Source organism: Oreochromis aureus, linkage group 3 (genome assembly GCF_013358895.1).
Source record: "Oreochromis aureus strain Israel breed Guangdong linkage group 3, ZZ_aureus, whole genome shotgun sequence".
Classification (NCBI taxonomy): domain Eukaryota; kingdom Metazoa; phylum Chordata; class Actinopteri; order Cichliformes; family Cichlidae; genus Oreochromis; species Oreochromis aureus.
In genome coordinates, this window is record NC_052944.1 from 23,936,454 (window position 1) to 24,008,542 (window position 72,089).

General features: G+C 38.6%; 2 protein-coding genes across 4 annotated transcripts in view; one reads left to right on the forward strand and one right to left on the reverse strand.

Annotated features, from left to right (window-relative positions):
- Positions 1-3,484: 3,484 nt before the first annotated feature.
- On the reverse strand, positions 3,485-47,755 carry LOC116327703 (NACHT, LRR and PYD domains-containing protein 4C-like). Of its 2 annotated transcripts, XM_039609680.1 has the most exons (13): positions 47,626-47,748; positions 47,361-47,445; positions 44,493-44,582; positions 44,286-44,408; positions 41,328-41,417; positions 41,121-41,243; positions 34,586-34,670; positions 17,459-17,687; positions 15,483-17,289; positions 14,095-14,268; positions 11,334-11,507; positions 5,234-5,283; positions 3,485-5,090 (listed from the first exon to the last, which is right to left on the reverse strand). In XM_039609680.1, exons 3-13 carry the CDS (start codon positions 44,579-44,581, stop codon positions 4,537-4,539), a joined length of 3,498 nt encoding a protein of 1,165 aa, XP_039465614.1. In that variant the 5' UTR covers position 44,582; positions 47,361-47,445; positions 47,626-47,748; the 3' UTR covers positions 3,485-4,536. The 2 variants fall into 2 exon arrangements, with proteins under 2 accessions (XP_039465614.1, XP_031605210.1); XM_031749350.2 differs by lacking the exon at positions 47,361-47,445 and having other exon boundaries at positions 47,626-47,755.
- A 13,016-nt stretch (positions 47,756-60,771) lies between these two features.
- LOC116327720 (thialysine N-epsilon-acetyltransferase-like) overlaps positions 60,772-72,089 on the forward strand; it is a 19,218-nt gene continuing 7,900 nt past the window's right edge. The window contains exons 1-3 of one of the 2 annotated variants that reach the window (XM_031749370.2): positions 60,772-61,230; positions 61,650-61,701; positions 64,216-64,299. In XM_031749370.2, coding sequence (XP_031605230.1) covers positions 61,168-61,230; positions 61,650-61,701; positions 64,216-64,299 — 199 coding nt within the window. In that variant the 5' untranslated portion in view covers positions 60,772-61,167. The remainder of the gene's footprint in view (positions 61,231-61,649; positions 61,702-64,215; positions 64,300-72,089) is intronic. The other variant, XM_031749372.2, reaches the window with a different exon arrangement.

The window sequence follows — 72,089 nt, forward strand, 5'->3', positions numbered from 1 at the left end:
TGACTGTCTATCAACTGTCTTAGGGCCTCCTGGGGACTATGCAGTTAACCTCATGGTAGTGAAACCAAAAGGAGGAATGAAAGAAAAGAAAAGAAAAATGTTCCACTCTTCCCTCCTCTGCTCTTCTTCCCTTTTCTGGGAGGCAGTGGGGAGGCAGAGCGTATAGCCTGATCCGGCTCGGAGGTGTGGGAAGCCAGATTGGGCACCCCCCTTCCGGCTCTATTCTCTGCTCTCTCCTATATTGACCCTTTTGTCTTACTCCTCTCTATCACCTTTTCTATCCCTTTGAAGAAGTGAGGCTCCATAAATGCTAAAGAGGTAAGTATTATTTCTCAGTTGCAGTGAATAGATAGAAAATAAGCTGTAGAAAACTAAACAGCAGAAAGAAGAAGAGAAATAACAATTTAGCATAAACCAGTGACACACCCCAGGGCCTCCTCGGATTAGGGTGTCTAGTGATAATGGCCGAAACACCCGAAGAATCCAAGGGCCACTACGGACGATGCGTCCCAAATTTTAATATGATAATCTAGATCAGATCTCTAATCCCTAAACCTAACCAAGGAAAAAAAAATGCAGATTAGCTTGGGTAAAAGACCGAAAGTTGAGACACACAACGATGTGTGCTCCTGGTAAAGTTTCTGGGCTGCATTTCCTCATAACAGCCACCGCTCAAGATTTTCTCCATTTAATGAAGCTGCATGCCATGCGCATATGGCTTCATTAAACAGCACATTTCAGCAAGTCCATTTAAATGAACATTTCCCTTTATTCCAACTGTATGTGATTTCTTATTCTAACTCCCTAGTTTACAGTTAGACATGTTCCGGGGTGCAGTGACTTTGACGATTGGAATACCTGTATCTAACTCAGAGGCAGTGAACTGGACCCATCAGCCATATTTGTGCTGTTGGTGCCTTTTGGAACATTTATCAAATAACATGACTTGCTTCATAGGTAACTGTGATTTTCTTTTCTTTCTTTTTTTTGGTGATTTGGCCTGTAAAATTCTAGTATGGTTATTTTATATGATTTCCTGAGATGATTCAGCTCAGGATATCAAATAAGCACTAGTGATTTATAAGGAAGGGGAAAACGTAATGACTTAAGTCTCTATTGATTTCACTTAAATAAGTTGCAAATGATCCCCAAAGCATTTTGACATGTTAAATGAGAATATTATGGGGTCTGCTGATGACAATTTAATAGATTTTATTTCTTTCTGAGACCACCGAGCAGCTTAACAGAAAGTTGAGAGAGCAAATAGTGGTTTTAGGCTTGGTGATTTAGTCAACTGTTCCCCTCTGTACTTTGGTTGCTTCTCAGCTGACTGTAAAAGCAGAGTGAAGGTGGTGAACCCAAACGTGACTGAACATACAGTCAAATTTAAAATATACCACCTGTTTTGAAAAAGTAAAGCACAAGGCTAAATATGAAATTGCATTAAAGTGCATAAAAATGTATAAAAGTTTTATACAGCTGTATTATATACAACACCAAGCATGTAAACTATGGAAATATTAGTGCATATTATTCACATAATTAATTGTAACTGATGATAAACTTGGAACTTGGAAAAGTAATTAAGTTCCGAAACCTAAACTGAACAATAAAACCCACACCTCATCTGCTTATGACACACAGGTGTGTCAAATATTTCTTCTCTTTTCTCTGTATGAACTCTCTCTTTCTGTGTCAGCACCATGGTTAAACCACAGAAGGACTTATCACATCCTAACTCCCTGGGATTTTCAAGAATTACCCTCTTCCTATTTTTAATACATCAAATATTAAGTTTCTCAGTGGTCTAGTCTTTGTAAGGAGTGTAAAAACGTAAAAGTAATTGAACTTGGTCTATTTACATATTTGATGCTGTAATCTGTGGTTATCAGTGTTGGGCAAGTTACTTTGAAAGAGTAATTCAATTATAGTTACTAGTTACTTCTTCAAAAAGGTAACTGAGTTAGTAACTGAGTTACAATGTTCTAAAAGTAATTAATTACTTGAAAACTTAACTATTGCATTACTTAAAAAAAAAAAACGTTTAACCCTCTGGGGTCGAGGATATAATTGGCCATTTTTAACTACTTTTCACCTTTAAAAACTATTTACTTTGCCTTGTTTGGTTTCATCACTTTGTTTAAAGTGCTTTATAAATAAATCTAGCATTATTATTATTATTATTAGTATTACTGTTTCCAGGATCTCCTTGTTGGCTGTTGGAGTGAATTCTACATCAGAAACTCTTCACTGATTACTCGCCTCTCCAACAGCTCCATCCACCCCAAATCACAACCCTGCAGACCCTAACCCTTCGTGGATATTGTCTTCAAACAGATTAGTAGTAGTAGAAGTAAGCAATCTGGCTCATTCTAAATCATTTTAACTCTGTGGATTTTGTTGCTCTGGACAGTTTTTGGGATAAACTCACCCAGCTAATACCCATTTCCTCTTTCCTATATAACCTGTCTGTGACCAACTGTCAACTTACCCTGACTGGTGTATTCCCAGAGTGCTGTCAAAGCCTTCTTTTATCTAAATTTCTTGGTTCTGATTTTGCATTTACTTGTTTTGCTGACCTACCAGGTCTGAGATTACATTCTTGAACTTTTATACAAAAGTTTTATAAAGACATCTACTGTAATGAAATTTATTGTGGAGTGCTCTGTAATTTATTTATGATGGTAAAACTGTTATCAAAGAATGGTTGGACAAAAGAGGATTTTAAGGAAATACTGTTAAATCTTTAGCCATATGTCAGGCCAAGATGCAGAGTGTGAGTTAAACAAACAGTGGGATCATTTACATTTTGACACAAGTCAACTGAGTTTAATAATTACATGAGGTGTTAAGACAGTAATTTTTAACATCTCATTTTAATTTTAAAATCACGTACAACATTGATTTTATAGGATGGCAATAGATAAAAACCAAAAGTGTTTTTTAACTTACACTTTTCCAGTTAGGGTGTAAAAAGCTAAGGCTTTCAAATGAATTAAAACTGTCCGGGTCTTTGGCTGACTGATAGGCTGAAAGATGGCTGCCACTCCTCCTACTTGGCTTGAGCTTTAAGGATTTTGACAGCATGACTTAGCAGTGTTGATTCCTTAGAGAAACCTGTTAGAATAAATGAATATGAAGTTCTATTAAATAATTTACTAACAGGGATTGCAGAGAGCCCTAATTACTTCTAGCCCACATTTACATGGGGATGCAACTGGCTATCATTATTGCTTATGTGAACGATAACCTTAGCAAATCTATGCTCTTAACCAGCAGTTTAAAATTTGCTTCAATGGACTCAGTCCTGAATATCTACAGCAGGGGTCTCAAATTCACGGCCCAGGGGCCACTTGTGGCCCACGTCACCCCTACCCCACCCCGTATATTGGCATGAAGAAATATAATGCAATTCGGCCCTTGAAGTTACTTTTTTTGTTAGGGAGGATTTGTTTGCTGTTGAGTACAATATTAAAATACGTTCTTTAAAAAGCAAAAAAATAATTTAATATGAAGGCAATACAAGCAGAGTACAAACATGTTGAGGGATTAAATCTATTAGTTCAGTGAGAGAGTCAAAAACTAATGTGTACATTTATGTTTGCGTTTTTATTCCGTTAAATACAAACAAATTTATAGTAGAAGGGCTGCCACATGACTGGCCAGCTTATTTAAGTTTGAGGTCCGTGATCTAGATATTCTCAGTCCAGTTCTGAGTAAAATAGTTCATGACATTTTAAAAGTTAGCTATACGTAAGTATACATGATGACAGTGACAGCCGAAATAGTTGGCATATTGTTAGTTGCCATCATTTCATTCAAGTAATTCATCACAGCTGAGCAGAGAGCACTCACTGACAGACATAAACAAAAGTCTTAGAGATGTTTTCTTCATGTTCATTGTTGAGTTTGACGTCTACTCCTCCAGAAGCTGAAAATCATGAAACTTCATATTTGAAACTGTAAAGAGACCCTCTTTGACACAGTGAACCAGAAACTGCCTCTTTAACACGTTTTTATATCCTCTGTTCACAATGAAAAACCATAGATGGTCACAATCAGGAAAACTATTTTAGCACAGCTGTCACCATCAACATGGTGTTAATTTTGATAGAAAGTCTGGCCATTGTTTTACTTACAACACAAGTAGTAAAGCAGGACAGGTAACATGGAAGAACTAAGGATCAACCAACCAAAAGACACAATAATGAGCCAGATTAGGGCAAAAGTAACAAAAGAAAAAACTCATATCTATACAAATCTGTTCATATATAGGAATAAAGAGAAATTGAGTTTCAATGAAGAACTGACACAGAGCAGCCCAAACTCTGCCTTTAGTGTGGAGAGCATCTAGTACCTAAAGATACCTAAAAAGGACGCACAATATGGAGCCTTTCCGAGCTGTCATATGCAAGAGGCAGAGTACACCCTGTGCTGCATGTAGGAGATACTGTAGGCAGCAGAGAAACATATTTGCATAAGCTACGATTGTTAGAAGCAATTAATACACTTTCACCCATCTGTAAAGTGTGTATACTAAACTACACATAGAAACATTGAGGAATCAGAACAGACTGTAAATCCAGGATAAAGCGGTTCAGTGAATGTGGTATTGGAGGTGTGGAGGTGGATCAGAGTGTCGGAAGAGACTCTGTAAAAGGACAGGATGCCAGCAGGATAGTCCACATACACTGCTACTCTGTGAGAGATGGGAGAGGAGGACGAGGAGGAGGTGGTGGTGGAGGAGGAGATGGATTCCATTCTCTTGTTATGCCAGACATATCGAGGACCATCAGCAGAGCAGAGCAGACTCCAGGAATGATCATTAAATCCAAACTCTGTGTCACTACCTCCTTTCCTTCTGATTCCTCTGTAACTCACTGATATGCAAATGTCTCCACTCCACTCAACCTCCCAGTAACAACGACCATTGAGATCATTTCTACACATCAGCTGAGACCAATAATCAAATCGGTCTGGATGATCAGGATATGACTGATCCTCCTTCACATATATCACCTTCTTGTTGTTTTCGGACAGCTTGAGGTTTGTATTTACGGTGTTTGTGTCGATTGTGAGTTCACAGGAATCTGATGGACAGAAAAAACAAAAAACAAAAAACTAAATCCCACTGCTGTTATTAATCACAGATATGAATAAGTGATGTGACAGTTTAAAGATGTTAGAATGTGTACTACCTTGTTTTAATGAATCACATTAAAAACACACTTACATTTTCTTAGACCTCCTGGTCTCAACCAATGGACTCCGGCAGGCTCCATCCTGAAAGAATGAGGAGGGTCAAATGAGCATATTTTCTTTCAGCATGCACACATGGAAATTACATCACTCTTATAGATAGTTAGACACGAATAGAAATGTAAAGTTCAGAGATTGAGCTTGCACTTTTTTTTTTTAATATAAACCTAATCTTTGGTATTGGGGTCCAGACTTCTGATGCTGGGAAGATGACTGACTATGAATCATAGAGACATCATCAGCATCAGGTGTCCTATTTGGCTGCTGAGTGAAGCAGCATCTGTCTTTACCATCTAGTACCATGAGGTTAACTTTTTTTAATCAAACAGAAGGACTACTTTGGAGGGTATTAGGACTAGTAGACATTTACAGTGGTTATTAGACACAGTATGTTGGTAAATTTGTAGTTTTTAGTTTTTCTAAATAAATGATCAACAATTGAAAAGTGGATATTAAAGACAGATATTCATAAATAATTGGGATTTTTTTGATGAGGATTTACAGTGCTCTGTCAACAAAATCGCAATTTCAAAAACTTGAAAGACTTTAAAAAGATACAAATATTGAAGAATGCAATGATTCGCAAATTTCATAAACCCACATTTTATTCTTAATAGAAAATAGAAAACATATCAAATCTTTAACCTGAAAAAACATAGTTTTAAGAAAAGTATTAGCTCATTTTAAATTTAACAGCAGCAACACATCTCAGAAATGTTGGGACAACATGAGGCTAGAAAAGTAAGTGGTACCAAAAAGAGGGAAAAAGATAAAAATTTTGCAATTAATTAGGCTAATTAGCAAATGGTCTTACCATGGGTATAGAAAGGATATCTTAGAGAAGATCAAAAGAGGTTTAGTGGCATGCAGATCAATAATAAAATATAGATTCTTTCGAAACCAGATATTTATGTTCTAGAATCAATTTTCATATTAAATGTTTTTTAATTTTTGTATTGTGGTAAATGTGTAGTTTATCATTAACAGGAACACACTGGAAAGTAACTATGTCATTGGGATTGCTTAAATGATTGGAACTAATTCTTCTTCCACCTGTAATTGTGATACTATCCAGGTACAGAGGGAGAAAATGTGGAGCTGTTGGGGACGTGTGGCACTGCTGCTGAATTCTGGAAAGTGATTTAAATCTAGGCTTAGGTTTTTGTGTTAATGCTTATATGACAGGAATTCACTGCATCCTTAAAGCTACAGAATTCCATTTTTCAAGTGGATTATATAAATTAGGTATCATTAAAACAGACATTATATTTTAGAATAATGTTCACCTAAAATTGGGAAAGACTGAATATCTCATTGTATACGGTACACAATATTATAAAAATATTCAGAGAATTTGGAAAAATCTTTTTTGCAAGGGACAATATTTTATGTTTACCTTTACTGTATTTTAACACAATATAGCTAATTTTTACCACTTATATTATTATAACAGGATTCGCGTTCAGTGTATTTGAGGGAACTTATTATTTCATTTAGAATACAATCCTATTGGTATATCTATCATCAGTGGTTACCATAAACTTAAGATTTAAGTATCATTCACAGCATTATACTCTAGGTAGTGCTACAGAAGAGCGAGTATAAAGGGAGTGATGTAGCAGGTCATTTTAAATGCAACATTTCTAACAGCTCAACAAATACAAGGAAACACGAAAGAGTTTATGTGCAGTTTTTCAGATAATATGTCTCCTTGCTATAGGTACAGCTATAGCTAGTAGAAATAGTATAATTTCACATCTCATTCAAAGACTGCATGAAAACACATGGCAGGCATTTCAATACAGTGAACCTATGAACCAACACTGTGAAGGCCCTACTGTACAGTGCTGTGCACAATTCACGTTTCAGATCATCAAACATATTTTAAAGTTGGACAAAGATAACCCAAGTAAATATAAAATGCAGTTTTTTAAATGACAATTTAATATATTGAGAGAATACTGCCATCCCAAAGGATCCTGGCCCTGTGTGAAAATGATATCTCCTTGCTAAATGATTAACTAGCTATGACTATCCACAACTTTTGGAAAACCAAGTACAATTTCACTAGCCAAACCTAGGCCTGATTACTGCTAGACATGTTCAGTCAAGAAAATACTTAAATAGAAGCCATCTGACAAAGTGAAGTAGGCTAAAAGATCTCAAAAAGCGACACATCATGCTGCGATCTAAAGAAACTCAAGAACAGATGAAAAACAAAGTCACTTGACATCAATCAGTCTGGAGGCTTTGAGATTCCAGCAAACCACAAATCATCCAGGAGAAAACAAAACAAAACAATAAGACAATGGACATCCATAACCGAGTCCCATGTTGAAAACCACAGCTGACGAAAAAGAACAAATTTCCCAAAAACATCTCAATGATTCCCCAAGACTTTTGGGGAAAATATTCTGTAGAATGACAAGAGAAAAGTTACACTTTTTAGAACGTTTGAGTCCTGTTACATCCATCGTAAAAATTAACACAACATTTCATAAAAAGAGCATCATACCAACAGTCAAACATTGATGGTGGTAGTGAGTTGGTCTGGGGCTGCTTCAGTACCACCAGACCAAGTCCATCAATTATGACTTGCCAAAATTGATGGACTCTGCTTTCTACCTGTTCATGCCCTGAAGCTCAAATGCACTTGGTTTATGAAACAGCAAAATGATCTGAAACACACCAACAAGATCACCTCTAAATGGCTAAAAATAAATACTGTTAAGATTTTGGAGTGACCTGGTGACAGTCGGGAGTTAATCCAATTTAGATGCTTTTGCATGATCTTAAAAAGGCTATTCATGCTCAAAGAACCTCAAATGTGGCTGAATTACAACAATTCTGCAAAGAAGAGTGGGCCAAAATTCCTATCAAGGGATGTTAAAAACCCACTGCAAGTTATTGCAAATTCTTGCTTGGAGTTCTGGCTGCCAGTAGCGGCACAAGGACTTCTTAGGTTTAGGGAGCAATTATTTTTTCAGACAGGGCTAAGTAGATTTGGATAACCTTTTTCCTAAAAAAAAAAAAAAAAAAGAAAGAAAGAAAGAAAAAGAAAGAAAGAAAGAAAGAAAGAAAATGGAAAAAAAAGAAAAACTTAAAAATTGATTAAAAAACTGCATTTAGTATTTACGTGGCTTATCTTTGTCTTATCTAAAAAAATGTTTGACAATCCCAAAGATCAAATATGCAAAAAAAAAAAAAAAAAAATACATCAAGAAAGAGCCAAACATTTTTTCACAGCACAGCATATTGGGAAAAGAATGTAAAAGATCGAGCTGTTAGGCAGAAAGGAAAGAGGAAGACCTTCATGGATGTAGTGAAGGAGGAGCTGGTAGAAATGCCCTTCAAAGAGTTAGAAAACCATTAAACTTAGGATTTAGCACACAAAGCAGTAAAATAAACATTTTCATTCAAATAATTATTTCACCCTTAAATGTGCTTGCTGCACTGCTTTTTATTTCTAAAGTGATGGCTGCACTTTTGAAATAAGCTCGGAAACTTTAAACTGAATACATTTGAACATCAAAGATTACTGTATCACACACATAAAGGAGACATGGACATCCCTTTAGTTTGTCAGCAGATCAGAGTGAAACTAATTGTATTAACTGAACATGTATTCTTGTTGTATGTCCTAAGTTTTAATAGGGTTTGGGGGATACCTCACAGTGGTAAACATGAATATAACCGTTTTTTTGAGAAATGGTTCTGCAATCAAATTCAAAATGGCATTAGAAAAAAAATTTTATATTTTCAATTTTCAATTCTGAATAAAATATGGGTTTATAAGAGTTTTACAAATCACCAGTGTTGGGAAGGTTACTTTTAAAATGTATTCCATTACAGAATACTGAATACGTGCCCCAAAATGTATTCTGTAACGTATTCCGTTACGTTACTCAATGAGAGTAACGTATTCTGAATACTTTGGAATACTTAATATATTATCATGCTGTTTACAACTACGTGAATGTACTATTGCTGTGATTTATTACTGTTACTGAAGGTCCGCGGCTCCGAACCGTAGTAAAGGGACCTCTGACTAATACGGTTCCGTGTCGGGCTGGTAGCCGAAAACTAGCTTTACTTTGTTGTCTGGGTCAACTTTGCTTGCGGAGACAGAGAGGCGTTGAAAGGCTGCTCCAACGGAACTTATTTTTCCGGAGGAAAACACGAACACTGTGTACAGTTGAGTCTTAATAGCTTACTTACAGCTGAGCTCGTCAGGCACTCTTCTTGGCTGCTGTGGTTATTATTATATTTACATGCTTCCAGCTGCCGTTTTTGCTCCGTGACAGCTCGGACTTTTTCTTTCTCTCTCTCCCTCGCTCAAAGACACATAACGTGTATGGCAGTCCATTCTCCCTGCAGCACGGACTACACTGCCCATGAGGCATTCTGCCTATTAGCTTAGCACAACAACAACAACAAAAAGGCGCTCTCTCACCCAGGAAACACGCAGAGAGAGAGAGAGAGAGAGCGCGGCACCCTGTAACCATGGCAACCGTAACGCTGCCGCTTGGAACAACAGAACAGCTGTCAAACAAACCCAAACAATCCTGACTCGCGAGAATATGAAACAGGGAAGTACCGCAGTGTAATCCATTTATTTCAACAAAGTAACTGTATTCTGAATACCACCTTTTTAAACGATAACTGTAACGGAATACAGTTACTCATATTTTGTATTCTGAATACGTAACGGCGGTACATGTATTCCGTTACTCCCCAACTCTGCAAATCACTGATTCTGTTTCTATTGACAGTTTAACTTTTAGTGAATTGGGGTTGTACATTCTTACAAGTAAAATATATTTTTTGTCTAAAGCAGATAAAACTACCTTCTAAATACTTTAACTAAAGTCGGCATTAACCGTATAATGCTATGAATTAAAAATGCATTGATAAATGGAAATCCAGTCATAACTCTAAAGTGATTTCCAATGCAATATTGCTGTTAACAGAGCCTAAGTATAACTAAAGCTGTTAACCTAGGAAAACTTTGTAGAAAGAAAATATTTCCCTCCCATTCAGGATTACTAAGTTATTGATTGTAGTTTCCAGTATTAGATTCTTCCCCTTGTCAATGATTACAGTGACTTTTCTTCTAGGCCTTAATGAACGAAACAAACAGATCAGCATCACTGGGATTTGCTGATCCCGGGTTACCCATTGATCTGTAATTTCAATACTTTTGTCCCTGACACTCCGTTAAGTTTAGGAATTATTTCCACGTTTTCCACTCTTGCATACAGAAGATTTCACAGTCAGGCTCCTGTGTCTGTAGACAGTTTCCACTATCACTGTTCATTTTGCTCTCTTAGTTCAAATAGCCTAAATTTACTATCTGCCCCACAAATCTGTCTATGGTAATTGAGATTTTAAATCTCTACCACTTTCAAAGTTTTTTTGTTTATTTCTCCGTTTGTACAATTTTTAGTTTCTTCTGCTTCTCTCACTGAATCATAGTCTGCCCCACCATAAATTCAAGCACAGGACGCAAGAAAGAGAGATGAGGAGAGAGAGGCATCAAGACAACAGGTGTTTACCAAAATCAGGCAACCTGGACTATGAATTGTTTTGCTACAGCACAATTACAGCTGTATTTTATGATCTCAGATCTATTAGCGCTTTTTTCAAAACACATTCTTAGGTCTACTTGACAGGATTATCATGCTTTTTCAATTTTTAATCTCTCTTGGATGCCCCAAGTGCCCTTTTCTTGGGGCATTTTTGTGTGCGTGTGATGCGATTCCATATTACATTCTTGATGAATTTGGGTTGTTGTTATTCAGCCTGGTTCTCTGTGCCCCTTTTTAACTTTGAGCACCCATCCCTTCAAACATCTCTACACGGTCCTGGTGTATGCTATATATCAGCCTTGCCAAGCATTCTGTGACTCTTGTCTGTGGAAATGCTATAAATAAATACTACATACTATTTTGCTGCCTTGCTTTTCAGTACAGAAAGCAGTAAGTAAAGAAAAGATTTAGCTACATTTTCCTTGCTTTCAGTCTCTTTGCTAATTTAGGTTAGCATGACTGAATAATCAGTCATTCTCTCCATACCTGAGTTTTTCCGGGTTCCAGCCTGTGCCCTTCATTCCAGCCGACAGCAGCTTAATTCCTAAGTCTCCTGGATGATTGTAGCTCAGATCCAGCTCTCTCAGATGGGATGGGTTGGAGGTAAGCGCTGAAGCCAGTGAAGTACAGCCTTGCTCTGTGATCAGACAGCCTGACAGACTGCAAACACACAAAATAACAATTCACCTGTGATCACTTAACTGTTTGCGTGTGTGTGTGTGTGTGTGTGTGTGTGTGTGTGTGTGTGTGTGTGTGTGTGTGTCTTGACTGATTGAGGGTTGTTTTGTTTTTTTTTTGTTTTTGGGGGGGGGGGCAGATACAATGAATCCATCAATTCAATTCAACATTATTTAAATGTGACAAGTCACAACACATGACATCAGTTGCCTCAAATTGTTTAATAATGCACATAAACTTTTCGAAACTCTAGAAATTAAAAGTCTGAACTCTGGGAGCAAAGTGCCCTGTTGGGATAATATGATCTTTATGATATGAAGCAACCTAATTATTCAGGACTTTGTACTTGAGAAGAATTATTTTAAAATCCGCTCTTATTAGGGATCCTATAAAAAGAAACTAACATGGATAAATGATCTCTCTTTCAGAACCTGTTATTTTCGCTCAACTGAAAGCTTTTCAGGGAGCTTTAGGAATAGGTTGATGATAATAAATTATAATAATCCAGCCTGGAAGTAAAATGCATGATCTAGTTTTTCAGTAGCACTCTGAAACAGGATGTTTCTAAGTATAAATATAAGATGAAAGATGACAGTTCTACATATTTGTTTAATGGGCATGCTGAAACAAATATCCTGGTCAAAAGTGACTCCAAGATTCCTCCAGTATTACTCACAGAAGCCAAGGTAATGCCATTCAGGCTAAGTATCTAGTTATACAACACGTTTCTGAGATTTTTATGGCCAAATACAATAACCTAATTTTTTCAGAATTTAGGGGAAGGAAATTAAGGGTCATCCAAGCGTTTATGTCTTTAAGACATATCTGTAGTTTATAACTAACTGATTTGTGCCATCTGTCTTCAGGATAAAGATAAATGGGTCCATCTCCATGAAAATGAAAGGAATGTGTTCTAAAAATAATTGCATAAGATAAGATAAGATAAGATAACCTTTATTAGTCCGTGGAAAATTTGTTTTGTTACAGCAGTGGACAGTCCAAAGTTGCATAGAAAAATTAGAGAAAAACACTGGAATAAGATATCAATAAGATACTGTACACAGTAGAATAGAATAAAATAAAATACTATATACAATCAAATAAAATAGAATACAAATGCTATATACAACATGGGTATAATACAATGATGCCAGAAAGAGTATTACACTTAGTGTTATTGCTATTGCACATGTGTGGATGTGTGCGTTTGATCAGTTGAAGTCTTTGTTGTGGAGTCTGACAGCAGTGGGGAGGAAAGACCTGCAAAATCTCTCTGTCCCACACCGTGGGTGCCGCAGCCTGCCACTGAAGGAGCTGCTCAGTGCTGTCAGAGTCTCCTGACAGGAAAGCATGTATAACATAAGAAGTATTGGTCCCAGCACAGACCCTTGTGCATCTCCAGAAATCACAAAAGTTAATCATAATTTGAATGAAAAAAAAATGGAATTTAAAAGATACGATTCAAATCAGTGGCATTTATTTAATGCCATATCCTATAATATGACTGATTTTATTCACCGTTGTAAAATGTTGAAGCCAGCGGTAACAAATGTGGCACTAAGGCCATAATAAAATCGGCAGTAATTTCACTAGTGATGTTTCTGTGTTATGATGAACCCTAACTTAATCCTAACTGAAAGTCTTCCTCCGCCAATGATAACACAGCTCTAATCAGAATTTTTGAAATTAATGGAGAGTTGGAAGTTGGTCTATAATTAGCTGGGCTTTTTAAGTAATGGTTTACTTACCCCCACCAATAAAGCCAGTGGTCATAGATGGTTATCTTATGTCACAATTAAATTTCCAGATATTTTTGTGTTATTCATTTTTGTTCAAATCTCAGTGACCCCAACCTCAAGGCCAAGGCCAGAGATCTGGCTTTGTGAAAATCTTTTGAATGCAGTAGTACAAGAAGGAAGTCACCTAGGATTTTCAAATTGATACCATAAGTGCATCTACTAAAAATCTTAGAAAAGTTTGAATCTCAGTGACCTTGACCGCAAGGTCGGAGGTTTACTGCAAATCTACAATAACTTGAGAACAAAGCAACACAGAATTTTGAAGCTGATACCATATGTTTTGTTTATTAGGAGGCTGAGATGTAGCACTGGGAGTCGTCAGTACTTTTGGATATCTGTAGCTTCTCATGTTTGACTTCTTTTTGGACATGGTATTCTAACTAAAAAAGTTTTTTACTTTATACTGGAATTCTGCATTGGGGTCCAAATACTTAATAATGAATCCTTAATAATTAAAGAAATTGGTCACCATGATTGCAAAATAAATCTAAATCTCTATATAGATTAGTGCATGAAAAACCATGTTTTTCTTAATTGTCATGCTTATTGGTGACTTTTAACCACTTCAAAACAAAAAAGTAAAACAAATACCAAAAAAACCCCAGACAAACAAAAAATAAATGAATACGGAAACAATTAAAACAAGGCCTAATAATACACTCAAAGGTAATTAAAATGTCACTGGATAAAATGTTTAGTTATTTATGCAATAATATAAATTGATTAATCAGATTTGAAGTCATCATCAATGGAAAAGTCTGAATCCTTACCTGAGATATTCCACTGCACAATGTGGACTCTTCAGTCCAGCACATAGAAGGGTCACTCCTACATCCTGCAGGTCATTGTTACTGAGATCCAGCTCTGTCAGACTAGAGGATGGGGAGCTGAGGACTGATGACAGAGCTCCACAGGTCCTCTCAGAGAGATTACAGGCATTTAGTCTGAAAAATCAATAACATTTTACCAACATTTTCACCACAACTAATTCTTGTAAAGCACAATTACAATTCTATATCGTAACTGAAACCATGGAGGAGCTGGTAGACAGTGTGGGAGAAAGTACTCAGGGCCTTCAAGTTACACACTATGAAAGGCAGCAACAAGTTTAATGTTCAGAAACCTAAAGTATGTATCAGCAGCAGAATGGAGCTAAAAATAAATGTTTGTTTCAGTTCTAAGAAGCTTTGAGTATTTTGGATTAGTAGCACTGCTGTGTTTGTTGCATCATATTGCTGTGATTGTTTATATGCTTTATATATTCTGAGGTAAGTTGATCTATAGTGTTACATCATATTCTATAAGGATGTTATGTGTTTGTTTACTTTCTGCCCAGTTTGACCCATTTAGCAGAAGTCAGCCTGTTTAAGGCTCTGATATCTATTCTGTATGACTTAAAGCAGTTATGACATGGTCTGATTTTCTCACCCAATAAAGGAATATTTCATATATCAGTCTATTATTCATTCTATCAGAAACAGTTATCACAGCTCGTATGTTTGCTTTTTACACATATATGTAAGCATTGAGCCAAATTTAGTAATGCCAACATATTGAAATAACAATATTTGTCTCTTGACAGTGTATATATATATCTATATATACACTATCAAAGATACTTGTCTTTGAGTGAAGATTTAAGGTGATATGAAATATAAATAACTGCAAAGTGAATCTTTACTGACGCTCAGTGTTTGGCACAGAGTTCACTCACATGAGTAGAAACAAACAAACAAATGAACAAAATATGTTCTCCTTCATTTCCATAGGATAGCAGCTGTCCATAGGATTTTCAGGACATATTTGTCCGCTTTGCTTAGCCCATCTGCGGTATATCTTAAATACCCATCGATTTTCTTCCACTCATCTGGGGTTGGGTTACAGAGGGAGCAGCCTAGCAGAGAAATTCAGAGCTCTCTCCCCAGCCACCTCCTTAAGCTTACCCAGGGGAACAAAGAGGCGTTCCCAGGCCAGCTGAGACATATATTCTTTCTATCATGTCCTGGGTCTATTCTGGAGGACAGTTATTTCATTCAAATTTTTAAAGACATCAGCAACCATTACACTGTTTAGGTTTTTTGAATTGTGCATGTGCTCTTGTTTTTGTTAAGTAGAATCACCATTTTAAAAATAAAGAATTGAGTACATGTTTACTTACAGAGTTTTGTTTGAGGCTTCGACTACTGGCAGCAGCTTCAGAAGAGCCTCTTCTGAAGCGGAGTATTTTTTCAGGTCAAAGACATCCAGATCTCTTTCTGATGACAGTAAGATGAAGACCAGAGCTGACCACTGAGCAGGAGACAACAGTTCTGTGGAGAGACTTCCAGAGCTCAGGGACTGTTGGATCTCCTCCACGAGAGAACAATCATTCAGTTCATTCAGACAGTGGAATAGATTGATGCTTTTTTCTGCAGACAGATTTTCACTGATCTTCTTCTTGATGTACTGAATTGTTTCATGATTGGTCTGTGAGCTATCTTCTGTCAGTGTCAGGAGACCTTGTAGGAGGGTCTGATTAGTCTGCAGTGAAAGACCCAAGAGGAAGCGAAGGAACAGGTCCAGGTATCCATGTGGACTCTGTAAGGCCTTGTCTACAGCATTTGGGTAGAAGTATTTTTCTACAGACTCACTTCTATCAGACTTTTGAGAAACTGTTTGTTTTTCTTCCAGGCTATTAACTCCAGAGTTAACGAATGTCAGATGGACATGTAGAGCAGCCAGAAACTCCTGAACACTCAGATGGATGAAGCAGAATACCTTGTCCTGGTACAGTCCTCTCTCCTCTTTAAAGATCTGTGTGAACACTCCTGAGTACACTGAGGCTGCGCCGATATCAATGCCACACTCTGTCAGGTCTGATTCATAGAAGATCAGGTTGCCTTTCTGCAGCTGCTCAAAAGCCAGTTTTCCAAGTGACTCAATCATCTTCTTGCTGTCTAGAGTCCAGTGTGGGTCTGTCTCAGCTCCTCCTTCATACTTGACCTTTTTCACTTTTGTCTGAACCACCAGGAAGTGGATGTACATCTCAGTCAGGGTCTTGGGCAGCTCTCCTGCCTCTCTGGTTTTCACCACATCCTCTAGAACTGTAGCAGTGATCCAGCAAAAGACTGGGATGTGGCACATGATGTGGAGGCTTCGTGATATCTTGATATGGGAGATGATTCTCTTGGCCTGCTTCTTATCTCTGAATCTCTTCTTGAAATACTCCTCCTTCTGTTGGTCAGTGAACCCTCTGACTTCGGTCACCATGTCAATATATCTAGGAGGGATCTGACTAGCTGCTGCAGGTCGTGTGGTTATCCACAGGCGAGCAGATGGAAGCAGGTGCCCCCTGATGAGGTTTGTCAGCAGTATATCCACTGAGGTGGACTTCGCAGAGTCAGTTATGATTTTAGATTTCTCAAAGTCCAGAGGAAGTCGACACTCATCAAGGCCATCAAAGATGAACACGATCTGGACGTTTTCAAAGCTACAGATTCCCGCTTCCTTGATTTCAGTAAAAAAATGATGAACAAGCTCCACCAAGCTGAACTTTACCCCTTTCAGCACATTCAACTCTCTGAAAGTGAATGGAAATGTGAATTTAATGTTCTTATTGGCTTTGTCTTCAGCCCAATCCAAAGTAAACTTCTGTGTTAGCACTGTTTTCCCAATGCCAGCCACCCCCTTTGTCAGCACTGTTCTGATGGGTTTATCTCCTCTAGGTAAGGCTTTAAAGATATCTTCTTGTGTGATTGCTGTTTCTGGACTGTCAAGTTTCCTAGATGCTGTTTCAATTTGCCTGATCTCATGTTCATCATTGATCTCTGCAGCCCCTCCCTGTGTAATGTAGAGTTCTGTGTAGATTTGATTCAGAAGGGTTTGGTTTCCTGCTTTAGCAATCCCCTCAAACACACACTGGAACTTGTTCTTCAGGTTTAATTTAAGTGCACGCTGACCCCACTGTACACCTTTAGAGGAAGTTCCTAAAGGAGGAAAATGACAAAAAATAAAATTGAAGAATTAACCAATTGCACATGACCCCCCCACACCACAAAAAAAACAAAAAAAACAAAAAACAAATTTGAATACATGCCGGACCATTTTGTGAAATGCTTGTTTAATAGATGTCTCTCTTTAGAGAACTCTTCTTACTGCTCTGCAGACGATTAGCCAACTCCTCTTGATTCATGTTCCTCAGGAAGTGCAGTGTGATCTTCACAAATGCCTCTCTGCTGCTCCTACTCTGTTCTTCATCCTCACCCTCTAACACCTCCTCATCTTCCCTCGCTTTCTCTGAGTTTTCTGGTTGATCTGGATTCAGAACCTTCTGGATATTCTTCAGCTCGTTCTTCACAAAAGTAACAATGTTGTTCTCCAGGAGCTGGAACATAATACTTCATTAGTTATTCAATCATCCACAACCTTAAATGATTCGTTGGTGGATGAAAAAAAGGACAGAAAAGGCAAAACACATACACACATACACAAATCAAAACTAAAGAAATCAGGAGACAAAAGCTAGTAGTTTCGTAGTGGTTTATACAGTGGTCCCTCGCTATATCGCGGTTCACTTTTCGTAGCCTCGCTGTTTCGCTGATTTTTTTCTGCGCAACATTGCATGCTTTTTTTCTACATCCTGATTGGCTGTAGACCATTATCAATCAATCTCCTCTGTGCCATGTCTCCTGTACCGTACAGAATATGTTCAGCTTGTCAAATTTACATAAATCTTCCATTGCTAGTGGTGTGACTCTGAAGTGCTGTACTGTATGTTTGTAAGTAACAAACACAACAATGCCAACGAAACGTTTTGTACCGTCAAAGGCACCTGCGGTGAACTTCTTCACAAATAAAATTTTAATAATTAGAGAAAAAATTACCAATAATATTAATGTAATATTATCTACAGCTACTTTCAGTACCATTGATATTCATTTAGACTCCTTTTCTCCAATCGATCCTTCCAAACCATCGATGTGTCTTTTAGACCCCATTCCTACAAAACTGCTCAAACAAGTTCTGCCATGAATTAATGCTTAATCTTATCTTAAATATGATCAACCTCTCTCCTATAATCAGCTATGCACCACAGGCCTTCAAGCTGGCAGTAGTTAAACTTAAAAAGCCATCCCTAGATCCAGCTGTCTTAGCTAATTATAGGCCAATCTCCAACCTTCCTTTCATTTCAAAAATCCTTGAAAGAGTAGTTGTCAAACAGCTAACAGACCATCTGCAGAGGAATGGCTTATTTGAAGGGTTTGTCAGGTTTCAAAGCTCATCACAGCACAGAAACAGCTTTAGTGAAGGTTACAAATGATCTTCTTATGGCCACTGACAGTGGACTCATCTCTGTGCTTGTCCTGCTAGACCTTAGTGCAGCGTTCGATACTGTTGACCATAATATCCTATTAGAGCGATTAGAGCACGCTATAGGTATTACAGGTACTGCGCTGCGGGATTTGTATCATATCTATCTAATAGACTCCAATTTGTACATGTAAATGGAGAGTCCTCTTAACACAAAAAGGTAAATTATGGCGTTCCACAGGGTTCAGTGCTAGGACCAATTCTATTTACATTATACATGCTTTCCCTAGGCCAGGCATGTCCAAAGTCCGGCCCGCGGTCCAGTTTTAATTGGCCCGCAAGTAATTTTATAAATTGAATAGAATATGGCCCGCACTTCAGCTTTTGCTTGAGTGTATTGCACTTCTTAGTTTTAACACCAGGGGGAGCTGCTGTTGATCAAGGCAGTTGCTCCACCAAAAAGGAAAATCACAGAAGAAATGTACCCCCCAAGTTACTAAACATGGCAGAACTAAAGTGCGAAAGATAGAAAGTCAATGCAGAAAATTTCAGACAAGGTGGGAGAGTGAATATTTCTTCAAAGAATTCAAGGGGAAGTGTATCTGTTTCATTTGCACTGAAACTGTGGCAGTTATGAAAGAGTATAATGTACGACGTCATTATTAAACCAAACATCAGGCCTATGCATCCTACACTGGTGCTGAGCCAGAGCAGAAATTAAAGCAAATGCTAGCTGTCCTGCAGGGTCAGCAACAGTATTTTTTTCATGCTCAAATTGTCCAGGAAAAGGCTCCAATAGCAGCTATGAGGTCGCCCAACTCATCGCAAGACATGGCAAGCCTTGTTCAGATGGAGACCTCATAAAACACGGCCTCGTTAAAGTCACCGAAATAATGTGCCCGGAAAAAGTGCAGGACTTCAACAACGTCAGCATGTCAAGAAATCCAGTTGTGCGACGCACTGAAGACTCGTCAGCCAACATTAAACTGCAACTGTCTGATAAAGCTGTGCTTTTGATTTTTACTCTATCGCATGCGATGAAACCACCGATGCCACAGACACCGCACAGCTGCTAATTTCTTTGCGGGGAGTGGACACTTTAGGTGAGTAAAAATATATTCCACAGTACCCGTGTGTTAATGTGCAGGTACACATGCTTCAAATATCAATAATGCGCATCAATTCTGTCACTACCCTGCTTTTGCGCACCACTTTCTTATATGCGTTTTTCTTGTTAACACACAGAGTACACACCGCTGTGCACAGCGCACGCACACGCAAAGTCAGCTGATCTCATCTGATGCAGATCTGCTCCTTGATCAAGTGACATTTGTCCGGATTTTTGCCACGAGTGGCGTTCGATCAGCACCGCAGCTGGATGGCCCGATTTACATGCCCAGCGCAGCTGATACTCACCAGAATAATTTACTAAAATTATATGCACTCCTGTTATTAAGTCCAGTTCAGTCTGTTAATGTTGATAATCGTTTCAAACGAACGTTAATAGGTGTGTTGCTAAGCCTAAGAACTTAAATAACAAACTTGAAATGTACCCGTCCCATTTTCCCCTTTATTGTTTTTTCTCTGTGCTGTAAATCTTCTGTCTAAGAAGAAATCTGAGGCTGCTGTTCTGAGAATGAGGTACCAAAGCTTTTTCTGAATAAATCAATAAAGATCCATTTATGGAAAACTGTGATGAAGGCAGTTTTGTCTTTAATTATATTCAACAATATAACACATTTGACCACTTTTAAATGATTTTTAATACAGTAAAGTTAAGGTTATATACCTAATTTCTAGTAAGTGGCCCAGCCCCTCCTATATTTTTATGTATGTGGCCCTCAGCGAAAAAAGTTTGGACACCCCTGCCCTAGGCAGTATCATTAGAAGACATAGTATACATTTTCAGTGCTATGCAGATGACACCCAGCTCTATCTGTCCATGAAGCCAGGTAACACACACCAATTAGTTAAACTGCAGGAATGTCTTAAAGACATAAAGACCTGGATGGTCGCTAACTTTCTGCTTCTTAATTCAGATAAAACTGAGGTTATTGTACTCGGCCCTGAAAATATTAGAAATATGGTATCTAACCAGATTCTTACTCTAGATGGCATTACCTTGGCCTCCAGCAACGCTGTGAGGAACCTTGGAGTCATTTTTGACCAGGACATGTCCTTCAATGCACGTATTAAACAAATATGTAAGACTGCTTTCTTCCATTTGCGCAACATCTCTAAAATTAGAAATATCCTGTCTCAGAGTGATGCTGAAAAACTAGTTCATGCATTTATTACTTCCAGGCTGGACTACTGTAATTCTTTATTATCAGGATGTCCTAAAAACTCCCTGAAAAGCCTTCAGTTAATCCAAAATGCTGGAGCAAGAGTACTGACAGGGACTAGAAAGAGAGAGCATATTTCTCCTGTATTAGCTTCCCTTTATTGGCTTCCTGTTAAATCCAGAACTGAATTCAAAATCCTGCGCCACACATATAAGATCTTAGATAATCAGGCCCCATCTTAATGATCTTATGGTACCATATCACCCTATTAGAGCGCATCGCTCTCGCTCTGCAGGCTTACTTGTGTTCCTAGAGTATTTAAAAGTTGAATGGGAGGGAGAGCCTTCAGTTTTCAGGCCCCTCTTCTGTGTAACCAGCTTCCAGTTTGGATTCGGGAGACAGACACTATCTCTGCTTTCAAGATTAGGCTTAAAACTTTCCTTTTTGCTAAAGCATATAGTTAGGGCTGGACCAGGTGACCCTGAATCCTCCCTTAGTTATGCTGCAATAGACGTAGGTTGCCGGGGGATTCCCATGATGCATTGCGTTTTTCCTTTCCAGGGAAACAAAGAGGCATTCCCAGGCCAGCTGAGGCACATAATCTTTCTATGATGTCCTGGGTCTATCCTGGAGGACAGTTATTTCTCACTCACTATGTGTTAATAGACCTCTCTGCATTGAATCATACCTCTGCATTGATGGTGCTGATGGCAGCCCAGTTCTCTGTGATGTGCTGTAAGCCTTGCCACATCCACCTGGGGTCAGCAGAAGAGTAGAAGCCATCCAGCTTCTATTTGTACTGCTTCTTAGCCGCTGTAATGGCTTTCCTCAGTCCATACTTCGCAGCTTTGTACTCCGTCTCATTGCCTGATCTAAATGCGAAAGACCAAGTACGCAGCATGTGTCGTACCTGACTGTTGATCCAGGGCTTCTGGTTTGGGAACTTTCTGACCTGTGTGGTGGACACAATATGGTCAACACAGGTGCTGATGGACCCAGTCAGGTATTCAGCATAATCCTGTATATTGAAAGAGACGTTCTCCATGGTGGTTGCAATTTGAAACACATCCCAATCTGTTTGGGCAAAGCGGTCCTGTAGGATGCTCTCAGACTCTGGGATCCACACTTTAACAGGTTCGATGACCGAGTTCGATTGTTTCAGTTTCTGCTTGTAAGCCAGGTACATGAACAGAGAGATATGGTCAGACTGTCCAAAGTGGGGATGTGGTGCAGCCCTATATGCACCGTGTATGTTGCTGTAAACATGATCCAGGGTGTTCTTGTCACAGGTGGGAATGGCCACATGTTGTTGGTATTTTGTACAATGTTCCCTCTAAGCATGCACATGTGCGCAATTGCGCACTGCTGGCACGGTCTCTGCGCACAGAAAATCTGCGTTGCGCACAAAAAAATCTAACCTGAATTGAAATTAAAATTAATACTTTAACAATTCTGTTTTGCAGTGCTAGTCAGTGAGTGACTGGCTGCTCCCGTATGGGATTAGAACGATGCCACCTTATCCCATAGTCCAGCCAATAATGCGATTCACATTCGTATATACGCATCCAATCAATGTCGTTGACAGGCTATGACATCGTCCTTATGTGCCGACACCAGTGTTTTAGCTAGCAAAGCGGCGTGGCTGATGTGGAGTGAAGCCACGTTATTGACAACGTGTACAACCATTGGAGATGTGAGCAGGACAGACGGAACAATTGAGGGGAAAAGTGTGGACTTTATACCAGTTTTAAATTGTGTTGATAGGCCACGTAAAACCAGAGTTGTGATAAAAAAAATATGCAATGTTTGGTTTTCTTCCTGAATACTGTCGTTGTTTATATTTTTACTGCGGGAAGAAACGGTAAAAACTGCGTTTTATAAGGAAAACGCTCGAAAGCACTCTCCGCCTATGAGCAAAAACAAACTCCACCCCTTCTCCCTTTCCTATTCGTCCAAAAAAGTACCATGTCGACCAATCAAAAATGATATGGCAACGTGGCATCTAGTTGTGAAGAAACAGGGGGAAGTTTTAGGAGTGACGGCGGTGCTTTGAAATGTGAGAGATTTGAGACGTTAAGCACAAATCTTGTGTAGTTAGTGTGTAGTGTAGTCAATAGTTTTGTTGTGTGTGTCAGAACAATGAGGAGACTGCTGAATGTTACAGGTGTCACAGGAGTGATACATCTCCTGTTGTCAGGCCTGCAGGTATCAGGCTGTTGTTCTCCTTTATAGTGGACAGAAATTATTTTTTGGAGTGGCACAAATGATTTGTGTCACTGATGCTGAACAGCTGTTTGTTCTGTAAAGAGTTTGAAATGTTTATTTTAAAATGCCTTGGCTGCATTAAAAAAATAGCAGCAAAAAACTTTGTTGTTTGCTAAACTGAGTTACTTTTTTGAAGAATTTACTATATAATTAATTGCCCAGCATTAGTCATTATATACTATATTTTGCAGACAGAGAGTTACAGAACTCTCTGCCAGACCACAGACTGATAAAACAAGTCAGAGCTTTAAAAAAGAAAAAAAAAAAAAGAAAGTTGTGTTTTCGAAATTGGAGTTCAAGTTATTTTTACTTCCAATACTGTTAACATACTACACAGGTAAATGACTAGATTTCTTTTTACATTTTCATTGTAAGTGGGCTAAAGCAGTTAATTAAAAGTAGTCTAACATAAATGTTGTTAGATTTGTATTGATGATTATCATTTATGCTTAGAAATATCTACTCATATATGCTTAGAGTTTTATAATTAGTTGTAGATTGGTAGAGGTTTGATCCTTAATAGTCTGCAAATTTCGTGTGCATTCCAGAGTGTTCTGGCTTTCACACCCACATCTTGGGAGCATGGGAGAGGTCGTACCTTCTCTTATTGTTTATGGTAGGATAAACGTATCTATATCTGTTTTAGGCTAAGTGCCTTTTGTTTAGATGAACTGCTGGACTTCCAGGCCAGCAGGTTTAGGGAAGTCATTCATGGGTTCACATCTTGACACCCCCCCCCTCCCCCCCCCACACACACACACACACACAAGGTATTCTTTGTTTACATGCATACGTCATATGTTAATGAACCTATGCATATTCATGTAACCTCAATAAAAGAGCAGTGTTACGGGGGAGCGGACGAGAGCAACTGGGGTCAAGCGAAGGAACGGCGTTTGTCTGGTTCTCTCCTGTGCACGTAAACAATGAAATTACATTGTCTTCAACGTTCCAGCTAATAGGGTTAAGCTACAAACCTATCATTAATCCCTGGTCCCTGGAGTCGGCATTCACCGAGGAGAGAACCCTGACGTCAGCGAGACGTGAGAATTTTTCATCGGGTCGGTGGATTAGCTGTCCGTTTTCTCTCCTCGACGAATGACGATCGGCGGGATCTGAGGCTGATATTACACGCTAAGCAACACCAAGTAAGTTCCTAGAGCCCGACTCTATAACCGTGTGGTTGTGTTGTCCTCCGTCACTTTGTGAGGCGTTGAGAAGTTCGCTAGCGATAGGTACAGACCACTTTGTGAGGTACTGTAGTGAGTCCTCCGCCACTTTGTGAGGCGTTGAGTTCTCCGCCACTTTGTGAGGCGTTGAGAAGTTCCGCGGAGTCCAGACTGTGCTGGACAATAGGCCTATTTTGTTGTTGTTGTTGTTGTTGTGTTTGAGTGTGTGTGTGGTCTGTGACACGGTTGTGGTTATCATGGGTTCCCGAGCAAGTAAGACTGCCTCACAGGGAGACGACACATTTATGCAAGAAATTACTCCCGGCAGCACGAGGTATTTATATTATCATAAACAATGTGATTTTGAGGGTAAACTGGTTACTGGACAATGCCAAATGTTAGAAGTTTTCAAAGAACATAGCGGCCTTGAAGAGAGTGCGGTGAAGGCCAGCCCATATCAGCAGCAGTTAAAACATGCTTTGATGAATGGCTTTCACTCACCTATTGCTGATTTCATAAGAAAACAAAATGTTAATCATAACTCTGACGGGTCCGCTGAATGTATGAACTGGACCCGCCATGCACAAGAAGCAATTAAGGAAACACAGAAGAAGTCACAAAGCTCTGCGGCCGCTGCCTTCTTAGCAGACGAGACCTTTTTCCAGGGGCAGACTGGAAGGTGGCAGAATAGAGGCAAGAATGGAGGAAGTAGAGATAGGTGGAGACCTAGGGGCGGACAAAAGCGAAGGAATGAAAAGTGTCACAGGTGTGGGGACATAGGTCACTTTGCCAGAGAGTGCCCTAGTCGCAAACCCGAGTAACCCCAACTGTAATAAATGACTGCCCGTCAACACTGCCAATATACACATATGTTTAGATTATTCTTTAGATTTCCCTGATCAACAACAGCCTGTGCTCCAGACCATTAATTTAACCAGTTGTTAAAAGTAATTTGCATTAAGCTTAGGGTTGTTCAAATTTAGTACAATGACATATGAGCTGAAGTAAACTATGCAAATATTTAAACTAATGACGTGCAGAGAGGCACTTGACCTGTTTGAAAGACTGTCATTCTAATATGAGCCATTGTTGAGATATAGAGCACACCTATGAAAACAACTAATATGCTGAACCCTGTATGAAGTAGCTGAAAACTACATGATGGAGAAGCTGAATTAAATATGAAAGTGCAAGTTTTTGCCATGGTGGGCAAAGCACGCAACCACTGTGTGAGGTTGCGTTGCTGTCTCTTCTGAGCTGGTGAGCAAGCTACACATTATCAGATCAGGAGCTGGCTGAGAACTCATCAAAGAGAGGGAAACAGAACTACAGGTCCTTCTCAAAAAATTAGCATATTGTGATAAAGTTCATTATTTTCTGTAATGTACTGATAAACATTAGACGTTCATATATTTTAGATTCATTACACACAACTGAAGTTGTGTGTAATGAATCTTTTGCATACATCATATGTTAATGAACCTATGCATATTCATGTAACCTCAATAAAAGAGCAGTCCATAAGTTGCATTTATTAAAGTCACCTGTGATGATAAAAACAGCATCTAAATGAGTTGTCTCTAATACGCTGATGATGCCATGGAGTTTGCTGAGCGCTGCCGCAGAGTCAGCACGTGGATGGATGCAATCAATGGCCAAAAACACAGCTGAGAACTCCAGCGGCAGATAGGAAGGGCAGCATTTTAGGATTAAAAACTCCACGTCTGGAAAACCATGCTTCTGGACATTTGCAAGTCTCTGCACCATGACTTGTTCATGAACACACACACACACCTCCTGTGATTATCGTCACCGGAGGCAGCAGTTCGGTCTCCCCAGTGTAGGGAGTGAGTCTGCACCTAAACGGCGCACTCCGGGACTTTGTCTGAGAGCCAGGTCTCGGTGAAAATAAGAGCATTCTCTAATTTCCCGCTGTGTTGTGATCCTGGCTCGTAGTTCATCCAGTTTGTTTTCCAGGGACTTCAAATTGGCCAGCAAGAGGCTGGGTAGCAGTGGTCGGCTAGACCTAACTTTTAGCCTGGCATGGAGCCCCCCCCCGGCTCGCTTACGTTGCCGTCTTCGAAGTGCACTCCTGGGGTCGGCTGACTCACTGGGGCTCGGTACGTCGGGGCCTTCCTGGAGATGGTTGTGGTGGCGGTGTCTACAATGACTTGAAGCTCCAGTGTAAGAGTAAAGTCCAAAGGAAGGGTAAAGTGTGAGTTACGGAAGATTGTGTGATTTACCAATGTCCAGTTGTGCCGATATGTTAACAGTGCACAGCACTTATCCAGTGCAAAAAAGAACAAAAACCAAACAACAACAAACAACAAGTAGGCATCTGAGAGCAGAGCAAGCAAACACGTCTGACACCGAGGGGCGCCATGATTATCATTTCTATGCCGATGACATTCAGCTGTATATGTCTTTTAAGTAGGGCTGCCACAAACGATTATTTTGATAGTCGACTAGTCACCGATTATTTTTTGCGATTTGTCGACTAATCAGATCATGCATCCGTTGGATGAAAAACGTACAGCTTATTGCACCAGCATGCATCTGCTTTTATATAACTATCATTAGCTTACAGCTTTAAGTGTTTAAGATATGTGCTAACTAAAAATAAAGACAAGATGATAGTTTATTAAATTTTAAACAAATTTGCAGATTGTTTCGGTGAAGTTTAATAAACTCCTTGCTATCTAAAATATAACAGGACACCGGAGTATATTCTCGAGCATCTCACACATCTGATAATCAGTTGTCTGCTTGCTGTTTATTCAGCTGTGTAAAAACTATAACTTTAATCTCAGCCAAACCGATTTACTCAGGAACAAATTAAATACTAAAAAAGCCAAACAATAACATTTTTAAGTTATCTAAGTGACTTATGTATGTTAAACCTGAGTAGCGAAAGCAGGCGGTGGGTTTGAAAACGATTTGCCGGGAGTCCGGTGTTCTCACGGGCTCTAGTGAGCCTTGCCCCCGGCTAGCTATTGAGCTGGTGGGTAACAGACGTCTCCGAAAATGTCGGAGCGCTTTTGAAAATATGTGATGTCTTGATAAACTGACCAGATATTTGAGGTTTACACAGTTACATTCTCGCCTGAAAATATGTTAAACGTTTATTTTGTGACCCAGAAAGAATAATAACAGTAATATTAAAACTAACTAGCTGCCGCCATTGTTGGAAACTGAGCTGGGCTGCGCTATGAATTCTGGGAGAGAGCTACTTCTTCTTCTTCGGGGTTTAATGGCAGCTGGCATCCTTGTACATGCAGTGCTGCCATCTTCTGTTTCAGTCCCTTATTACACTCTTAAATCCTACTACTTATTCCTGCGTCCTTTGTGATCTTACAAAGCTTCAAACGACGCGTCGACTATTAAATCAGTCGTCGACGATTTTGATAGTCGACGTAATCGTGACTAGTCGACTAATCGTGGCAGCCCTACTTTTAAGCCTCATCAGCTGGACAGATTGTCCAACCTAGTCTACTGCTTAACTCAAGTTACTGGTTGGCTCTCTGGCAATTACCTTTTTATAAACACCAACAAGACTGAGACCATGATTATAGCTCTTCCTGAACTATTTTCTAAAATCAGTCGGGTTCTTGCTTCTTTTTGTCCAACTGCTAAGTCAAACACTTGAAATGTTGATATAGCACTTCCAGCGCCGCTCCGAGCTGGCAGCCAGTATCAGCAACTCCGACCTGACCGAATCCTTTTTTTCTGTTTAATATATGTTTCTCTGTTGTTTTGTGTTTATTGTTTTTGTTCTTCTATTGTGGACTGCTGTCCCCCACAATGGAGCTCAGAATTCTATGGACAATGGTGTTCTTTATTACATTTTTTACGGCGTCTTTGTCCGGAGAGCGCGTGGAGGTCCGACCTCCCATTATTTACAGCAGGGATCAGCTGTTAGCCCTCGGAGCCTCCGCTGCCCTGCCTACCGCCGAGCAAGCTAACACCCCCCGCGAGGTGAGGAGGAAGAGACGCGGTACTCGGGCCGGGATCGGGCGTCGCAGTAAAGTTAGGAGGTACCGGCCAGCGATTCCATCTATTATTATGGGGAATGTGAGATCTCTCCCCAATAAAGTAGACGAACTGGCAGCCCTTACCCGACATCACAGGAGCTACAGGGAGTGCAGCCTGATGTGCTTCACAGAGTCGTGGCTAACTGCGCTAACTCCGGACTCATATGAAAACATGGATGGTTTTCATCTGATCCGGGCTGACAGAACAACGTAGAGTGGTAAGAAGAGAGGAGGGGGTCTGGCTGTGTTTGTGAACGATGGATGGTGTAACTCTGGGCATTTATCTATCAAAGAGACGCTATGCTGTAAGGACATCGAGCTGCTAGCGGTTAGCATGAGACCGTACTATCTACCGCGAGAGTTTACACACGTCATTATGATAGCTGTGTATGTCCCGCCCTCTGCTAGCGCTGCAGCAGCCTGTGAGGTCCTGCACACTGTAACCAGCAGACTCCAAACACACCACCCTCAGGCCCTTTTCCTGATCTCTGGGGACTTTAATCACATCTCCCTGTCCTCCACTCTCCCCACCTTCACCCAGTATGTCACCTGCCACACCAGAGACAATGTAACATTGGACTTATTGTATGCCAACACCAAGGAGGCATACAGCTCATCACCTCTCCCTCCCCTGGGGGGCTCAGATCACAATCTGGTTTATCTCCAGCCTGTGTATAAACCTGTAGTACACAGAGAACCAGCAGTGAAATGCACAGTAAGGAAATGGTCGGCAGAGACTGAAGAGGCCCTGAGGGACTGTTTCCCCCTGGAGGATGACCTCAACAGCATCACAGACTGCATTACGGATTACATGAACTTCTGTGTGGACACCACCGTACCCATCAAAAAGGTACGTTGTTTTTCTAACAACAAGCCATGGATAAATCCTGAAATTAAGGCTCTCCTCAAGGAGAAGAAGAGAGTCTTTAGATCTGGAAACAAACAGGAGTTGTTCAGAAGAAGCTGAAATGGAAGATACGGCAAGGAAGGGAAAACTACAGGAGAAAGATGGAAGAGCAGCTGCAACAGGACAACATCAGAGGGGTTTGGAACAGCCTGAAGACAATCTCAGGACAAAAACCAACCCCCCAGGCTGCAGGAGACTTGGGGTGGGTGAATGACCTAAATAAATATTTTAATAGGTTTAATAATGTGGACTCCAACATACACACCCCTCCACCAAAATCCACTCTTTCTATCTCAGCACTTCTTTTTTTTTTTTTTTTTTTCTTCAACCTGTCCCGTTTGGTTCTTTTGCCATCAGAATTATTGTCTAAAGGCGAAGAAAGATGCCCAACGGATTTACTTTACCAAATTGACCATCCCAGCACCGTTCCTCTTCACTCTCTACACTGCAGACTTCTCCATCAACTCCCCACGCTGCCACCTACAGACGTTCTCTGACGACTCTGCCATAGTCGGCCTCATCACAGGTGAGGACGACTCAGAGTACAGATAGTGGACTCTGGACTTTGTTGACTGGTGTCAGCAGAACCACCTGCTCATCAACGCCAGGAAAACCAAGGAGTTGGTGGTGGACTTCCAGAGACGCAGAAACACCACACTGACACCGGTGAACATCCAGGGAGTGGACATTGAGATAGTGGACTCTTATAGGTACCTGGGTGTTCACCTGAATAATAAACTGGACTGGAGCCACAACACTGATGCTCTTTACAGGAAGGGTCAGAGCAGACTCTACCTGCTGAGGCGGCTGAGGTCATCTGGAGTACAGGGAGCGCTTTTAAAGACCTTCTATGACTCTGTGGTGGCATCTGTCATTTTTTACAGTGTGGTATGTTGGAGCAGCAGTTTATCGTCAGCTGAGAGGAAGAGGTTGGATAAACTAATCAGGAAGGCCAGCTCTGTTCTGGGATGCACCCTGGACCCAGTGCAGGTGGTGGGAGACAGAAGGACTCTGGCCAAAATAACATCTCTGATGGACAGAGTCTCCCACCCCATGCATGGAAATGTTACTGAACTGCAGAGCTCCTTCAGTGACAGACTGCTGCATCCTAGATGCATTAAGGAGCGTTTCCGCAGGTCCTTCCTCCCTGCAGCTGTCAGACTGTACAATCAGAACTGCTCCCAACAAACGTAGATGTTTACATCAGCACTGTAACTGCAATAAGTTAATCAACCGATTCGCACTACAACCTGGTTTGCCTCTTATCTGTAGTTATTTTTATTTAATTTAATAACTGTACAGTACTCTCTGTATATAGTAACCATTGTCCTTAATGTAAATATGTAAGAAAAATTGTGTATGTTTCTGTTCTGTGTCCTGTTTGTTTGTTTGTTTGTTTTTATGTGTGTCTTTTTGGCTGCTGTTGCAACCAAGTTTCCCCTTGTGGGACAATTAAAGGATTATTCTATTCTATTCTATTCTATATTTGATTCTTCTCTGGGCTTTGACTTGCATGTAAAATCTTTTATCTTTATTTTATATTTCCTGTTTCTTTCATTTAAGGAATATTTGTATATTGCAATATGGTCTCCTCAGCCAAACTGGAAAAAAATCGTACATACATTTGTGTCATTAAATTTAAATTATTGTAATGCCCTGTTTACTAGCTTGGACAAATCATTTGTTTCTCAACTCCAAGCTATACAAAATGCCGTGGCCAGTCTACTGACATGTTCTAGCAAGCGAGCTGACATTTCTCCTATTTTATATTCTTTACATTGGCAACCAATAAATTTTAGGATTCATTTCAAAATTCTAGTTTTAACATACAGAGGAAATGGTCAGGCCCAAGGCTGTTTATTTCAGCTTCTTACAAAACACTCTGCTGTTTGTTGTCTACATTCACAGACTCAGAAATCATTGGTTGTTCCCTGTACACATCTAAAGACTAAATTGTAAATGGTAAATGGCCTGTATTTGTGTAGCGCTTTTCTAGTCCCTGAGGACCCCAAAGCGCTTTACACAACCTGTCAAACACACATTGACACTTACTTAGAAAATCCTTAAAGTGGGCACACATTTCTAAGATCTTTCTCTTATTGGAATACAAACCTGACTGCACAAAGCAAAGACAGTGTTTTAGAAATGTGAACAGGTAGAAACGGAAGCTGCAGCCTGACTGCTCACCTGCTTGTTACCTATTAAAGTTAAGGGTCTGGCTGCTGGAGTCGGCATTCACACAGCTTTCATTCTGTGCTCTTGGCTAGCCTAGCATTAGCATGATGTCTTAGCAGATGCTTGTAAAGTACCAAAGTTTTGTTACCAAAGATTACTATGATTTATGATACTCCACCATCTTAATCCTCAAAACCAAAGGGAATCTAACACCTTACAAGTAACGCGTTACCGCAATCACTTTTTCAAGTAACAAGTAAAGTCCCCAACCCCCGGGGACTGGTACCGGTCCATGAGTAGTTTGGTACCGGGCCGCGAGAGTTGAGGCTCTGGTGTGAAAATTTATGGTTTTCAGGTTTTTTATCGTTAACTAGGTTTTCATGGATCTTTTCCCATGTGTTATGGATAAATTTATAAACTTTGCAGGTATTCTGCATAAAGGTCAGACATATCTGTGTGAAGTTGGGTTTTCTGCAGTTACAGCTACCAAAACAAAATTGTGGAGCAGACTAAGGATAAGAAAAACACTTTGGGTGTCATTGTCCCCTATTACACACAGGTGAAACCGTCTTGCTGCAGAAACCCAAGCACAGGTTTCTCGTTGATTTAGAGTTATGGTGAATTATATATTTTCATGTACTTTATATTTGTTTTGTAGTTGTGTGTCTTATTTTGAAAGAAATATTTACACGTTGCCATAGCAACCAGAGAGCATTAAGGGGCAGAGAGGAGGATGTTACTCTCAATGCTGTTGGTGCAGGAGGAGGACGCTGCTAATAATGTTGCACAATTACATAGTGAGTTAGCATTTATTATTATGTTTACAAAATACCACAGTTTTTGTCTTGGTCATAGTATTCTATTTTGTTGCATTCATCCGCGACACCGTAAAGGCCAGTCCGTGAAAATATTGTCTGACATTAAACTGGTCCATGGTACAAAAAAGGTTGGAGACCGCTGAAGTAAGGAATAACTATTGCAAAAAAAAAGTAATTAGATTACTGTTACTTTCCCATAAGCAAAACGCCTTACTAAACCGTTATTTTGTTTGTGAGAGTGTCTCATGACAATGATGTAAGCGCATGCAACAGACATGTGCAGACCAACAACGGATAATATGGAGTACAAGAGAGAGCATGACAATGCAACGTTTAAAGCTTGGAAGCACTTCCATTACTTTGAGTTTGATTATGTAAAAAGTGACAAAAACATTAGCGTCCGCTGTACACTCTGAGTGGGAAGAAAACTTATTTTTACAGCGAACAATTAAACTTTAAATCTGAGGAAGCACCTAGCACGCTGCCCGTGGGAATGTGAAATTCATAGAGAAACCCTGGATCCCCCTGCTGACATGACCGCTGTGGCATTAGGCAAACCTGTACCGGGCAAAAAATGATGAAAATAGACTTCAGAGCGATGGGACTTAGTGCTGCTGAATCTTTTTTACTGATCGAACCAATTTTATTTATTTTTTGCTGTGTTTTACTCTAGTCTATTTAAAAGAGTGAGTGTAAACACAAAAAGTAGTAACTTGACCAACACTGCTTTTTGACTACAGTTAGAGATTATTTGGAAGCATAATTTTGAGAATAAATCAGGTCTTCCAACACTTCAACAAACCTTTGACACAAAACACCAATACAGAGAAAATTACAGAATCTCACAGGTATTTTTGCTTTTTTTAAAAATGTATTTAATTTTTATAAGGGCTGAGTTGAGCCTCTAATGCTAGCAAATTTATATTCAGTTCATAGTGCAAGACAAAAACTGTACAGTATTCTAAAAAAAAGAAAAAAGAAAAAAAGATTGCATTTGTTACAAATTTTAAAAGAATTACAAAAGAGGGAAGAGGAATGACTAACACAGACCTTCCCAAAGTGTGGGGCCCGCCCCAGAGCCATTTCAGGGGCATGAAAAGGGAAAAAAGAAAAAAAAAGAAAGAACAAGGCTTGGACACTGCTAGCACGGGGCTCCTACACATACGCAAAGCAGGAGATGAAGCATCGCTGAATATGTTTCCAAACCAACTTCATTCTAAGCCAAAGACTAGAAAATATGGTGAAGCATATCTTCCCTTTGGCTTCACCTGCACAAGTGCCAAGGTAGGTCTCCCCTGTATAATTGGTTTTCCCTTTGTCGGGAGCAGCGCCGGGCTGTTCAAATCACAGACAAACTGTATCCCATATTCCTGATTTTTAGTTCACAAACACTTGTTGTAATGACTAACTACTCCTGACATTTTTGGAGATGTTAGCTCTTTATACAGTAAAGTTACAGTGGGATAAAAATAACATCAGGCTGATCCTGCCATGATTTGTTCCCCTGGTTCAAATCACAGACAAACAGCATCCAACAGTTGTTTATGTTTTTGAACCCATTTTGCAGAGGGATTGAAAAATGTATTGACAGCAATGTTGAACATTATTACACAGGGAAAAAAAAAACTACACGTAAAATAATGACACCGTGACGCCTCTGCCTTTGTAAATGGAGGGACAGTGTATGTAAGCGTGTAAAACCTGAAGATAGTCAGATTAACAGTATTTCGTCTCTATCTGCTATTTTGCAATTCATCTCATGTAAACAATAACGTGGCGCACAGCGTGACGTGAAAAAAGCCACATACCTTTGACGTTGCCTGATGAACTCTGTATTCCTCGTCCACACGTAAACGCAAAAAAAGGAGTTTTAAAAACTCTCCATTCTCGGTGATTCGAAACGCCGTTTACGTGTGGCCGAAACAGCTGCGTTTTCACAAACACCCGTGTAGGTGAGGATGCAGCGTAAAAGAGTTAGTAGTTTATTTTCTTAATACCTGTAATTTATTGCAGATTACTTGTATTTGCTTAATTGTTTACTAAATGTTTGAGGTGTGAAATAAACTGCAATGGAGCAAAATATGGGTTTGTGTGTGGTTGAAGGAGGTGTTCGCGCGTGCGCGCGCGAGGGGGGGTGCGAGCATTTTTCTTGTAAAACAAGGGGGGCCCAGCAAAAAAGTTTGGGAACCACTAAACCAACACAAACAGCCAAAAAATGACAAAAGCAGATGGAAACCTTCTGACTGGCAGGCCCCTCATTACCTCATCACACCTAGCATAGAGATAAGTAAATGTAAAAATAGTTGTTATGCATGTACAAACCAAAAATACGGAGTCCAGGTCCATGCCTGTTTGATGTTGCTGGGCAGACTGACCACTGGGAACCTCTGAGCTCTCCTGCTCCACTCTGTGAAGGAATAATGAAGAACAGTATGACTCATATATCAAACCATTATGACCAGTTGTCTAATATTATGCCAGTCCTCTGTTCCATCCTACCATCGGCTAATCCCTGAGGCTCAGAATGTAACGTGTGGTGTCTGACATAAAAACATGTCAGATAATGTAATTGCAGTAAAGGTTAGTGGCTCCTGGTATTCTTTCCAGCTCTCTTGTTATCATAAAATCATTAACCTTTAGGTCCAGACACAGGCTTGATAAACCCATGCATAGGACCCATAATATACAGTGGTATACAAAAGTTTGGGCACCCCTGATAATTTTCATGATTTTTCTTCATAAATCATTGGTTGTTTGGATCAACAATTTCATTTAAATATATCATATAGCAGATGAACACAATGATATTTGAGAAGTGAAATGAAGTTTATAGGATTTGCAGAAAGTGTGCAATAGTTACTTAAATGAAATTAGGCAGGTGCATAAGTTTGGGCACCCCAACAGAAAAATTACATCAATATTTAGTTGATCCTCCTTTTGCAGAAATAACAGCCTCTAAATGTTTCCTATAGCTTCCAATGAGAGTTTGGATTCTGGTTGAAGGTATTTTGGACCACTCTTCCTTACAAAACATCTCCAGTTCAGTCAGGTTTGATGGTTTCCGAACATGGACAGCCCGCTTTAAGTCATACCATAGCTTTTCAATACTATTCAGGTCTGGGGACTGAGATGGCCATCCCAGAATGTTCTACTTGTTCCTCTGCATGAATGCTTTAGTAGATTTTGAGCGTTGTCTTGTTGAAATATCCAGCCCTGGCACAACTTCAACTTTGTCACTGATTCTTGAACATTGTTGTCAAGAATCTGCTGTTAATGACTGGAATCCATGTGACCCTCAACTTTAACAAGATTCCCAGTCCCTGCACTGGCCACACAGCCCCACTGCATGATGGAACCACCACCAAATTTTACTGTGGGTAGCAAGTGTTTTTCTTGGGGTGCTGTGTTCTGTTCCCTCCATGCATACCACCTCTTGTTATGTCCAAATAACTCAATTTCAGTTTCATCAGTCCACAGCACCTTATTCCAGAATAAAGCTGGCCTGTCCAAATGTGATTTAGCAAACCTCAAGCGGCTCTGTTTGTGGCATGTGCGCAGAAAGGGCTTCTTCTGCATTACTCTCCCATACAGCATCTCCTTGTGCAAAGTGCGTTGAATATTTGAATGGTGCACAGTGACTCCATCTGCAGCAAGTTGATGTTGTAGGTCTTTGGAGCTAGTCTGTGGGTTGACTGTGACTATTCTCACCATCGTTCGCCTCTGCTTATCTAAGATTTTCCTTGACCTGCCACTTTGGGCCTTAAACAGAACTGTGCCTTTGGTCTTCCATTTCCTCACTATGTTCATCACAGTGGAAACTGACAGCTGAAATGTCTGAAATAGCTTTTTGTATCCTTCCCCTAAACCATGATGTTGAACAATCTTTGTTTTTAGGTCATTTGAGAGTTGGTTTGAGGCTCCCATGGTGCCACTCTTCAGAGAAGATGCAAAGAGGAGAAAAACTTGTAGTTGGCCGCCCTTTTCTCATGGCTGGATTCACCCGTGTATGTAGGTCAAGGGTTAGTGAGCTTACCAAACAAATTTTGTGTTCCAATAATTAGTGCTAAAGGTATTTAAATCAATAAAATGACAAGGGTGCACAAATATATGCACCTGCCTAATTTAGTTTAAATAACTATTGCACACTTTCTGTAAATCCTATAAATTTCATTTCACTTCTCAAATATCATTGTGTTTGTCTACTATATGATATATTTAAATGAAACTGCTGATCCAAACAACCAATGATTTATGAAGAAAAATCATGAAAATTATCAGGGGTGCCCAAACTTTTGCATACCACTGTATATAATTATCACAATGTCTGATGCATGAGCAATTTTCAAACACTATACAAACAAAACACTTTTAAGCATCAGTGTCCCGGGGTCTTGGACGTTCTTTGTGGGTTCATGATTTCCTTTGGTTTTGAGAATCATTTGTGCTTGAGTTTTGTTCTGTGTTATTTATTTATTTTTATTTTTTGTAATGTAGCGTATATAAAAGTTCACCAAGGATATGTAATCATCTCATCAGGCTGCTTGTTCAGTTGCTAGTCTGTTTTTTACACTTTCACTTTGCCACCCTGTCAAACTCAATACTGAGATCATCTTCCCTGCCTTCTTATGAGCCAATTAGCCTCCATTCAAGTCACTCAGAGCTCCATCCAAGCCTCCATCAACATCTTCACCACCACCAGCATCTAGGCTCCAGGGGGTTCTCTCCTTAATCCCACAGCTGGGATTCTGTTCTCATGACAGGTCATTGGAGACTAACTGCGAAATAGAGAAAATTCTCTATCTCAATAAAAGATATTTAAGTGCTTCCAAATTATCTTTACTGTAAATATAGGTGGTATACTTTATATTTTCCTTGATATTAAGTAAGGTATTAGTAAATACGTTAATTATCATTTTAAACCATTACTCCTTACTGTGTCAAGGATATAGATGGTTTAATCTTGAGTAATAAGCTCATACATTTTTATACGTTATAAACGATGGCATGACCATTTATAAATTAACTATTATATCAAGTACAAACCAGTTATTTAAGAGGAGTTACTGGTTCACATCACATAGAAAGAAGTATTTACATTATTTGTGTATTAAGTTTGGAATTTCTTTAGTTTGTTCCTCAGGTTCAACTTTTCTCTGGTTTGTAGTCGTTTAACTAAAATTATGTTCGAAAAGTAGCGTGTTTGCAGTCACTGGCAATCTGGGGACTGCCAGTCTGCCTGCAGTGAGCTCTGTAGTCAGATGGAGGCAGTGTACAAAGTATTTGGTACAACTGGTCTGTCAGCCAGCCGTGGAGAAGAGCAAAGTTAACAGACCTGACTTGGCACAGAGAGTTAAAAACAATAAAAAAGTGTCCACTGAAGCCATTGTTTATGCTTTTCATGCTGTAATTATATATTTTTTATGTTAATTTTTTTTTGCAGTTTTCCCATTTTCAAAATACTTCTCTTAAAATACTGCAGTAACTTGTATGTTGTATACATGAAGTAATACAACACTGCATCAATTTTCACACAGAGTATTCTGCCTTTTCCTATGAATAATGACTTTTTGAACTTTTATATAATCATTGATTATAATAATTAAACATCAACAATATATTTTTTAAACATGGATTTTGTTTATATTACACTAGTTTTAGCTAAGCCTGTTTAAAGCACAGCACTGGACAAGCGCTTGACTTTTTTGTTTAATTATGCTACACAAAACTGAATCTCTATTAATTGGCTATGTACCACAGGCCTTCAAGGTGGCAAAAGTTAAACCATTACTTAAAAAGCTATCAACTGACCCAGCGGTCTTAGCTAATTATAGGCCAATCTCCAACCTTCCTTTCATATCAAAAATTCTTGAAAGAAAGAATGGCTTATTTGAAGAGTTTCAGTGCTCATCGCAGTACATAAAAAGATTGTGTGAAAGTTACAAACAATCTTTTTATGGCCACTGACAGTGGACCTATTTCTGTGCTTTTCATGTTGGATCTCAGTGCAGCATTCAACACTGTCAACCAATATCCTATTAGAGTGATTAGAGCATGCTGTAAGTATTAAAGGTACTGCGCTGGTTTGTATCACATTTATCTAATAGACTCCAATTTGTTCATGTAAATGGAGAGTCCTCTTCACACACTAGAATTGACTATGGAGTTAACCAGGGTTCTGTGCTAGGATCAATTCTATTTACATTATACATGCTTTCCCTAGGCAGTATCATCAGAAGACATAGCATAAATTTTCAGTGCTATGCAGATGACACCCAACGTTATCTATCCATGAAGCCAGATAACACACACCAATTAGTTAAACTGCAGGAATGCTTTAAGGAAATAAGGAACGACTACAAGTTTTCAGCTGTTAAATTCAGATAAAACTGAGTTTACTGTATTCAGCCCTAAAATTCTTAGAAATATGGTATCTAACCACATTCCTACTCTGGATGGCATTACCTTGGCCTCCAGTAACACTGTGAGGAATCTTGGTGTCGTTTGACCAGGATATGTCCTTCAATGCACATATTAAACACATATTTAGGACTGCTTTTTTCCAATATCTCTAAAATTAAACTCACTCTGTGGGCTTACTTGTCCTAGAGTATTTGAAAATAGAATGGGAGGGAGAGCCTTCAGCTTTCAGATCCCTTTTCTGTGCAACCAGCTTCATCACATGGTGGTCATATGATTGTTGGTGTTTTTTCTGTTTTCTTTACCTTACAATATAAAATGCCTTGAGGCAACTGTTGTGGTGATTTGACGCTACATGGATAAATCTGAATTGAACGCAATTCAGTTAGATTGAATTGTGAAACAAAATTATCTGTCTAAATGTCAATGGCAATATTATTTACACAGCATATTCTGTTAGAATTATACTCAATGTACTGAGAGGACAGATGACAAAAAAATAAAAACTTTTGTAGAGCTATCTTCCTGCATTAACAGTTCTGAAGCTCTGTACTATTTATCACTGCTTTGCAATAACCTTCTTCACATTTTATTTTGAATGAAGTAGTTTATATTTAGGTTGAAGTACCTTGTGCTGCTCACTGTGTCTCTTCTGTAAACCTTAGGGGCATTATGTTTGCATCTTAGGTTCTAATAATCACAGTATGCATGCATGTATGTTCAATTTCTCCAGCATATAGCGCTGGAGTATTCTAGCTTGGCAGCACGATGGTGTGGTGGTTAGCACTGTCAAACCTCACAGTAAGAAGGTCCTGGGTTCAAATTCACCTGCCTGCTGGTGTTGCTGTGTTTGCAACCTGCAGGCTCTCCCAGTGCCCCTGTGGGCTTTCTCTTCCTCCCATGGCCCAAAGTTAGATTAATTGGTGAATCTGAATTTACCCAAAGTGTGAATAGTTGTCTGTCTCTCTATATTAGTCCTGTGATTAACTGGCAACTTGTCTGGGGTATACCCCATGACAGCCGGGACACGCTCCAGAAGCCCTACAACTTCAAATTGGATAAGCAGAAGAGACTCTTTTGAACCCAAGCCATCAATCAAGAAACCTGCTTGATGGCTTGGGTTCAAAAATTCAGAAATCTGCAGACATTGTATTTACTAGTACAAGAATGAAAGAGCACATTCTACCTGTTGTAAAGTCCTATAGTACACTTGCTTATTTTTATATCTTTTTAAAGCACTTCTTGGTCTTGTTCCACTATAAATATCCCACATGTTTAACCAGTCCAGCCCCTAAGGTCCTCTTACTGCAGGAAAAGAAGAATTTTCATCAGTAAGCAGCTGCTTATGCATTACACCATGTGACTCAAATTATTAAGACCAACCAGATCCTACTAATGGTCTCAGAAAATGTTTCTTGTAAGAATAAATGCTAGAAATGTTTAAGTTTGTTTACATCTCAGTAATGAAGAAACACAAATGTGTTCCCCTGTGAATACAATAAGAATACAAATATGAAGAAATTTTAACTATATGTCATACAATATTATAGAACAACTTTTGAATTAACGATTATCAGATTTACAGAGAAACAAATCTCAGTGATTGATTTCTGACTTTGGGGGCTGATTTGTGGGATGTTGAGTTCTACATGTGCAGTTGTTGAATTTTCAGGTGAGGGATTTAATTGCTCCTGTGAAATAAAATAATTTGCTTCTAATATGTTTTTGCTTGGTTATGACATAAAATTATTTTATATATAACCAAAATTTAGAAATTAGTGTCACGTGGGAATTTTTTTCTCTTACTACATAATATTTAAGGTGTGACACCTGTGCTCCAATGACGAGTAAAAAAATTGAAGAGACTAAGTCCTAGAGCTGCAATTTAATCCCAACTAGATTTTTTTCTTTGTACAGCTTAACTCTGTTGCAGCAAGAACACTGTTTAGAAATATAGACCATGTGCGTTGGGTTTATAAAACAATTTTTAAAAAAATAATAAAAAACAATTATTCTATCACTTGAAATTTAAACAACTTATGACAGTTAATTAAGTTAAGGGTTCAGATCCAATTCTAGTTGGCATCAGAGGCACTGTAGGGTGAGCCATAAGTTACAATATAGAGAATAATATTGCCCATATAGTCTTTTAAAATAAACTAAAAAATACAGAAGTTCTGACATCAGAAATATTATACCCTGTTATGGCCAATTGCACCCTCATACAGTAACCGTATAAGGTCTGGTCCTTTGCGACACTTTGGACCATATTTTCAAAATAAATATATTTATATGTATATTCAGTAAGAGTAGTAAGTAAGTGATGTGAAATAATGAGTCATACTCCCGCTTTCATGTGAAAACACTCAAGAGCCTGAAACAAAAAGAGTTAACAGAAAAAAAAATGATTCAAGTAGTTTCGTAATCAGTCCTAGCTTACGTTTTAGCAGCAGAAGGTTGACCTTTAAAATCGACGACAGAACGTTTTGACCTGTTACTCTGTAAGGACACAACGCTGAGTTCAGGTCCAGATTCAGGTTTACGTTTAGATCCACGTTGAGTCCTGTGAATAATGAAGATGAAGTGACATGATTACTGAGCTGTGACATAGACAAGAGTCATGGACAGTTGGAGATGGTAATCTCACCTGTGAGCTTTGGTCTGGCTCTCATGTTCCCCACATGGAGTGGTTTTAGAGGAAGAGACTCCCTCCTCTCTGTTCTCACACTGATCCATGCTGCAATATCAATATTCATATTTTGTCAGTTCAACACATCTGAATAATGTTGTCAAATATCTCTGTTGATCTATTATACAAAGCAGATCAGCAGTTTTAAAAGTTTCACACCAATTATTCTTGTTTAGTTTTTAAACTGTTATTAACTACCTGTAGGAATGTGGAAAACTAGCAGCGGTGTTCTGACAAACCATCCTACTTTGGCAAAACATCCTTTAGTTTATGCACATTTCTGCTGTCACAGAGTAATTCCAGCACAAATTTAAGTAAGTATGACGGTTTGCCACTTAACTTTGCCCATCAGAGTATGCTTGTAGCTCATAATTATAAAGCCGGGACGGTTTGCCACTTCATTTTACCCGCTAAAGTATGCTTGTAGGTAATATTCACAAAGGTAGCATGGTTTGGCGCTTAATTTTACCCGTCAGAGTATGTTTCTAGCTCTTATTAACAAAGGTAGGAGGATTTGGCACTTAATTTTAGCCGTTAAAGTATGCTTCTGGCTCATATTCACAATGGTAGGATGGTTCGCCACTGAATTTTAGCTGTGAAAATATGCTTCTACCTCAGATTGACAAAGGTAGGACAATTTGCAACTAAATTTTAGCTGTTAAAGTATGCTTGTAGGTCACATTCACAAAGGTAGGATGGTTTGGCACTTAATTTTAACCATCAGAGTATTTTTCTGGCTAATATTCACAAAGGTAGTACAGTTCGCCACTTAATTTCGTGTTGTGCGCATGCGCAGAAACAACGGGTAGGATGGTTTGTCAGGTAGGATGGATTCCCAGAACAGCGGGATTAACATTAAAATAAAGTTTGAAGCTTAATGTGTCCAACATAATTAAAATACGAGTATGAACCAATATGACCTAATCCAGAGGGTATTCTTTATTATTTTATTTATTTATTATATTTAGAAATGCTAATTGGCAAAATAAGAAACTGTTGTTTTAACTACCTTAAGGGAGAAAATTGGCCTACAACACTTTACTACTGAAAAATGGGGGAAATCATTTAATTTCTAAAGATATAAACATATACATCCACATGTAACCCTTCTGGTGTCCTCGGATCAAAAATGGTCCCTAGGTGAATGGCAAACAAGCATATGGGAATCCCGAGGCCACCACAAATAAAACAAAATTTTCATTTACATTTTTGCACATTCTATGTGCAAAAGTTTTAATCCTATAGAAAAACTGAATTTTAAGACCCGTTACAGTGTGAAACAGGAAAAATGGAAAGTTCTTTGGCAAACAAAGCGAATAACATCTTAAAAAGTTCCACTTTGGCTCAAATTGTTAGACAATGAATATATTCAAGAAAATTTTGGAAATGCTTCAGATAAAAAGCAAACAAATTTGTTTTTATTTTGATGTTTAAATTGTCTCAACATTTGCCTTTACTTAAAAATAAAATGTGACCGGTACATATTCATCTTTAAATTAACCAACAGCAGAAAAGCTAATATAACTTTTCAGGTCCAAGTGAAGTTAACTCCCTAAACACAACCCAGTCTGAGGCACTGTATGGTGGGCCATAAGTTTGAATATAGAGAATAAAATTTCCTATATAGTCTTTTAAAATAAAGGCCATCTAGAGCGCCACATACTCAATTCTATTTGTACTGTCTTTGCGAAAAAAAACAATTACAAAAAAAATACAGAGGTCCAGACGTCTGAAATCTCATACCCAGTTATGACTAAGTGCACCCTCATACATGCATAAGATCTGGTCAAAAATGAAATGGACCGCAGACTCAGTGTAAATCCTAGTGAATGAAGCCTCAGCTTGACACTCCCTAATATTCCCCAAACAAATCCCCGCTTCTAGACAAACAGAGCCACAAGACCATTTGATAATCTTCACTGAAGCTCTTTACTTCAACACCGAGCTATTTAAAAAAATCATGGCAGTGATATGTTATACACTGAACGCTTACAAATTTTTAAAAAATGAAGAGAGACAGAGAGGTCAAAAAACTGTCTGGCCCCACTCTCACATAAGTGCATCTCCTTCCAATTTTTTCTTTTTTCTTGGCACATGTCCAAATAGTGCCTTATATAGAAGTCCTATCCAATAATAAACACAAACAACATAAAAAAACAAAACAAAGCAAACAATTACCTCACAAACAAAGAAAATTAATTATACTAAATGAAGCCCCCCCCCCCTTAAAGTGCCATAAAATATAATTAATTTGCATATATTACTCAAACAAATGAGCCATGAAATCTGACTAATCTAAAAGTATTGACCCATTACATTTATCACGCGAAATACTGAATATGAAATTAACACAAATCCAAAATATATACATATCTATATATAAGCATATATACGCAGTGTAAACAGGAGAAACATGCAAAGATAGCTGTCAAAATGTTTTGTCTGAGGCTCCTTGAAGGAGATTCACTGCAAACTCTGCCAAGTAAAGCCACAAGCTCACAGTATGACACATCTAGGTTCAATGATTTAACACCGGTTTGGGGAGGAGGGTGATCTCTGCAGAATAGTCCTATACTTTCCACTAAAAATTAAAGAATATCCAAAGAGTATAATCGAAAATTTCCACCAGGAGACTTTAGATGTTTTTAGTTGGTGCTAAAAATGAATGTTTTTATGTTTGATCCTAATAAGATTTTTTCACACGTTTTTTTTCCACATAGCAGGAGTTACACAGAAGTAGAAAACCCATCAGTCTACTATCACTGACAATCTTCAGTTAGTAGTAATTTGTGCAGAATAATGTGAAATAATGAGTCATACTCCCGCTTTCATGTGAAAACACTCAAGAGCCTGAAACAAAAAGAGTTAACAGAAAAAAAAATGATTCAAGTAGTTTTGTAATCAGTCCTAGCTTACGTTTTAGCAGCAGAAGGTTGACCTTTAAAATCGACGACAGAACGTTTTGACCTGTTACTCTGTAAGGACACAACGCTGAGTTCAGGTCCAGATTCAGGTTTACGTTTAGATCCACGTTGAGTCCTGTGAATAATGAAGATGAAGTGACGTGATTACTGAGCTGTGACATAGACAAGAGTCATGGACAGTTGGAGATGGTAATCTCACCTGTGAGCTTTGGTCTGGCTCTCATGTTCCCCACATGGAGTGGTTTTAGAGGAAGAGACTCCCTCCTCTCTGTTCTCACACTGATCCATGCTGCAATATCAATATTCATATTTTGTCAGTTCAACACATCTGAATAATGTTGTCAAATATCTCTGTTGATCTATTATACAAAGCAGATCAGCAGTTTTAAAAGTTTCACACCAATTATTCTTGTTTAGTTTTTAAACTGTTATTAACTACCTGTAGGAATGTGGAAAACTAGAAGCGGCATTAACATTAAAATAAAGTTTGAAGCTTAATGTGTCCAACATAATAAAAATACAAGTATGAACTAATATGACCTAATCCAGAGGGTATTCTTTATTATATTTATTTATTTATTATATTTAGAAATGCTTATTGGCAAAATATGAAACTGTTGTTTTAACTATCTTAAGGGAGAAGATTGGTCTCCAACACTTTACTACTGAAAAATGGGGAAAATCATTTAATTTCTAAAGATATAGACATATAGTTCCACGTTTAATAAAACAAAGTTTTCATTTACATTTTTGCAGATTCTATGTGAAAGAGACAAGCTAAGTTTCAAAAATAAGGCGAGCCTTTATTTGGCTGATAACAAGAGTGTACAAAATAACATGACAGGAACAGAAGCTATGGTTTAACTAAAACCTAAACTGGAACCCACTAGAAGCAACTATGAGGAGTGACTAAGACAACTGTGAACAGGACTCTGTGCGGGTGCATGAATGCTATGAGTACATGGCAAGGATTAACAAACATGAACATGACCTGCACAGAATCCTGAAAAAACTCTTAACTTGAGGTGTGGGAAGGAACACAGAAGACACGACACAGACTGAATCAAACACAAAGACTAAATACCCACAGGGATGATCAGGGGGAGTCGAAACACATGAGGGAAAAGCTGACACACATGAACCTAATGACAGGGCAGGGGAAGTGAAACTAGCCAGGGAGACTTAGTAGAGGGGGAGAAGAAAAAAGGAACTAAGAAACAAATGACTGAAGAGCAATCTAAAAACAAACTAGATGAGCTTAATTGGAACACAAATAAATACAAAAGATACATAAAAACTCAAACACTGGGTCACACGACCCAGTACCGTGACATAACTTTTAAAAAAGTTCCCCTTTGGCTCAAATTAATTAATTGTTAGACAAAGAATATATTCAAGAATATTTTGGAAATAGTTCAGATAAAAAGCAAACAAATGTGTTTTTATTTTGATGTTTAAATTGTCTCAACATTTGCCTTTACTTAAAAATAAAATGTGACTGGTACATATTCATCTTTAATTTAACCAACAGCAGAACAGCTAATATAACTTTTGATCGGTATAATACAGTCAGTATGAGAAACATGAGACCTGCAAAACCTGTTGCACCACCCATCCTTTCTTTGTTTTGGCATAAACAGTCAAAATCCCTGTTGAAGGACAGCCAACAGTCTGTGAAACTGTATTTTAAAGAAGAGGCCTACTTGTTGAATGTATATCTAGGCAAAATATATAGTAAATAATAATTTTAAAAGTATCCAGTTACCCGGTGTACCTCCCTTGGTAGTCCCATGGTACTACCATTTGTCTTACTTCCTACTTACAGTAGTGAGTGTGAACTATGGAACAGTAGTTTTATGCTGGACCTGAACTACACATAGCTGATAACAGCAAGGAAAAAAACAATACAGACTAACTTTTATGGTAAAATAATTGTTTTGTTCCACCAAATATAAACAACACAGTTTTCTCTAGAAATCAAACATCAGCTGTCCCAACATTACAGAGAAGAAACTGACAGTAAAGTTACTAAAGACAAACTTTAAAGAAAAGGAAGGGAAATAGTATATAGGTGCAGAGATTTATTGAAACATCCGAAAACATACATAGAAATGCAGGATGGCAAAAACACGGGGCCTAAGGTAGAAGGCGCTCCCTCCCTTTACACAGAATACATATATGTTCAGTGTTAGAGTTTCACTTCATTCATTGTTCTATCTTGTGAACCAAAGCCTAAGTTTATTTATTATATATGCAGTATACGTTATGAATTGAATTTTGGCTCTATCTATTTATTCAGTGACTTTATATTTGATAGATTAAAATAGACACCTTTTCTGCAAGATTTTGATGGCGGAAAGGCAAACATGTTGACATTAACTATGCAACGATTTGTTTTTTGGAAAGTGTCTTATAGAGGAGTTTGTTGGCACTGCAGCATTATAACTTATGTTTGCAAGCCAAAGGAAAAAAACATAGATGCTCAAAAGAGCAAGGAAAGAAGAGAGATAAAGTCTGTTCCACAGACCTCTGACAGTGGTTGTTGTCCACGGTGGTGATCAAAAGATGGAATGACACTATTACTCATTATTGCTATATGCTATTATTTTTGCACTTACAGTGTGTGTGTGTGTGTGTGTGTGTGTGTGTGAGAGAGAGAGAGAGAGAGAGAGAGAGAGAGGGGGAGCGTGAAGGAGAAACCTCGTGAGAGAGAATGAGGGATTCCATAATTTGCAGAATCTCACATTGTCTTGGCTGTAAAGCCCCCCAAAATATACGTAAGTGTAATCCAGTGGTAAGTGTAATATGACTCTCTTCTCTGTTTGGGTGAAAACCGTCAACGCAAACAGTTTGTGACGCAGTATTTTTTTAATCCGAGGCATATAGTTTGAATTTATATATGAGCTATATCTGTTATAAATAATAATTTTGCAAAGTTCCGCTATGTACACTCTGCTGCCTCCGTAAATATAAGTACCCCGGAGCCCAGAAGCTGTACAGTCGACATCAGAAAGCAGCTAGTTTTCTCCTCCTCCTCCACAGACTGATTGATGCAGTAAAAAGCTACCTTTAATCATCAGCAAGTGGATCCACAGAAATAACGACTCTTGTTCCGCTGCTGAAAAACAACTCTGCTGCTGCTCATTTCCGGACTGGTGACACACATTTAAAGACAGAAGAAACGAAGCGTTTACAGTATGGCTTCGTTCGTCCAGCCGTTAATCCATTAACGTGAAATACGGATATTTTCTCCTGTTTCTGTTCGAACTAAGCAGCACACAGCAGATGTTAGCGTGGGAAAAACTGTCTAATTTACACACTGGTTCTCTTACCTTCACATGAAGCTTCACGCAGAGATGATCAGCGTCAGACAGGAGAAGCACGAAGGTAAGGAAAAATGAAAGTACATGTTAAGAAGGAAATACCCTTGTCGTCAAGCCAGTCGTCACGTCTTTTGTGTTGTGTATGTAAACTAAGTATTACGGTAAGAAAAAAGCTAAGCACAGATTTCAAAGTAAAAGCAATTCGGGATCGTTTTAACCATTTATTTTTTAATTACTATTTTTTTAGTATTTATTTATGTATTTATTGTCTCTCTGTCTATTGCTATTAAATGCTACTAAAGAAACTTTGTGTTTCCACACACTAATTTTACATTATATTGACGGCATACGCCCATGCAGTGTCAAACAGTCAACATCAAGTCAATCTGATTTTGGATTTCAAAATAAGATCCCTTCAAAAATTCCCATACATGCTATATTTTAAACTCTGAATGCTATTAAATATTCTTGTTTTCACAGACTAACTTTACATTGTATCAACAGTATACACCCTTACAGTGGTACTCAGTCAATATCAAGTCAGTCTGATTTTCAATTTTATTTTCAAATTCAAAACTATAGTCATTTGAAATTGCTTATATGTGCTAGTTTTATGAATTCAGAGTGCTATGAAAGTGCTCCGAGACTTTCTGTTTCCACAGTCTAATTTCACTCATTTAAATAAAAAAAACCCAGCTTTTTCCCCTTTCAAAGTAAAATTTGTATGATTGAACATCTGGAAAAAGAGCTTGCAGAACATATAAAGGCACAAGCAGCAAGGTTTCACCGTCTAAGTCCCATGATTGGCTGTGAACTGGCATCAAAATGACATCGATATCCCTCCCAGTTGGATCAAAGAGGAAAAAGCAGGTTGGGTTAAGTGTGCAATTATTTAAAAAATTCATAATTATTTTCCCAGGAAATACTCATTTTCAGTTATCACCACACAGATAATTCTCAGAGAAGCAAAACTGGGTAACTATTTAGAGCTATTTAGCTTCACATTATGTAAATATGTATGTAGTTGTGATTGTCATTGACATTGTGACCTTTTCAGAAAAAAAACAAATCCTACAACTATGCTGAATTGGTTGAGAAGGTTGATGGTGCTGACATCAGTGCAAAGCTTCTAAGGCGAAGTAGTAAGAGGTCTGTGGATGGAAAGCCCATCTTCACTTTCTAAGAAAATGATGAAGGGGTCATTCCTAGAGAAGATGTGCATGGAAACCACCCACACCATGAAAACCTGGTGGTACAGCATGAGGGGAGCACATATTTATATTCCCCTGTAGCATTTACAAGTGAGATGTTTCAGGAGAATTGCAGTTAATTTGGTCTTCATTTGAATTTCATTATTGTTCTGAACAAAATTCCTTTGACGCTAGGCCATGTGTAAGAAAACTGGCCTTCGATGTCATATATTACCTTTAAATGGAATTGCTAATTTTTATTTTTATTTTTTTCTGATGTTCTGATGTGTTCATGAAGGGGCTAGACCTTGTTTAAAAAAATTGACCTTTAATGTGCTCATGTGCTGCAATAAGCCTGTAAAAAATTTGCCTTTAATATTGGACAATACATTTAAATAAACCCTAAAGTTATTTTGTATTGAGTTTGTTTAGGTTTTATGTAGCATTACAGTTTCTGAGATCAAAATATACTGTTTTACTTTAATAATTCCCCAAGGTATTCTCTCCAAAGTGTGAGAATAGATTATCGTAGTATTAGGGATTTAGTTGTATTAACCATAGCAAAACATTATATTCATTATTTATTTAAGTAGGTCATAGATCAAGTTACTAAACATTCACACATAGAGCAAACACATATCGAATTGGGAGAATAGGTCAGAGGTGTATGTGAGAAGCAGAGGCGACAGGAAACTGCCGTTAGTGGGATAAGAAGTTGATAATCCAAAGCAAGGAGAACATAGTGTGCGAAGAAGTGGGCCGCAAGGACACGAGATAGGGAGGCAGGAGATAGAGAGGGATCAGCAGGCACCTAGTTTTGAGAGACAAAGGCTGTTGATTTCTGTGTATAAATGTGTGCTGCTGGGACTGCCCCAGTGGATTTTGATGTTGGATGCTGAGCTGTGAAAATCCCCAAGTACATGTAATAAAATTAATTGATTGTTTATTTCAAGAAAAAACAGGAATGGAATATTACACTGTTTAATGATGCATTATACTGCTGATTTATAAGAAATGCTGTTTGTGTAGAATCGTGGCCTTATTTCTCTGATTAGGGAGAACAAAGCATACTGCACAGGAAGCCAAGGTCGTAACTGAAGCTCACTGAGAGGGAGAGAAAGAATGTGAATGTTTAGGTTTTAAGACTTTGGAGGGGGGAAGAAGCTATAAAAATGTGTGAACCAGTCAGACACTTCGAGATCTGCAGGAGCCCTCCTGTGCAAGGGGCTTTTAAATAAAAACTGGCACAACTCACAAGACTCTCCTCAACTGTGATGGATTTGAAGCAAAAAAACACTGCTGTGGACTGGTGCTCAGTGACTTTGGTGCTCATGGTTGGAGTTAGGTTACATTAAGTGTAACAGACATTAATATGATTTTTAGCTGATGATTCTTAGATTCATTTACTGAATACCAAACCTGTTGGTGAATTCAGTTGTAAAAATCCACAAAGAGCAGTAAACCTCAAGGCAGCAAGAGCACAGGTCAGCTGATCACAGCCCATACACTAAGAAAATCTACTGGAGGTCTCAATAGAAATTATTCTAAATTGGGATTTTTTTCCCATGCTGAGCCACTACAACCAATTTTAGGGTTCCCCCATATGCTGAATCCCAATTTAACCTCCTCACTACTCATCTCCCTGTTTAGAGCCAAAGTCACCATTTACAATGTGGACAACAGAAAACAGAGTTATTTTTCCTTCTTTTTCTCTGCTCATGTTCTATTTAGCAGATTTAACCTGAGTACAATTAGAAATAAAAATTTGACTAAAATTAAGTTTGTAGTCCCATCTGCTAATGTTATTATGCTACTTTTACTTTCTTACTTTAAGTACATTTCAAAGGCTGTACTTTTTCACTTTCACTTGATATTAACCCAGATAGCAAGACGACATTGAATCTATGTTGATTTTTCATCCGAACCGTCGGATATGGTCGGGGTTGAAATGCCTTCGAGGTTTCCTTTGTTCTTGCCGTCGCCTCGGCGCTTGACCCAGACGCTCTTGCTTAGTACTACAAAAAAAATTGTAAATCTGTGATATATATGATTGATAAACGTAATGGTAACTGTATAAATGTGTTCAAGGACTTTGTTACTTTTAATGATTGGAGAGCACCCGCTTCAATTCGCACTCAATTCAAACTTTACGTTGCACGCTCACCGACCAATTGCGTTTGCACCTTTCGTCCACACGTAAACAGCGTTTTTGGTCACTGAAAATGCAGATTTGTAAAAACGCCTGCCAGGGTGGATATTTTCGAAAACTCCGTTTTTGCATTTATGTGTGGACAGAAAAACGGAGGAAACGCAGCGTCAAAGGTCTGCGCCAATTTTGACGTCACATTGTGCGCCACGTTTTTGTCTCTGTGCCATGAATTCCTACAATGGCAGAATTTATAATCTTGTCTTTTGTACATATCTGTGATGCTTGCGTACTGCAATATCACCACATAATATAGTCCAAAAAGTGTAAGTTTGTAAACTTTTTAAAAATGCAAAGCCATGTACACTTGTGCACTTCAAAAATTCATTGTATACTGCACCTTCTTGCACATATCCGTTTCCTGTGTGTGTGTTATTATAAATCAAACTGTAACTTTAGGAAAAAATATGCCAAAAGCACATTTGTAATTACTTATTTACTTTTTCTACTTATTTCTTTAGACCAAATCCCCTGTACACATATAGTGAGTCTGAGGATGAGCAGCCCACAAAAAAACGGTGTCCCCAGGCACCTCGAGTGAAAATACCAGGTAATTAAATAATGTCTAGTGTCTGTGTACATATCTGTGTGTGACACATGGAAACTTTTTGGACAAGTTGTCTGTATTCTTAAATACTTTAAAAAATTTATCTTTTTCTAAACAGCCCTCACCACTCCGCAGTCTTCCCCCCAGCCCACTGACAGCAGGCATCATAATGCCCCTCCCAGCTTCCGGCACCTTTCGCCACTCCGGCAGAACACTCCAAACGACACAGCTTTGCAATCAGCATGCAGAGTCTGACGTCGAGGCCTTCCCTATAGATGGTATGCTTTTAAAATTGTTTTAAAGCTGAATCACAATGTCATTGTGCACTTATCTACAAAACACCAGTTTATACTCCTGAATGTCATCTTGTTGTGATTTGTTTTTCTGTAGATTCCAGAGACTCTGTGAGGCCACTATTACAAGGCAAGTTCGAACATCTTGGAATTTCAGATTTTACATGGTATAAATGGTAAATGGCCTATATTTGTACAGCGCTTTAACTAGTCCCTAAGGACCCCAAAGCGCTTTACACATTCAGTCATCCACCCATTCACACACACATTCACGCACTGGTGATGGCAAGCTACATATACAAATATCATATATATGTGACAGGCAAAAACTAGCAAACACTTTTAGCAGTTAAAAGAACTAATACTTGAATGCAGAATGTTACACCATCACTTATGGATATATTAGTTTTTCGCCTCTCACTGCTTAAGCCATTAATCTTTCTGGAATTGTTCTTTGAAACAGATGCTGTCAGACCTGACGAGATCTCTTAACGAACTCCGTGAGGAGGTCAGAGCCATCCGCAATACCGGCTCCAATGAATCTGTAGATGCTGGAGTACTCCCTTTGGATTTGCCCTTGCCCAACATTGAGGAGCTAAACAATGCAGAGGCAGCTCTTCAATCACAAGAGGCAAATAAGGCAATGGTAAGTATATAAAGCTTATGTACACTTTGTTACTATAAAGTGTAATAGCTGTCAGATGTGATTTAAATGCATAACAACGGCATACACACAAGCACTTGCATAAACATTTAAGACATGAGACACGCTAATTCCATCTCTTAAAATGTGTCTATAGGTGAGACGCTTTGCCTTGATTGGAGGGACCACACTAGAGGTGCGAGTCCGCCGTGTAATGGCTTATGCCATCACAAACGAGCTGGCCTCAGTACTAAACTGGGCAGGGAAAAAAACAAAGGACCAGACGAAGCAAAGAAGGGCATTTAAAGATACTGCGCTGTGCAGATGCATATTTGGTAAGTTTTACCGTTTATTGTAGTTTTATGAGCCTAAAGTGAACAATAAAGGGATCGATTGCTATATTACTTTGTCTTTTTTAATAACAAGACTTTCATGTCTGGTTAATCTGGAGATGGAGTCTTTGGTCTTTGGCTTGTTTAGTCCTCGGGTTGTAGTTTGTACAGCCTGAGGACCCCATGTTTATTTTGTTTTAAAGGATGCATGGCACACCATGCTAAGACTTATCAGTTTTTCCACTCATAGCTCTTTGGGAATCAAAGTTTGCAGATTTACGCCTGGTGACTTTCATGTTTATCAGCCTAGGAGTTTACATACTTTCTCCCTGCTGAAGACAGATAACAAGAGCTTATTCATGTGCTCTAATTCACTTTTTTTGTTTGTGTGTGTGTGTGTATTTTTGTCCTAGATGGCCTGACGCAGCAGTTAGGGGCAAACTCTATGTCCGAGTTTGTCTTTACACAAGCAGTGCAGAAATGGCTCCGATACGCCCTAGACCGTTTGGGTGGCGCAGGATGCACGTCATCCGTCCCCATCCCGGAGTAAAAACTACAAAGTTATGTTAAAATATAAATGTAAATAGAAAACTGTTTTAATAAAGTATTTAGCAAACGAAACATGTCTATTGACCTTTTTTTTTTAGTTTTTTTTTTCTGTTACATCACATGCAATGCTTTCTTATTTTAGGATATTAATATTGACATGATACATTGTGAGACATTTGATTTTTATAAAGGGTGTCCAGTTTGAGGAATAAGTGCAATTAAGTGTTTAGGTGGTTTAAGTATTGATGGAAACATGCAGTAGTTTAGTATTGGTTAAAATAACTATAAAGAAAGGTAGATTTCCAGTCATGATTTAACTGTTGTTTTAATAAAAAACAACTGCGAAAGAGGTGGAAAATCAACACCATAGCTCAACAGTGTTTCAATATCAGAATCTGACATTGTTTCAATGTCAACAGTATTAGAAAATATAACGTTGAATCAATGTCAGGTTTCAACATTGATTCAACATCAAAACCTGACGTTGTTTCAACGTTAAAAATGGGTGCAAGAGTGACGTTAGATCAACGTCACACTTCAACGTTGATTCAATGATGTCACCTGATATTGACTCAACATTGTTTCAATGTTTCCTTGCTATCTGGGAAGTTGAATGAATACTTCAACTTTTACTGGGCTATTTTTTAACATAGGTAACTGTTCTTCTACTTAAGCACACAATGTCTCTAAGCCACCTCTTGAGACTGTAAGACCAGACTGACAAACCTGTGCACCGCCTGGATTGACTACAAGAAAGCCTATGACTCAATGCCCCACACATGGGTCCTGGAATGTCTAGATCCACAGGACCCTAAGGGCCATCATCAGGAAGTCAGTGGGGATGTGGCAAACAACACTAGAGATCAACATCAAGGCAATATCGCAAGTCAACATCAAGTGCAGGATCTACCAAGGAGATGCTCTGTCCCCACTGCTGTTCTGTGTAGGCCTGAACCCCCCTCAGTTAAATCACTGATAAGACTGGCTAGGGGTGTCAACTACAGAATGGAATAATTGTCAGCCACGTACTCTATATGGATGACATCAAGCTGTATGCCAGGAGTGAAAGAGATATTGATTTACTGACACACTACGAGGATCTACTGCCATAATATCAGAATGTCATTCGGAATTACGTGTAAGTGTAGTGGGGATGTTAAGAAAGATAGGGAAGGTAGTCAGAACTGAGGGGTTTGCACTAGCAGAAGGAAAAAACTCATTGCCACTTATTTCAAATGCTTGATTGCTGTTGTTGCTGTTAAGGGTGACTCAACCAGTTATTATGTTTCAAGGGCAATTATTTTTTTGGAAGGTTAGGTTTGGATTTTCTTTTCCTCTTAATAATAAAGATCTTTATTTAGAAATTGCATTTTGTATTTACTTATGTCATTTTGTCTAATATTAAAATTTTTTTGATGATCTGAAAAATTTTACTTTGACAAATATGCAAAAAAAATAGGAAATTGGAAAAGGGGCAAACACTTTTTCACATCACGATACATATACAATATATACAGTATATATATATATATATACATATATATATATATATATATATATATATATATATATATATATATATATATATATATATATATATATATATATATATATATATATATATATATATATATATATATATATATATATATATATATATATATATATATATATATATATATATATATATATATATATATATATATATATATATATATATATATATATATATATATATATATATATATATATATATATATATATATATATATATATATATATATATATATATATATATATATATATATATATATATATATATATATATATATATATATATATATATATATATATATATATATATATATATATATATATATATATATATATATATATATATATATATATATATATATATATATATATATATATATATATATATATATATATATATATATATATATATATATATATATATATATATATATATATATATATATATATATATATATATATATATATATATATATATATATATATATATATATATATATATATATATATATATATATATATATATATATATATATATATATATATATATATATATATATATATATATATATATATATATATATATATATATATATATATATATATATATATATATATATATATATATATATATATATATATATATATATATATATATATATATATATATATATATATATATATATATATATATATATATATATATATATATATATATATATATATATATATATATATATATATATATATATATATATATATATATATATATATATATATATATATATATACACACACACACACACACACACACACACACACACACACACAGTGGGGCAAAAAAGTATTTAGTCAGCCACCGATTGTGCAAGTGCCCCCACCTAAAATGATGACAGAGGCCAGTAATTTGCACCAGAGGTACACGTCAACTGTGAGAGACAGAATGTGAAAAAAAAATCCATGAATACACATGGTAGGATTTGTAAAGAATTTATCCAGTAAATCAGGGTGGCAAATAAGTATTTGGTCAATAACAAAAATACAACTCAGTACTTTGTAACATAACCTTTGTTGGCAATAACAGAGGCCAAACGTTTACTATAGGTCTTTACCAGGTTTGCACACACAGTAGCTGGTATTTTGGCCCATTCCTCCATGCAGATCTTCTCGAGAGCAGTGATGTTTTGGGGCTGTCGCCGAGCAACACGGACTTTCAACTCCCGCCACAGATTTTCTATGGGGTTGAGGTCTGGAGACTGGCTAGGCCACTCCAGGACTTTCAAATGCTTCTTCGGAGCCACTCCTTTGTTGCCCGGCGGTGTGTTTTGGATCATTGTCATGTTGGAAGACCCAGCCGCGTTTCATCTTCAAAGTTCTCACTGATGGAAGGAGGTTTTGGCTCAAAATCTCACGATACATGGCCCCATTCATTCTGTCCTTAACACGGATCAGTCGTCCTGTCCCCTTGGCAGAAAAACAGCCCCATAGCATGATGTTTCCACCCACATGCTTCACAGTGGGTATGGTGTCCTTGGGATGCAACTCAGTATTCTTCGTCCTCCAAACACGACGAGTTGAGTTTATACCAAAAAGTTCTACTTTGGTTTCATCTGACCACATGACATTCTCCCAATCCTCTGCTGTATCATCCATGTGCTCTCTGGCAAACTTCAGACGGGCCTGGACATGCACTGGCTTCAGCAGCGGAACACGTCTGGCACTGCGGGATCTGATTCCCTGCCATTTTAGTGTGTTACTGATGGTGACCTTTGTTACTTTGGTCCCAGCTCTCTGCAGGTCATTCACCAGGTCCCCCCGTGTGGTTCTGGGATCTTTGCTCACCGTTCTCATGATCATTTTGACCCCACGGGATGAGATCTTGCGTGGAGCCCCAGATCGTGGGAGATTATCAGTGGTCTTGTATGTCTTCCATTTTCTGATGATTGCTCCCACAGTTGATTTTTTCACACCAAGCTGCTTGCCTATTGTAGATTCACTCTTCCCAGCCTGGTGCAGGTCTACAATACTTTTCCTGGTGTCCTTCGAGAACTCTTTGGTCTTGGCCATGGCGGAGTTTGGAGTCTGACTGTTTGAGGCTGTGGACAGGTGTCTTTTATACAGATGATGAGTTCGCACAGGTGCCATTCATACAGGTAACGAGTGGGGGACAGAAAATTTTCTGTCTTACAGCGTCTTACAGAAGACGTTACAGGTCTGTGGGAGCCAGGGATTGTCCATGTTTGAGGTGACCAAATACTTATTTGCCACCCTGATTTACGAATAAATTCTTTACAAATCCTACCATGTGTATTCATGGATTTTTTTTTCACATTCTGTCTCTCACAGCTGATGTGTACCTCTGGTGCAAATTACTGGCCTCTGTCATCATTTTAGGTGGGGGCACTTGCACAATCGGTGGCTGACTAAATACTTTTTTGCCCCACTGTATTCACTAAAAACAGACTTCTTTGGTGATAAAACTTATAGCTAGGGCTATATCAGGTGACCCTGAAGCATCACTTACTTCCTCCTTTCACTTGTTCCCCCCCATCCTCTCTTTTATTTACAGATATAGGCCACTTTAAATTTTAATTAAAACATCAATTAAAGAGGAGGTTTATCAATGTTTCAAGATTTCAGCACAAATCACACAATAATTTAAACACAAAATACCATAGCACTGACAATGTAACTGATCTTGAATCTAGGTCCAGATCATTTTTATTTGGCAAATGTATTCTGACTGCATCACCTGCCAAATTTTGGTGGAGGTTGAAACAATTTTAGACAAATATAATTTTTAGTGATTTTTTTACTCTAATTATCACAGACGATCTAAATCCAATCAAATTCCTGATTTCTTGCATATTTGTCAGAAAAATAATCAAATAAATTATTAGACAAAGATAATCCAAGTAAAAACAAAAAACTAGGGCTATGCGATATGACCAAAATCTCATATCCCGATATTAAGACATCTATCGTCCGATAACGATATAAATCACAAAAATGTAACATTTTCTGTAAATTCTGTGAATCTCGGGCAGCTCGATTTGCGTGAAGTGTTTCCAGCGGGCGTCGCGTACCTGGAGTCGAGTGTTTTAACTGATGCATGAAATGATACATTTAGACATAGGTTGTAACGGCCGCCGTTTTCTTTGTGAGTATTTATTACACAGCGTGCTGCGGGGAAAAGCCTGTTCTAACGTTTGAGTCTAAGGTTTATTTTTTAGCACCTCTTTTTTGCTTCTCATCCGTAAATACTCTCCATCTTTCACGTGATTCAGTTTATTTTGAAAAGTCTCAACAGGATCTTGAGCTTTATTGTGAAAGGCTTATGTGGAAAATAAACAAGCGGACACGAGGTGGTTTTACCGTCGTTGTTGCTAACGACAACGCATAAAAACAAGCGCTTGTCAGTCTGTAGTGTGGTTATATTAAATATAAGAGAAAGAGAGAACTTTAGGAAATTAATATAGCCGCTACAGTGACCATCAAAATAATGAAAAAATATTTCCATAAACAGTTTATTTTGCGACACCATGAAACCAACCAAAGCGTAAAATGAAACGATAGACGTTTTTATATCGTCATCCGATATATATCGTTATATCGAACAGCCCTACAAAAAACTGTTTTTAAATGAGGATTTCAGTTATTAAGGGAAAAAAGTTATACAAAACTACCTAACCCCATCGGGACATGATACAAATACTTCTTATAACATTTTTATTAAAGTATTTTTAAAGATACATTAGTGTTCATTTGGATGTACTTCTACAGTAAAGCCATACATAATTTACTGAGATAAATGCTGATGTCTGGTGGTGCCTAGTTAGTTCACACTAACTTTTAATAAGCATTAAAAGTAAAAAGAAACTAAGAAACAAAAAGAAACATGTAAATGTTTTTAAATCTTCAACATGCTTTTGATGACTGAAAACTTTAGAGTTTGAAACATTCTTTTTTTGGGGGGGGGTAGATTTTCAGACAGGCTCACACAAATAAATAGATTTACTTAGCTTTCTTTTCTTCCTTTTTAAGCAATTAAGCAGCAAGGCACGAGGACTAAACCCCAATTCAACCAGACCCAGAACTGATCTGGAATTAAAACAGGACTACAACAGTTCAAAATCAGGACTACTTTAAAACTTAACCAAGACAGAACCAGAATCAAAACACTGAAAATCATCATAGACCTGCATTACACTTATTTTTTTAATTCTATCAAAGTACACTATTTAGATTCAGAAAAGTTATTTAGCTATTTAGCCTTGTGCAAACAAGCCTGCATAACTTAATAAATATATAATTTGAAAAATAACAAACATAAAAAGATACACTAGGTACTAGATACATGTTCTGATGAGTTTTGGCAAACAACCATTTGACTAACATGTGTGTCTCACCTGCTCTTGTTCCATCTCTGTTCTGTCCTCATTCTCTCTCTCTCCCTCTCTGCTCCTCTCTCTCCCTCTTTGTGCTGACAATCAAGCCAAACACCAACATCATCAAATATACAGTTGAAACCAGATATTTACATACTCTTAAGATAAAAACACAAACACTTTTTTAATTGTAACATCAAATCAGACTAAATGTTTGTCTTTTTAGATTGACAAATATAAAAAACATATTTGTTAAATTTAAGAGTAAAGAGGGAAATTATATGTATTTCCTTATTGCAAATGGCACCAAATTGTATTCAAAATTGAGCCACACTTATGGAGCTCCACAATTCTTTTCCTGGTGTTTTGGTTGACATCTCTTGATTTTCCAACCCGTTCTCCATGTCACAGAAACAGGCTCTGTGTTTTGCCTTATATGCATCCACAGGTGTGCCACCAATTTACTTACATGGACTCTACTAACCTATCAGAAGCTTCTTCAGCTCAGAATGGAATCGTCTGGAGTTTTATTATTAATTAAAGACACAATAACTTAGTGTATATGTACTCCTAAGTTTGATGAAAGTGACAAAAAAACAGACAGCTCTCTCTCTCTCTTTAGTCTGACATTTAACTAATTCAAAAGATATTTCAATATTTATTTATCTAAAACAAAACAAGTTTACTCTCAATTGATGTTTAACAGTAAAAAAAAAAGTTCTTGTTTTGTCCCTAAAGTGTATGTAAATATCTGGTTTAAACTGTGAATATACTGCTGTGTATTGAAATTCCTCTTGTTTTGTATAGAAATATACTGAACAACATACAAAGCATAATATATAAAATAACATTTACCTGAGTTTTTTCTTTGAAAGAAGCTTCTTATGTCCATTGTTGTGTTCATCAGTACATAACTGAAACCGATTTAGAGAGTTTATTTAGCCGTGGAGGGTAACAACTGAAAATATGAAATAAACACACATGTAAGCTAAGACTCTCTAAAGAAACAGCGTTGTTGTTGTTCGGCTTTTCATTTCGCCACTTGTTGATTCACTGGAAGAGCAAGTAACGTAATATGGGTCAAGTGATCAGTTTGATATCAATCTTTTGTGATACACCGTCATATTTACATTATTTGTACAGTACGAGTGATTTGCTTTGGTACCTGGTCAAACTTAAGCTCTCCTCTGTCTGCCTTTCTGCACTTCTACAGCAAACTCTCAGGCAGCAGCTTTTTCTCGCTCACTCACATGTGAGTGCTGTGCTCATTCGCCCAGTGTCCGAGCTCGGATCATACCAAAATTAGGGGAAATTTACGACTGTGCGCTATGTGCTTCGAATATTGTGTGTAGTTTTTGTTTTATACAGTTGTCAGTCAGACATCTAACTATGAAACAACAACCCGGGCTTAAGCTCAGTAAACCCCGCCCCCCCGCTCCGCCGATGACTCGCACAGATTTAAACAAGAAACAAGACAAGGCTTGCTATTTCTCAGTGTCGAGCAGAGCCAGGGCAGTTATTTCCTCCTTTTTCTAGTCCTCATACTGATTAAAGCAACAAGTCTTTGGAGGACAAGACAGTATTGTTTAGTTTTTTTCTGGAATTTTTCTGACCATTATTTGGGTTGCTGAGAAAAGTTTTAATAGCTAACAGAGGGCGGTAAAGCAACGGAAACGGATGTCAACTGCCTTAAAAATCAAGGAAGAAGAAGAAGAAGATTTAGCAGAGGTCTGTCGTGCTTGTCCAGGGTATAATAAGAACTCGGTTAATCTCCCGTTTCTCTCCGTCCTGTAACAGACCGGAACAGCACCGCGGGACTGTAACCAACTCTAAATCAGATCGTCTTGTCATGGACTTCTCCATTCGTGCAGCCAGTGTAGACGACTGCAACGACATCGCGCGGATGATTATAGTGAGCCAACACATGCGGGCGTGCAGTCGCTGTTGACTGCACACAGTCCACACTCCAGGCTAAGAAATGTCTTATGATATTTAGTATTAATTTAGTGCTAAATGTACGACAGTGAGATATTTAGTCTAGAGTTTCGACTGTGTACAGTGCACAATGGAGTCGAGCTGTGGATGATTCGTTTTGTTAGCTTGTAATCACTGGCAACCTTACCTCGGTGCAACTTTACATAAACAAGATAATGCTGTTATTATTAGGTTAATGAGATAGTATTTGATGAACTCTGGTCGTCCTGCTCATTTCAGTGCAAACAGGCTAATGAGCTGCTTGTTAATGACATTTTTACTGTCAGATGAGGAATAGCTATGTTTGAGAAATCATAATAAATTATGACAGCTAATGCTACTTTTATTTTTTTCTAGGAACTGGCAGAATATGAAAAAGTGGCAAACCATGTGAAAATCACCCAGAGAGGTAGTGTATGTAGTTATGTTGCAGTTCTCTGCCTTGACCATAAATTTATTGTTTTATAGCATTATTAAAACAAGATAACAGCCAATATAATATCCAAGTAGAGGTCCAAAGTTTATTCTTGATGTTGGAAAAATTACCCTTCGCCCTTCATTTCTTTATATCTTGGTAGCAAAATGGAAAAAAGGTGCAGTGATTTGTTGCAATGTGTGCACACGTACATGGATGGAAATACAGTCTATAAGGCAAAAACAAAGTCAAGATTTGGTATGACTGCCTTTATTCGTCAACAAAAATGATTTGAACAAAAAATTTCAAATTTGGATATGTGACTCCATCAGACCTGTTGCCAGTGATTTTCAATCCTGTTCTTGTGTAATTTGGCAGACCTCAGCCCTTTTCCCCTGTGTCCCTTCCTTAAGAATGGCTTCCTATAAGCCAGTCTTTAACTGAGACCATTTCTGATGAAGCTTCAGTGAACATTAGGTGGATCAACTGAAGGTCCAAATGCATCTATCAGGTCCTGTATCAAGTCTTTGCTGGATTTTTTTCCTATTTTCTTAAAGAAAAAGAAGACTTTCAGATGCTGTTCATCTACTGTAGTTAGTTTTTCAGACCTTTGACGTCTCCTTTTTCCTCAACTTGTCCAGTTTATTAACATTTTTTAAGGCCACACCATGGCTGTCAAACCGTGTTATCTCTGACACTTTTCATACATGAACTAAAGAAATGTTTTTGTGACAGGATGCTAGTAATGAAGTGAAGATACATTTTAATGTTATGTGTAGACACAACACTGATCCATTCCTTGAGTTAGGTGCATTTTGTTAAGCTTGAATTATCCACACCTCAGTGTTAGGTGGTTAAATAGATTATTATTTGTAGAGGAATCTTTTCAAGTACAAACACTGCACTTCATGATGGCCAGATCTGTTTTTCATAAACTAACATAATAATCACCCAGGCACTAGGCACTGTAAAAGTTTAACAGATATATTGACAAAGTTGTGCAAGATAAAGATAGTAGGGGAACTGGTGTTAAGGTGTTTGAGTTCCAACAGAAGCAGTCAGGTATTGTGCCTTCCCAGGGCACACATACACAAATCAGGACTCAAAGGTTTTGTGGCGCAGTCGGCACAGAGAGAAGTAGGGCTGCTCAATTAATCAAATTTTAATCTAGATTACGATCTGGGCTTTCAACGATCATTAAAAATGACTGAGCCGATTATTAGCACCTCCCTCGTGCTTTACTCTCGCGCTTCTCCGTGTGGCAAATCGAGCGCACCTCTCTGCGTTTCGAGCACGCGTCACAACAATTAAGAGGACCCGAGGGAAGCTCGGAAAGCTAAGCAGAAGTTATTTGTAGAGGAGAGGATAATGGCTGCTGAAGAAAGAATGCCATTGGTTGAAAAGAGAGGTAAAACGACTTCAGTGGTGTGGAAACATTATGGGTTCGCACAGTCGGACGTGGATCAAATATTGTGCAGTATTTTGAAGTTCACTAAACATAGATGTTTACATTTTTCATTTATTTTTTATATTGCAAACATTTCCACTGTAATCAGTATTTGCACACTATTTTATATTATTTTTTGACAATCTTTAAGCCATTATTCAATACATTGTTATTGTTAAATAAATATCGTCAAATAATCGAGATCTCAATTTCAGTGAAAATAATCGTGATTATCATTTTTGCTATAATCGAGCAGCCCTAGAGAGAAGGGTTATTTAATGAATGAAAACAGGCAGAGAGGCAGGAGGAGCCGCACTGAGAAAGGTAACAACGCAACACAACAGCACCTACAGGGACTCACATACCCAGGGAGAGAAAAACAAACACAGAAAACTAAGGGCTAGCACAAGAGACTCTGGGAAAGACTTGGAGAGCTGTTGCTGAAGACCACTTTAAAAATGACAAAAAAGTTTGGGTGCTTGGAAGCAAAATATACTGCTCAAAAAAATCAAAGGAGTACTTTTTAAATATAGTATAGCATCAAGTCAGTTAAACATGTGGACTATTGGTAATGAAATTAACAACAGATTCTCTACAGGGGCAATACTAAGACAACCACCAAACAGGAATGGTTTTAGAAGTGGAGCGGAATGATTAGCCCTTCCAATCTTTTCTGGCTGTTTTTTTTTCTCTCTTAAATATAATTTAGTTTGTTGTTCAGTTAGATTTTTTTTAAGCTCAATAGATGTACTAAAATAGTTCTGTATGAGTCATTTCTTTCTGCAACCAACATTTTTCCCCAGAAAGCTTACTTCTAAAATTTGTAACTTATGGACCTTTGAGAAAAAGCATTGTCACCATATTTTCCAACATAAGGGCCAGGAACATATTTTTAATCCTTTTGATTTGCTAAGGTTACAGTTTAATGAATAGGTTCTTATTGTTAATATAAACTAAAGTTCCCCTTTGTGAAAACACCATGTAATGTCTGACCTAAATTTCAGAAATCTTATCTGCCAACATATCTGCCATGCTTAGTTGTCTGTAATTGTTTTTTTCAGACTTGGAGCAAGATGGTTTTTCCAACAACCCATTCTTTCATGGGATAATCGCTGAGGTGCCAGAACAGCACAGAACCAAAGAGGGTGAGGGACACAGTCTGACATTGAGTTTTCACCCACACTCTTACAAGCTACAGTATCTGACAAAAATTTGCAACTAAGTGGTGAGTGTTATATAAAATACCCTTTAATATAAACTAAAATAAAATAAATTAAAAATAAAAGACAATAACCAATGCAGCAAGCCAACAGGAAAAACATGAAGAGAAACTCAAGACAGAACTTTAATTAGAGGTAGGATCTAGGCCTTAGTGGGGTAACTTCAGGTTTAATCTTGGATTTATAGGCTTACAAAGGTGGTTCAAAAAGGTGGCAACTTATGCTGCACAGATAATCAGCTGCAAAGCAGGTTGATGGGTCTGTGTAGCACAGCACCATTGCTGGAACGAGACAATGTAACTACACAGCAAAGCAAGACACAAGCAGGCGAAGTTCTTTGTGTTACTCATGCATGAGGGAGACCTGACCTCCGTCAGACTCTCAGCCAGGTTCCCTAAAGCACTCCTTTTATTGTGGTTACATGAATATGACGTCTCACATAGGTATACATGTGGACAAAGAGTACCATGTGTGTGGTCAGAGTGTGACCCCATAAATGACCTCCCCAAACCTGCTGGTCTGGAAGTCCAGCAGTTCATCTAAACAAAAGGCACTTAGACTAAAACAGATATAATTACGTTTATCCTACCACAAAACAATAAGAGAAGGTACGACCTCTCCCATGCTCCCAGGATGAGCACTCTGGAATGCACACAAAGCCTTTGCAGACTACTAAAGATCACACATCCTATCACTACACACTCGATTATACACCTCTAAGCATATATGGTTAAATATTTCCTAATACAAATGACAATAATAAAATCTAAACCCATCATTCAAGAAAACTTATCGTGTTAAATAGCTCCTTATCTGCAAAATAAAAGCTGGAAAATATATCTTGTGTTTTTCAGTGCGCTGATACGACGAGGGTCTGTAGGTTTTTAGACTAACCATTTGTCTTTTCCCTAATTAGCACAAAAATTCTTCTAGGCCTACTTTTTCAATTTTTAATTTTTTTGTTGTTTACCTGTTTGTATTATGTTTTTGTTTCGTTCTTGCTCTCACACCACCAGGGCTCCAACTCAGACCAAACTGCTAAAACTGTACATGTCGTAAGATACTCAATTAGGGAACACTTTAATTTAAAGGAATGTGAAACTTCATTTAAAGTCAGATTGTGACAAAAGGACCAGAAGCACACAGCACTGCTAGTCCAGTGATCTTTTATTTACAGTGCACTTTTCAGTTGGGGCAGATTTCCAGCTGTCCTCATCGGCTCTGCACCACACATACAGCCCTGATATAAGTCCCTTCATCCTACTGAAATAGAGAAGGCATGACCAGTGTGATAAAGGAACTGACACACACAGGATTTCCATGCTCGTGCAAGTGTGTAATTGCGTTTCAGCAGCTGATTGTGTTGTTTCGGCACAGGGTACACAGGAAACAGTCACTCCCTAGGTGCTCCATTCATTTCCTCCGTCTCCACCGTCACCATATACATGGAGAGGAACAAGGGTCATTAAACTGAGCACATACACCTCCCCTCTCTGCCACACCTCAGTGCCGCCCTGAGCGCTCACTGTACCGCCCCTCCACTGCAGTAGGCCAGAGACCACACCCCTGCCACACACCCCCACCGCCCAACTGAGGCCAGGGCCACATCCGACTGAACCTACTCCCACCCCTGCTAGCGGGAGAGAAAATTGGCCATCTGTGCCCCCGGCCTATGGATCACCTTGAACTTAAAGGGCTGTAAAGCCAGATACCAACTGGTGATCTGGGCGTTGGCATCCTTCATGCAGTAGAGCCCCTGCAGCGGTTCGTGATCTGAGCAAAGGGTAAATGGGCACCCCAGGAGCTAATAACGCAGAGAGTTGACCGCTAGCTGAATGGTCAGGCACTCCTTCTCGACCGTACTGTACTGGGTCTCCCGGTCAGTCAGCTTCCGACTGATGTACAAAATCGGCCGGTCGACCATCCTTACCTGCTTTGACAAAACGCGACCTATCAGCCTTCACTTATTGCAGCATAACTAAGGAAGGATTCAGTGTCACCTGATCCAGCACAGGAACTGTATGCTTTAGCAAAAAGGAAAGTTTTAAGCCCATCTTAAAAGTAGAGATAGTGTCTGTTTTTTCAAATCCAAACTGGAAGCTGGTTCCATAGAAGATGTAAACTCAATGACACGACATCGTAGCCTCACCACAAGCTCTTTATTTCCTTACCATCTTTTCCCACACACAAAATAACAACAAAACGTTCCGGGCCACCGGACTCTTGCGATATATAACAGAAAATAACAGGTTAACAATCTCCCTCTTTCTTTTAAAATAAAAGTATAAACATACACCTTTAAAACATTTGTATAAACAAAAAAACTCAAGAAATATTTCAGATGTGCTTCGCTTTACCTAAAGCAGCGGTCCCCAACCCCCGGGCCTTGGACCGGTACCGATCCATGAGTCGTTTGGTACCGGGCCGCGGGAGTTGAGGCTCAGGTGTGAAATGTATGGTTTTCAGGGTTTTTATCAGTTTCAGCGTTATTTTGTTATCGTTTTTATCGTTAACTCGGTTTTCCTGGGTGTTTTCACGTGTGTTATGAATAAATCTTTTTTTCGGTACTGGTACTAGTTTTATTTTGTTGTATTTATCCGCGACACCTTAAAGACCGGTCCGTGAAAATATTGTCGGGCTTAAACCGGTCTGTGGTGCAAAAAAGGTTGGGGACCTGTTAGAAAGCCCACTGTTTACATGTTATTTGCTTGGTTGAAGTGTTATGGTTTGTTTATAGATAGTGTTTGCGCTGTGGAAATTGATATGTCCTACGTCATTGAACTCACCATATCTATGCTGACGCTCCTTGAATGCACCACTCTGTGCCATGTGCTGCTAGTCTGTGTAGCTGCTGATAGCCAGCATTTTCCCTTGTGTCCTCTCATCAGCATCTCGTGGGTTTGGTTTATTGCTGTGTGTGAATGCCAGAAGGTGGGTTCGGTTTACATGATGTTCTGTATGTCAGATACTGTTGTGTGTATTTGTTCCCTCGTGACTATGCTAATGTTATCCTATGCTAATATGCTAATACGCTAATAAGCTACTAAGCTAGTTAATGCTAATTGTAAATCTTGTGTAATTGTTGAAGTTGTTATTGTTATATATGAGTGTCGAATACAGTTCCTTGTGCTATCTCTGTGCTAGAATAATGTCTGAGCATGTTGAATGTTTTATGTGTGCTGTACTGATAGTTGCTTCATGTATCGTTATTACAGACCACAGCTGAATAAATCTCCTAAACTTGGAAGCTGCCTCTGTGTTCTTTAACCGGAACACACCCACCATACCTTGCCGCTCTAAATCAAATCAGCTAAACTCCCGGAGACAACATTCTCTCCATTTTAGGACCGCTGACCTAAAGCATACTATGGTCGTGTCCAAATTCATGGGCTGCATCCTCCTGAGGACCCGGCCTTCGCGGTCTACGTGGGCCAGGTCCTCAGACGGTCGGGTAGGCCGGAAGTAAACGGCAGTGAAATTGGACGGTCTAGCCTTCTGATTAACATCACCGCTGTCTCGGTGGAGTTTAATAAACTCGGCCGTCTGCTCCTTGCTATGTAAAATATAACAGGACACTGGCGTAAATTCTCGACCGTCTCACACTTCTGTTTAATCAGTTTTCTGTTTGACGTTTAGTCAGCTGTATAAAAACCAAGGAGGAACCCACTCGGGGGATTAATAAAGTTTTATTTTATCTAATCTAATCTAATAACTTTAATCTCAGCCAAACCAATTTACTCACGAACAAACAAAACACTGAAAAAGCCCAACAATAAAATTTTTAGGTTGTCTCAGGTACTTATATACTACGTTTAACCAGAGTGGCGAAAGTCCGCGGGGATCTGAAAATGATGTGCCGGGAGTTGTGCCGTTCTCGGCGGCTTCAGTGACCCTCGAGCTCCCGGCTCGCTATCTTGATAAACCGAGCAGATATTTGATGTTTACACAGCTACTTTCTCGAAAATATGTTAAAAGTTTATTTTGTGACCCAGAAAAATTAATAAGAGTAATTTTAAAACGTAGTACCGGCCGCCATTGCCGGAAACTAGAGTTTGGCTGGGCCGCGCTATGAATTCTGGGATATGGTGGGCCAAGAAGGATACACCCGACCCATCCTCAAATTCGGGGATAAGGAGGACGCATTTGTCGGCTGCACTCGGAGCAGCCTACGAATTTGGACAGCCTTCGGCGCGTCGCTGTGACGTAATCGGTCTACAAATGTGGCCTCAGGAGGATGCAGCCCATGAATTTGGACACGACCTGTAACTGCACAAAATCAATAATAATGCATTTTAATGAAAAAATGTATGAGAACTTTAATGCTGCTCATTTCTAACCTCAGTCTCGTCTCTGTAACCTGCTTAGTGGACTTGAGTGCATTAAACAAGGAATGATTGTCAGTCGCACAGATCAACGGAAGAGCATTCAGACCAGTGTTACCAGTGGTATGCTCAGGAAAAAGTGTTGCCAGGAAGACTGCCTTGCCTATTCCTGGGGTATTCAAACTTTCTGATGAGTGCCATATAAAATTTTCTCAGAAGTCAATGTGCCATATGATTGTATTAGCAATAAATTTAATAACGCTCTATATTAACAGTTACACACTATATAGAACAACTTTATAGAATGTATATGTGTATTTCCGTGGTGCTGATGCTGCGCTGAGCGGACAGCTCCTGAAGCATTTGAAGTGGAATGTGGAAATTTCAACATCGCTTGAAAAAACTGCCAGCTAGCAACGTCCCTCTCACCGGTAGGCTAAGTTATTTTTAGCTAATTACAAGTTGAATCTGGTAGTTGGGGTTGTTAGCTAAGATACCATCATTAAGAAGTGGCACAATTAATCTGTCTATGCGAGCTAATTTGCGATGTGCACCGCTGGCCCGCCCATTTATTTTTTTTAATGCATCTTCTCAGATTAAAGTGCTTTAAGTGCTTTGTCAATATTGTTGATTCGATTCAACTTAGCCTCAGACAGTCAGAAATATTCTGATCATTTATCAGTACTGACTTCATCAGAATTGTGAACATCACAGCAGATGCCTTTGTGTGAAAGTAACTGAGAATAAAACACAGAAAAACATCAAGGAGATTTTTCTGGTCTGGCATTTTATAGCAGATAACCTTAAAAATATTCTACAATGTTCTGCATATAAAGTTTTAAATTTCTTCAGTATTGAGCAACAGAAAAAATAGGCTTTCTTGTCCGAGGTCATTTAAGTGAAAAAAAATACATAACAGAAAAAGACAGCAGCCGACAGCGCTGTAAACAACTGTAGACTGGTGGGTAATAAGCGAATGAATAATACAGAAAACAGAGATTGGAGACGGGAAACTGTTCTTGAAGTACAGAGAGAGATAGAGAGAGAGCTAGCTGTGCATGAAGTGTGATTGTAATGGTCGTGGAAGCAAACAGCAAAACTCATGACGACATTGATCAAATGCGAAGATGCTTCTTTTGCTGCTGGCTTGGTGAATATTGGTTGGAGAGACAAAATCTGCAGCTCAGAATCAGCGCAAAAAGACGTAAACACAGAGCGTACCCGATGCAGAATCGCCGATCTCCGACATAGTGTACGTCTGTGGGCCGTCGGGTGAGAAAGCCGAGAAAGACAAAGTTGATTCTGATGCGTCGGGTCCGTTCTGTGTTTACGTCTTTGTGTGGAATCCGTGTACCTGCTCTCATTTGCTATTTGGTTGTTGTTGAAATGGTTTTGTGAGCTTTAATCTGAGAATCTGGCATTTCTGGCAAAACACAGTTATATTTAAAAGTTGATTCAGGATTTAATGAATCGATATTGCTTTATTCAAGCTACTCACCTCCCACTTCCACCTGCACTTTCAACTGGACCACGGCCAATCAGAGAGGTCCCGCCCCTTACTATCTCTGATTGGTTTAGTCCACGATAAGGGCATAATGTGTGTCTGTTGTTGACCACAGGGAAGGTTGCAGATATTTTTTTTTTTTTTTTTTTTGCTATCTGAATAGTTGGTCGCACAGGTGCAACCAAATATTTTTTTTAGTCGCACCACTGAAAAATTTGGTCGCATTTGCGACCAAAATGGTCGCACTCTAGAACCCTGAAACGTGTAATATTTTCTCTGAATACAGGACGATTCCGTTTTTACAGGGCGGTTGGCAACTCTACTAACTAACCTTATGAATAAAATAAAGCTCACTATCAGTAACATCATAGCACCCACCCAGCTGTATAGAAACTCCGTCATGCTAGCTTGTACGCAGTACAAGTTATTGTAACTGACTGTAAAAAGTCAGCCTAACGAAAATAAACTACACATAAACTTGGTTTATATCTGACCCAGATGGACTGCAGGTCATAACGTCTTACCTGAAGTTCAGTTCACCTAACACTCGGACCAGCGGCCGCCATGGGTCTCTCCTCCTCCTGCCTCTCCTTTCCCTCATCCACCTGCTGGCCTCTGTGGAAGCTCCGCCATAGCCACCACCAAACAACTGAGTTATTTTTACACATCGACCAGCATCTGTCCAATGCTCCACCTTTCATTGTTTATATCGTTACAAAAAAATAAATAAATAAAAAAATAAAATAAAATCATCGGCCCAAAAAAACAAAAAATCACCATCAGCCCACCGGGCAAATGCCCTATGGCCAGTCCAGCTATGGTCTTGCCATCAGTTAACCCTTTGCGTGCCCTGATCTATTCCATCAGACATGGCAAGAGTTTCTCCTGCCACAGTACTCCTGACCATGCGCCTGATTTTCTTAGACTGCCAAAAGAGAGGACAAAATTTCCCCTTTTATCCCTAAGGACGATTAATGCCCCTCCTTGAGTACCTCCATCAGGAAGGTTACCAAATGAAGCATCACTGAAAACAATCAGTGCCAAATCATCACTGTTACCCAAGTGCTGAAACTTAAGGGCCCACTTCTCTGCCTTAAGTTTACGGATAACTTTGTTCACTTCATGAATGGACTGCACAGTTGCATCTTTAACATTAGATGCCAGGCTACATGTGTCAAACATAACATCTGGCCTTGTTTGGTTTGGTACCCCACAAAATCTGTCCTATTTTTGATCTGAGTTGCTCCCATTCTGTTTCACTTAAGGAAGCATCCCTCTGTACAGCCCATGCTGCTTGTAACTGAACCGGTTGTAGGTTGTCAATGTAAAATTGTTGATGCACCTCTATTACATCGTTAACTGTACAAATGTCCATACCAACACAGGAGAAGCTGTCATGTTCTTCACGCCCCACAAGGAGGGTAGATATCAGTACAGGAATGACATGAGTTGCAAAGTGACTTGAACCAGCCAAAAGAAAATCATCAACGTTACATGCAAGCACTCCTGTAATCTCAGATAAAGATAAATGTCTCTCGACAGTTCCATTCCCTGCAAGAAGGCATATTTAATGTCCGTTGAATTGACTTTCCACTTGTTTTGACATATCACAGGTAGCACCAGTCTGAGGGACTCAGATGCACATGTTGGAGAGTCTTTCTGTAGTTGTTGAGTATTAACCTCTTCAAACCCACGTGCCACAAGTCGGGCCTTCGGGACAATACCATTAGTAGATTCTTTGAGTGTACAGACCCGTCTAGTAAACACACACTTTTGACATAGGTCTTTCACTTCATCAAATACACCATTACTTTGCCAGTTCTCAGTCTCCTGCTTTTTGGCAGCACCAAAGGAGATGTCTTTTGTCATGAGTACATCTGCATCTCTAT

Coding starts and splice junctions, on each gene's coding strand:
- LOC116327703 (XM_031749350.2), bottom strand. CDS start 44,581: ATGGATCAGTGTGAGAACAGAGAGGAGGGAGTCTCTTCCTCTAAAACC. Junction 17,290..17,458: donor GGCTAATCGTCTGCAGAGCA/GTAAGAAGAGTT, acceptor TTCCTCCTTTAG/GAACTTCCTCTAAAGGTGTA. Junction 5,284..11,333: donor TGGAACCCGGAAAAACTCAG/GTATGGAGAGAA, acceptor TCATTCTTTCAG/GATGGAGCCTGCCGGAGTCC.